This window comes from Malus sylvestris, chromosome 6 (genome assembly GCF_916048215.2).
Source record: "Malus sylvestris chromosome 6, drMalSylv7.2, whole genome shotgun sequence".
NCBI lineage: Eukaryota > Viridiplantae > Streptophyta > Magnoliopsida > Rosales > Rosaceae > Malus > Malus sylvestris.
The window spans coordinates 14,702,652-14,774,740 of NC_062265.1; the positions used below are offsets into that span (position 1 = coordinate 14,702,652).

General features: G+C 36.4%; 2 protein-coding genes, 1 long non-coding RNA gene and 1 pseudogene across 3 annotated transcripts; all 4 read left to right on the forward strand.

The window, feature by feature from the left end:
* Positions 1–4,564: 4,564 nt before the first annotated feature.
* On the forward strand, positions 4,565–38,714 carry LOC126626439 (uncharacterized). The gene is made up of 2 exons (XR_007624691.1): positions 4,565–4,898; positions 38,259–38,714. It is a non-coding gene; the product is annotated as an uncharacterized LOC126626439 (long non-coding RNA).
* A 3,993-nt stretch (positions 38,715–42,707) lies between these two features.
* Positions 42,708–45,943, forward strand: LOC126626440 (uncharacterized). The gene is made up of 5 exons (XM_050295763.1): positions 42,708–43,125; positions 43,201–43,283; positions 43,369–44,941; positions 45,028–45,659; positions 45,755–45,943. Exons 2-5 carry the CDS (start codon positions 43,255–43,257, stop codon positions 45,849–45,851), a joined length of 2,331 nt encoding a protein of 776 aa, XP_050151720.1. The 5' UTR covers positions 42,708–43,125; positions 43,201–43,254; the 3' UTR covers positions 45,852–45,943.
* LOC126626442 (uncharacterized) lies at positions 45,900–52,082 on the forward strand (annotated as a pseudogene).
* Positions 51,855–53,679, forward strand: LOC126626441 (uncharacterized). Its single transcript, XM_050295764.1, has 7 exons — positions 51,855–52,082; positions 52,388–52,447; positions 52,528–52,620; positions 52,798–52,869; positions 52,959–53,030; positions 53,129–53,194; positions 53,285–53,679. Exons 1-7 carry the CDS (start codon positions 51,855–51,857, stop codon positions 53,558–53,560), a joined length of 867 nt encoding a protein of 288 aa, XP_050151721.1. The 3' UTR covers positions 53,561–53,679.
* Positions 53,680–72,089: the final 18,410 nt, after the last annotated feature.

Consider the following 72,089-nt stretch of genomic DNA (forward strand, 5'->3'; position numbering starts at 1 on the left):
TACACCCTTATCTTTACTGCTTTCATTTTGTTTTGTTCAGTTAGTTGTGTTATTTGGTTTATTTCTGTGAGTTTGTGTTATTTAGTTTAACTGTGGGGGAAGGTTAAACAAAGTCTTTTTACATTGATTTAAAAAAAAAAAAAACAAACAAAACACACCTAAAAATAAAAAATAAAAAAAAATAAAAAAAAAACATAAAAGTAAAAATATTTTACAATGATGTGTAAACTAATAGCATTCATTGGTCAGGTGGTGCTTCAGTAGTCGGCGGAGCTTCAGCAGTCGGCGGGGCCACAGAAGGAGGAGGCAACAGAGGTTGATCAGTTGGAGCTTCACTACGCGGTGCCGCCCCAGAAGACGAAGGCAGATGCGGTTGGAACAAACCCACAAACCTCCGGTGATCAAGTAAAATCTGGCCATCATTTTCCTGCAGCTGGTCAATTTTCCTCTTCATGTTTGTGGCATAGTTGTGTGCAAGCTTGTGCAATTGTTTATTTTCATGCTTGAGTCCTCTAATCTTCTATTTGAGACTCTGTATTTCAGCCACCAACGATTCAACGTGACGGGTTCGAGCAAATAGGCGTTGGGCCATGTTGGACACAGAACCCGCACACTGCACGCTAAGAGCCAGAGACTCCTTAACCGCCAATTCATCAGACCGTCTAGCGAGCAGTCTGTTATCTCTGGGGGTGACAAGGTTCCGGGCCACCACCGCAGCAGTCATGTCATTTTTCATCATCGAATCCCCAACAGTAAGAGGACCAGTAGGGGATATGAAAGATAGGCGCCATATGTTGTCTGGTGAAGGTGGGGCTGCCTCTTCACCACGGTTCAAGTCAAAACGACGATCGGAAGGGCCAGACATTTTCTGAAGGTGTTGAGAAAGAAGAGATCGGACAGATTAAGATTTTGGAAGTTTACAAGAAGAAAAAAACAGGAGGGAGCTCAAGTGTGTTGCGGAACAAAATTAACGCCTCTATAAAAAGAAGAAATCAAAGAGGCGCTCCTCAGAGAAGCGTCCTCTCGCAATTCGAAGAGTCGGGGCTCCTTTCTCAAAAGCCGGATTCTTTTCTCAAAAGAGGCGTTTCATTTCTCAAAAAATGGGCTTGCTCAGAAACCACGAGCCGAACCCCGGATTTCAAAAGATCAATTTGTCCAGACGTGTCGTCACTCTTCACATGCAACTGGCAGCTTTGCGGAAATTACGGGCAGCTTTGTCAGAAAGCGCGTAATTTGTACTATTCATCCATCCACCGGCTGCCGACAATGAGTGAGAGAATAGTTCCGGTTGTGAAGAAAAGTCCTATAAGTATTTACCTTCGCCTTCCACAGCAAAGGCACACCCTCTCAGCACTTCTTCCTCTCTTAAATGGCTTTCCAACAAACCCTCTCAAGTCACTCTGTATTTTTCATCCCCTGGGATACCCCTGTAAATAACCCATCCAGAGCACAAGTATTTCATATCATAAAGGTTGAGAGCACGAGTATCTCATATCATGCATTCTCCATGTCCTTTTCCTTGTCTTTGTTCTAACCTGCAGGACATGGAGAAATTGCTCTCGAGTACTCGTCTTCCACTGCTGATGTACTTCCAAAGAAGCTGCCACATCTACCTGAAGAACAGATAAGGCAAGCGAAAATGATACCAGCAGCATGTGGAGACAATGTGCAGAAGAAACAAGCAGAGAAGAATGCAGCTTGCACATTCATCCCAGAAGAAGGAGTATGAGATGAAGAACTAGAGAAGCTGCCACATCTGCTTGGAGAACAAATAAGGAATTGAGCCTGCACAATCAACTCGAGAGCAGAAGGAATCTGAGTTGAAGAACTCAAAGAGCTTCAACAACATCACCAAAGAGCAAAGCCTCGCCGTACAATATCATCAAATCATCACTTGCAAGTAAAAAGCTAAGTGTCACCCAGTTCAAGAGGAAAGCTGTGGAAAGTCAACAAGCACGACCAATGATCACTTATTAGTTCTATTCATTGTCTTTTATCGTGATTTTCAATTTTTCGTTTGCAATTTTATTTTATTTTTTTTACATTTTCTTGTGTTACTTAACTGATTTATTTCTTTTCTTTGCAGGAACTTTTGGTTATTTCCACCCTTAAAGTTGATTGCAGAATTTTAGCTTGGGGGGTCATCGCTTGATTTTACTGCAAACTAGGGAAGTTTTCAGTCCAATCGCTTTATTTTGTTTCTTATTATTTATTTATTTTATTTTTATTTGCATTATAGTGTTTTCTGACATTGGGGACAATGTCCGGTTTAAGTTTGGGGGTAAAGAGTACAAAAAATAACCAAATTGAAATTTTTTGTACCTTCAACTACGAACGGGTTTCATTTTTCCGTGTTGTTGCTTTTTGTTTTCTTAATTAGTTTTAATTTGCTAAAAAAAAAAAAAAATTTAGAAAAAATCGGAAAATTTAAAATTCCAAAAATATTGTCTTGTTTCCCTTATTGTTTTGAATTAGATTTTTGTTAGTTTCCCGACCCAATGATATAATTGGATCAAATTTGAACCATGATCATCAAGAACTTAGTTAACATGTGTTTTGTGAAATTCCTAATTCTCTTGTTAGTTTTGTACATGTTTGACCATCTTTGAAAAACCAAATGCACATAGCCTTGTTAATGTGAAACTAAAGTATGACTTAAAGCTTCATATGTGAATTTAGTGACCATATACATCCTATGTGAGTTTTTGAGCCGATTGAAAGTGTGTGCATTTTTCATACACTCCTATTCTTTCATGTGTGATGAACTTATGTGAGATACATCTCTAGAACTTGCGTAACGATCTTTCGAAATGTTTGTCATTGATTGCATAAACTTGGAAATGATAGAGGCATTAGGTTTACCACTATGGCCCAAATAACCATGTTTCCCAAATAAAAATGATATCATTAGATTGCCAATTTGAGCCGTGTATGTTGAGCATTTTATTTCTTATCATCAGATATGTCTACCCTTATACCTGAAACATTTTTCCTTACCCTTTCCAAGCAAGCTAGTGAGCAAAGTGAGATTGTCTTATGAGAAATGTTTGTGAAGTACTTTGAAGGTGTTTGGCAAAAGAATAAGTGTGGGGGTATTTCATGTTTGTATTTAAAAAAAAAAAAAAAAAAAAAAAAAAAAAAAAGAAAAAGAAAAAGAAAGATTGTATATAAAGAAAATAAAAAGTTTTTCAAGTTTCAGTTAAGGGTGTGGTTGGAGGTGTTAGAAGAATCGCTGGAAAAATTGAGTTCTTATAAATCTAAACAAAAGAATTGCTTGCAATGTAGCTTGGAACTTGTGTTTACCTATTCTTTCATTTCAATAACCCTCTCCCTAAACCTCATTACATCCAATAAAAGTCCTATTGATTTAAGTTTTTCAATTATGATTGTGGAGATGAGATCTTTATGCAAGCTTATGGTAGAAATTTCACATTTGATTCTTTGAGCGAAACACATTTAAACTAAACACATGTGTGATTGAGTGTATATCCCGTGAGAAGGTTGCTAGTTTGCATATGATGATTTTAAAAATATAAAAATTTTGAAATTGCATTAGCATGGCTATCTCACACACTACACTTCAATGATGATTCAAAGATTACTGCTAATATTTGAATAAGGAAGATGAACTTGGATTTGTTTTCTTGATGCTAGCTATGGTTCTTGATGATTTGTTTTCTTGAATGAAATTCTATGAGGGTCACATAGAGGGAAGCTAATGTTTTTCTTGTTACTTCTTGTTCTTGTTTTCTTTGTTTTGCTCGAGGACTAGCAAAAGTTAAGTGTGGGGGTATTTGATCGGATCATATTTATATATATTTTTACTTCGAATTCACTCGTCTTTTCTTAGTTAGTTCCTTATATTTTTGAGCTATTTACTTTGTTTTTGCGTATTATAGGATTTGTCTAGCAAAGAAAATAAAAATAGAACAAGTGAAATTTTATTTAATAAATTCGTCAAAACTGTCTGTGTAGATCAGCTTTTAAATAAAATTAATAAAAATAATAATAATGATAAGTCATGATGATGTTTGAAACATCATCATGATTCATGTTTTGTAGAAGAAGAAAGGAACGGCAAAGAAGGAGAAAATAAAGAAGAAAAAGGAATAAAAAGCTGCCTTTACCAGCAGAGGGAGTGGAGAGACAATGGGTGAGCATTGAGTGAAAAACAAAAGAAAATAAATAGAAGTGGAATGCGCATGGACTGGTGGAAAGAATAAGAAAATAAAGCATGAAAATGGGACGGTAGTGGGGAGTAGGTCAGAAATAAAAGAATAAAAGAGGGGGGAAGGCTGCTTGGAGCAGCGGGAAAAACGGGAAGAGAGGGGGAGCTGAGCTTCCCTGGCAGCTTTGAAAAGCAGAAAAAGAAAATAAAAAGGGCAGGTCAGAAAGGAAACAGAGGTCAGAGGCGCGGACAGAATACAAAAAAAAAAGAGAAGAAAAGTTGCCTTTGGCAGCGTGAGAAGGGCAGAGAGAACAGAAAATATAAGGGACGGGATCAGAAGACCAGGAAGCAGAGTCCACATGGGCAGAAAAGCAGATGTTAGACTGGCGAGCAGCGTGAGCCTCGGGGAGGAGAAAAACAGAAGCAGCAAGCTGCCTTCTCTCTCGGTTAAATCTTTCCAAACTTATATTTTATTTTTGTTTTAATAATGTGTAACTAAATTTATTTTGGCTAGAGGTTAATTCAAAGTCATGAATATATTTGTAAATTGAATTGATTACCTTCAGTTGTGATTTCTGAGTTGTGATTTAATTTGCTTAACTGCTTGATTGATAACTTATTTTTGTATGTCGATTAAGAATGCATACTTAATTTACATGCATGAATTTGATGCTAGAATATAAGTGAATTTCACCTAATCGTTATGAACTTATATTCACAAGTAGTGAAGGTTGTTATCCACAATCGTGTTAAGTGAATTCTAGGCTGGATTAACATGCGTATTCCATAGTTTTGAATGCCTAGTCAATGTTTATGATTTCCGTTGAACTTAATGATCTTTGTTGAATGTCTCTATCATGCGTATTCCATAGTTAGGGACTTTGATGAGGAATAATTTGGTTATCATGCGTATTCCATTCAATCCAATGAATCTAGGGAAATCTAAGAGTTAATTTAAGCAGACCTAATTAACTTGGAACATTGTCATTCACAATTTATTGAAAGAACAACTGAAAATCAATTTAGGTTGCATATGTGTCATGTGTGGAGAAGAACCCTCTAGCTAGTCCGTCACCTATCCTTTCACCTTAATTTCATGCTTTTGTCAATTCTGTAATTTATTTAAGTTTAATTTACTTCTCGTCAAAACCAAACTACCCCCCATTATTAAATTATATTATTTAGTTAGTTTTCATTGTTGTTAGTCTTTTAATTCAATTTCCGTCCATTTCAGTTCCTAGTGTCTAATTTGATTGTTTTCATTATTTTGAGTCATTCTAAGTGTGTTTCGAGTTATTAGAGTTTTTAGCCTAGTTTTGTGTCCTTGAGTCTTGTTTAATATTTTTAAATTAATTTAGAATAGATTAGCAATCCCTCCTAATCCCCCGCCTAGAACGATACCCTACTTACATCTATACTACAATTGTCAAAAAGAGGGTTTAATTTGTGTGTCAAGTAATTTTCGCACCAGTTACTTGCTTGACATGTGAGTAGACCTCCATGCAAGTACTCTCGTTCGATTGTGTTCAGTGAACTCATTCCCTTAATGAGCACCTACATACTTGCCTTAGTGTCACAACACGAATGGGATGAGACTTTCCATCCTTCCAATTGAAGCGGACACAGTATGTACCGGTCTTCGCATTGTCAGTATCCCTCCGACAATCCAATGACTAGGAACCTTTTTGGACATTTGGTTATGTGAAGAAGGTCTCTGTAGTCTAACATCATTAGATTACTTCTTCAATCGATCCATTGTCCATGGATACACTATTTAGGACATATATCGTTTATAGAGATAGTCCTAATTAGTATCTTTGCCATTTGATGTATAAGAGTCATCCATACATCGATTCAATTGTCCTGAATGGTTTCTTCCAAAGATTGACTTTCAGGGTATATTTCCAACAAAGACAACGACGATGCCTCAGGTCAAAGGATTACTTACATTATTCCAACCATTAGAGTTACTTGCTTGAGATGTGAGTAGACCTCCATGCAAGTACTCTCGTTCGATTGTGTTCAGTGAACTTATTCCCTTAATGAGCACCTACATACTTGTCTTAGTGTCACCACACGAATAGGATGAGACTTTCCATCCTTCCAATTGAAGCAGACACAGTATGTACCGGTCTAAGCATTGTCAGTATCCCTCCGACAATCCAATGACCAGGAACCTTTTTGGACATTATGTTTATGTGAAGAAGGTCTCTGTAATCTAACATCATTAGATTACTTCTTCAATCGATCCATTGTCCATGGATACACTATTTAGGACATATATCGTTTGTTGAGATAGTCCTAATTAGTATCTTTGCCATTTGATGTATAAGAGTCATCTATACATCGATTCATTTGTCCTGAAAGGTTTCTTCCAAAGATTGACTTTCAGGGCATATTTCCAACAATCGGCAACCCAAATTATTCTTGAAAAGTTCCCTACATGAACAGCATAATAAGGATACAATCAAAGATCATTAAGCTTTGTAAAAATCATAAGCATTGACAAAGCATTCGTAAGTATGATGAGCACGATACTCCTGCCAAAAATTGACTTAACACGATTGTGACTAGCAACCTCCATTACTTGTGAATATAAGTTCATAATGATTAGGTGAAACTCCCTTATATTCTAGCATCAAATTCATGCATGCAAACTAAGTATGCATCCTTAATCCACAAACAAGAATAAGTTGTGAATCAAACAGTTAAGTAAATTGCATTCACGATTTATAGAATCATAACTGGAAGTAATCTATTCATATTGCAAACATGTTCATGGCTTTGAATTTCCCCCTTACTAAAATGAGTTTAGCTCCTCATGTTCGCAAAACAAAGATACATAAACTTAGACATTGAAAACAAAATATTGAAAACACCTAAAATGTTCCAGCAATCCAACTTGAATGGCAAGCACGTCCAAGGGTCCTCCTTCTTCTTCTTTGTTGCGACACAAGGTATGGGTGAAGGTTTGAGTGATGAATTGTATGGGAGAATGGTTGAAAGTATGACTGGTAGTGAATGGTTGAAGGAAGGTTGGGACAAGGAGCTCAAATAAAAATAGCCAAGTATGTCAAAACCTTAGGGAATTAAGGCTAGGGTGCGGCAAAATTAAAGGGAAAGAGAAAAGAAAGTTTTAATTATTTTAGAAGGATTTTAACTCTAAGTCCACAAGGAAAAAGGGTAAGTCAAAACAGAATCCAAGGGGACAAGGGAAAAAGGATATGCGGCAAGGGTAGGAAAAGAGGAAAGGAGAATCCCTTGCATGGCAAGGGAAAAAGGGAAGGGAAGAAAGGTGCAACACCCATTGTGGCAGGGATTAGGTCTTCTAGAAATATGTAATTAAGTGTCCTAAAGTATTTAGGACACCCCTTTGCAGCTGGAACATAGGTGAATTAGGATGAGGAAAGTTTAGGACAAAATATGGTAACTTGGCTAACATTCCTTCTTTTTTGCTTGCATCCTTTACTTCCTTTTCTTGAATTAATTTCTTCATAACTTCAGCATAATCCTAGCTTCTTTTGGTCTTCAATTTCATCCATCCACCTTGGTCCATGCATGTGCCATCCATTCCAAGCCCAAAAATGCTCCAAAAAGCTCCAAAATGCACTTTCTTGCTACTTTAGCTCTTTGGACCTACAAACACACAAAAATAGGTTAAAATACTAAAATAACTATGAGCTAACAACATAAATGCAAGAAAACAAGCTAACTAAGTCACATAAATATACTCCTATCAAATTCCCCCACAGTTAGCTTTTGCTAGTCCTCTAGCAAAACAAAACAAACGAAACAAACAAAAGATAACCTAGACCTTTCAATGTTTGCCTCAGGGATTTCCAATGAAACATGACAAATTAAAAATCACTACTCACATATATTTTAGCAATCCTTACCCTCGAGCACACACTTAATCATAGTCACCACTTAGTAGCTCGCATTTAATCAATTAAAACAACATTTTGAATGTAGTAACATGCCTTTGAGAATTCCCTCAATTCCTCATCGGATATACTCTCTATTTTCACACAGATGTTCTGACTACACTCCCTATACTAGGTATATGTGAGAAGATTGATGTAAACATGTAGACTAGCCACTCACATATGTTATAATCAAAGAAGGCACTTTCTGGAATTATTAATGCATGTGTGTATATATATATATATAATCTCATGAATGGAATGCCACTACTTAGAAGCGAGAACCAGGGATTCCATATGCTCATACAAATTTCAAACTCCACAGATTGAAACACATAACACCAAAGATTGAAGTCTAAGGGTTGTAACGGGGCTAGGGTATTGGCTAACAAAGAAAGGTAAGGTTAGACAAACGTTCTTAAAGCAATAGTCAGCAAGGTAATGAAATTGACACTTAGAATTCACTTTTGAATGCAAAAATCCACTCAAACACAAAGAGAAGATTAACAAAACACTTAGGGCCAGATTCACACTTTTGGACCCTTTCTTTAACAACCAACACTTGTGAGTTCATTCTCACTTATTTTCAACTCCTTTTCTTTATTTTCACACATTTTCTTTTCTTTTCTTTTTCTTTCATTGAAACCTTTGCCTTTTCACTTTGGTACAAAAAACACACTTTGAAAACCCTTCCCCCACACTTGTTTTTCTGCATAATGTTCATCAAAAGGAACTCCTTCTAAGTTGTGCTCCACTACACTTGAAGAACAAGGGTATGGATAGTCCTATTCTAGGCTACGTAGGGATAATGTGGCTAACAAAGAAAATAGGCTAAACAAGGCTCAAAGGGGTTAAACCTACAAAACAAATGCATGGGATGAAGGCTTTTTGGCTCTGGTGGTAACTACTAAACAACTTCATCTTGTTATATGTTATGCACTCAATTTTAAGCTTTGAATGAAACCGGCATGAGTTCTAGTATTTGGACTTAAAATGATGAAAAACGCATTCTAAGTAGCAACCAAGCAAAGAAATAATGAGATCATGCAGCGACTTTAGAAAACAAAAACATCACAGATTAATAACTCTCCAAACAAAGTTTAGGCTCAAGTCTCTCAGAGTTGTAGCTTTAGTTTGAGTTCCTTCCTTCAAGCATGTTACAAAAACTGATTTTTTTTCCTTTGTAATTACATGTGAATTTGTAAACGTCAACTATAACCAAGTATTAACCAAAGAGCATATCAAACTTCCACCCATGTTTGTAACTTTCTTTAACAGTCATGCAATTAAAAACCAAATCCTCATCATTGTGTTGGAAGGTACCCTAAGACACAAACACACAAAACAACTCTAAAACGCTCTTTTTAGGTTTTTCAAAACGTTTTCTAACTTTTTTTTTCAAATTTTCGTATTTTTCTTTCAAGACATATTAAAACAGCTCAAAATACACTAAAAACACTTAAAAACAGTGATAAACAACTCTAGTGATGCTAGGTGATACAAACCCACGAATTTGCAACAAAAACACTTGTTTATCCCCCTACACTTAAACCAAACATTGTCCTCAATGTTGCAAACAAAGACTCACACATAAGCACGCAAATAACACAATGAACAAGCACGCCAAGCATGGAAAAAGAAATGTAGTAAAGAGAAGGGTATAGGGACACAAATCTGGTTTTGGAGTGAGAATTCCATTGTTCCCTAGTTGAATACATGGGTTGCCTCCCAAGAAGCGCTTGCTTTAACGTCTTGCAACCGAACGAAAGCTCCTCTTAAGCTTAATTGGACCCCACGACATGGAGGGGTAGTTCATCCACCACATGCTCCTAAAAAAGGTCGTAGTAAGGCTTGAAACGATGCCCGTTCACTTTGAATTCTTGGCCGGTCTTGAAACTTTGGATTTGGACCGCACCATAGGGAAAGACATTAGTAATAACAAATGGGCCAATCCATTTAGAACGTAACTTACCCGGAAACAAACGAAGGCGGGAATTAAAAAGTAACACTTTCTGCCCAATGGAGAATGTCTTGCTACGAATAATCTTGTCATGGAATGCCTTGGTCTTTTCCTTGTAAATTCGAGCATTCTCATACGCCTTGTTCCTAATCTCTTCAAGTTCATTCAATTGAAGCTTCCTATGAATGTCAGCCACATTTATGTCCATGTTGAATATTTTGATAGCCCAATGCGCCTTGTGCTCTAATTCCACGGGAAGATGGCATGGTTTGCCATAGATGAGTCGAAATGGGTACATGCCAATGGGTGTTTTGTAGGTTGTATGATACGCCCATAATGCATCATCTAAATGCACGCTCCAATCTTTCCGAGTTGGTCCCACGGTTTTCTCCAAATTTTGCTTGATTTCCCTATTCGAAACCTTGGCCTGGCCACTTGTTTGGGGGTGATAAGGTGTTGCAACCTTATACGTGACATTATATTTCTTGAGCAGCGCCTTGATGGTTCGATTGCAAAAATAAGAACCTCCATCACTAAGGAGAACTCTTGGCATGCCAAACCTTGCAAAGATGTTAGTTTTAATGAAATCTGCAACCACTTTAGAATCATTAGTACAGGTGGCTTTATCCACCCATTTCGACACATAGTCCACATCAAGCAAAATATAAAGGAAACCATGTGAGGAAGGAAAAGGACCCATGAAATCAATGCCCCAAACATAAAAAATTTCGACAGCAAGAATGGATGTTTGCGGCATTTGGTTTCTTTGACCTATATTTCCTGTTCTTTGGCAACGATCACAAGTCATACAAAACATTCTAGCATCCTTGAAGACATTAGGCCAATAAAAACCACATTCTAAAACCTAATGTACTGAGCGTTGTGTGCCAAAATGACCACCACATGCATATGTGTGACAAAAAGTTAAAATTGAATGAAATTCAGACTCATGCACACACCTACGTACAATTTGATCAGAGTAATATTTCCACAAATATGGGTCATCCCAAATATAAAACCGTGCATCCTTTTTAAGTTTATCACGTTCGTGCTTGTTTAGGGTGTTTGGGACTTGTTTAGACATCAAATAATTCACCAAATCTGCATACCATGGTTCACTTACTTTAACGGACAACAATTGCTCATCAGGGAACGTTTCTGGGATAGGTAATGACTCATAATTATGCACCAAACGGCTTAAGTGACCAGCCACCACGTTTTCACTGCCTTTCTTGTCCCTAATTTCAATATCGAACTCTTGGAGAAGAAGCATCCAGCAAATAAGCCTTGGTTTGGCTTCTTTCTTTATGAGCAAATACTTTAAAGCTGCATGATCAGTGTAAACAATGACTTTAATGACAATTAAATAAGAACGAAATTTATCTAATGCAAACACAACAACAAGGAGTTCTTTTTCAGTGGTGGAGTAGTTTAATTAAGCATCATTCAAGGTCCGGGAAGCATAATAGATGACATGTGGCTGCTTGTTCTTCCTTTTGCCTAAAATAGCTCTAATTGCATAATCTGAGGCATCACACATGAGCTCATAAGGAAGACTCCAATCTGGTGGAATTATGATAGGGGCCGAAGTGAGCAATTCCTTAAGGTGTTTGAAGGCTTTCTCACATTCCTCGTTGAACTTGAATGACACTTTTTTTTAAAGGAGACGACAAAAGGGCTGTGCAATTTTTGAGAAGTCCTTTATGAATCGTCTATAGAATCCTGCATGTCCAAGAAAAGAACGAACCTCTCTCACCGAAGTGAGAAAGTGTAAGTAGCATAAAACATCTATTTTTGATTTATCAACTTCAATTCCTTTTTCAGAGATTATGTGACCCAAAACTATGCCTTGTTTTACCATGAAATGACATTTTTCCCAATTTAGAACAAGATTAGTTTCAACGCATCATTTTAAGATTAAGGTTAGATTATCCAAGCAAGCATCAAATGACTTACCAAAAACACTAAAATAATCCATGAATACTTCAATGATCTTTTCAACATAATCTAAAAAAATACTTACCATGTATCTTTGAAATGTGGCTAGTACATTGCATAAACCGAATGGCATTCGACGATAAGCAAAAGTATCAAATGGGCAAGTGAAAGTGGTCTTTTCTTGATCATCCGAGGCTATGACAATATGATTATAACCTGAATAACCATCAAGAAAACAATAAAATGCATAACCAGCTAACCTTTCAAGCATTTGATCAATGAAAGGCAAAGGGAAGTGGTCCTTCCTCGTGATGGTGTTGAGCTTCTTATAATCAATGCAAACTCTCCAACCGGTTTAGATACGTGTAGGCACAAGCTTATTCTCTTCGTTCTTCACCACAGTGAGTCCAAATTTCTTGGGAACAACTTGGACCGGCGAAACCCAACGACTATCATAGATGGGATAGATCACTCCACGATCAAGTAGTTTGATAATCTCCTTTTTCACGACTTCCATCATCGGAGGGTTAAGTCGACATTGACCTTTTCGAGATGGTTTAGCCCCCTCCTCCAAGAGTATACGATGCATGCAAGTTGTAGGACTTATACTCATGATGTCGGCCTATGTCCATCCAATGGCTGTTTTGTATTCCTTCAACACCTTCACCAACTTCTTTTCTTCTTGTGCCGTGAGTGAGGAAGAAACTATGACAGGCAAAGTCTCTTGTTCTCCCAAGAAAACATACTTCAAATGGCTTGGTAATGGTTGAAGTTCAAGGGAGGGTGCCTGAATTACTGAGGGTAGCATTTTATTAGTCGAAACTGACGGATCAAAAGCTTACCATTTTGTTGTGGCAATGACTCTAGGGCAGCCACCATCTCAACTATTTCTTCACTATTGTGCACCGCATGGATATCTTCATGCTTGCCGTGGGTGAGCACAAATTCTGCCCTATTGTTTTTTAGGCCCATTCCTTTCGTAATGGTTATTTCAAGGGCATTCTCATTCAAATCTTTAAAGTATTGTTGCGCCAATGAATCAATTATATCAATAGAAAAACAAGAATGATCATCACTAAGATACTTTATAGTTTCAGAAAGATTGAAATCAATAACTTCCCCATTAAATTCCATGGATAACGTCCCTTTGAACACATCTATCTTGGTGCGGGCTGTTTTCATGAATAGTCTTCCAAGTAGGATTGGCAATGAGGAGGAATGGGCCAAATCTTCCATCTCAAGCATATAGAAATCAGCCGAAAAGATTAAGTGATTAACCTGCATCAAAACATCCTCCAAAACTCATTTTCGATAAACATTAGATCAATCGGCTAATTGAATAATCACTCAATCATTTTTCAGCTCACCTAAGTTCATAGATGCATAAATTGAATAGGGCATGACATTAATGGATGCACCTAAGTCTAACATGACATGTTCAAATCGAGTATTGCCTATAACACAAGGAATTGTAAAACTACTTGGATCTTTGCATTTAAGGGGTAGTTTTCGTTGCAAGACGGCTGAAACATTCTCACCTACCCTTACCACCTCCTTGTTCGAAATCCTCTTCCTTATTGTGCAAAGTTTTTTCAAGAATTTGGCGTACTTTAGGACTTGTTTGATTGCATCCAAGAGTGGGATATTGACTTGAACCTTCCTAAATGTCTCAAGAATGTCTTTGTGTCTTTCTTCCTTCTTTGATTGCATAAATCTGTGAGGAAAAGGTACATTGGGTGGAATAGGGTTACAAGTAATAGAAATTGGACCTATCTTACCTGTGTTGGACGGATTAGGGAGTGTAGGAGGCTGCGGTAAGGTTGTTTCCTTCCTTGTCGTGGCCTTGTCTTGTTCCTCCTTCTCGAATTGCAACTTATCATCCTCTTTTTGGCTTGATTTCAGTGGTTTTGAATCAGTTCCTACCTCTTTTCCACTTCTCAATATGATTGTGAAGGATGATTTTGTGAAAACATGTTCATTTGAATAACATCTATAGCATGCATTTAACAATTAAAAGGCGGAATCATGCTTGCATGCATTCAAAAACAAAACATTACCCATGAAATTCAAAACCTAGTAGATTGGTGAACCAAGACTCAACTCAAATCAAAGTGAATTGAGAAATATATATACCTTTGTAGATTCCTCTTTGCATAAGCAAAGGCTAATCACCCAAAGAGAGGGCCTTCATTCCTTGCATCTAAAATCTATGGATTTGGATGGAAGAATAGGTTTCTCCAAGTTCCCAAAATTGAGAACCTCTAAGTATCTTCACCAAGGTTAGATTGGAGAAGAAATGAGTGACCTTGGAGTGGTAGGATTGCTAGATACACCCTCCAAGAGGGCCGGCCTCCTAGAGAGAAAAGGAGAGACATGTTCCCTCCAATTTTCTCCAAAAGAACCCTTAATGAATTTTAGGCTATAAAGTTCTTTATATAGTCACTTCTTTAAATGACCTAAAGAACCAAAAACCCTAATTCAACACACATGGCCGGCCACATAAGGGATTTGGGCTTTTTGGGCCTTTGTGAATCTTTATTCATTAAATTGTCATACAACTTAAGTCAATGGGCTTGACGTTCGAAGCCCATTAGGCCTTAAGGTCCAAAACTATCCCGAGGTCTTTAACGAACTTATTCGTTTGATTAATTAACATATTAATTAATCCTTGCCATAAATAATTAAACCATTTAATTATTCTTACTCATCTCCGTTGTTTCTTCAATCTCCACCTTACACGGTGTACGAGCCATTAGGTTCCTTTTAGTGAGGCAGTGGGCGATTAGAACTCTTTCAAATCGATTGTGAATTGAAACTTACTTTCAATTCTCCCTTTAGTGATTATACACGTTTAGGGCTTCCACAAACCAAGAGTGACACCTAGCAGCATATCATGGTTACCCAAGCTAATCAGAAGAGGTGGAGAACCTATTCAGTTTAGGATTACAAATGCATTACGGTCTTTCTCTAATACAATACTCTTGACCACATTGTTTGGTTTGATAGTTTATTCATGTCTACTATCCAATGTAATTCGTGTGCTTATATGATTACCTTGAATGTGATTTGGAACGACTTTCCTAAATCTCATTCATACTCTGGCCAGAGATTCTTAATCATATCATAGAGTATTCTCCCTCAAATAGTTTGAAGGTTAGAGATCCCTTGTTGCGCATTCACTTGCCTCCATAGATAAGTGGCTTAACCCCAACTATGTCGTGGACACCCTCTTGATGGAGTGACTTTGACATAATCAAAGATCAAGGACTTAACCACAAGACAACTATGATGCCTCAGGTCAAATGACTACTTTGTATTATCCCAACCATGAGTTCTTATGTGACATGAATATGAGAACTCTTCGTTGATCGTGTTCAGTGAACTCATTCTCTATTGAGCACCTACGTACTTGTCTTGATGTTACACACACCAATGACTCGAGACTAATCACTCTCCCTGAGAGAAGACACAACACGTACTGATCTTAACGGACTATCAATGCCCAATTGGCAATCCTATGATCAGGAACGTTTAGGATGTGTCTACGAAAGAATGGTCTCATGAATCTAACTTCTTTAGATCGCATTCTCCCAATCACATATTCCTTGGACTTATCGTTTAAGCATATAACATTTATATGAGAAGGCTCAAACAATAATCTTTGCCCTTGATATTAAACTAGATTAGTTTAACATGTGAAATGTCCGTAAAGTATCATCATATGATTGGTTTTAGGGCACATTTCCAACAGATTGCCTTGGCAAATTCAAAGCCTCATTTTGGATTGACAACGGTGGAGCTAGGTAGTTTCCTTTCTTCTCGAAACTGCCCCATGAACTCCGCCATCTGCCCAATTTGCTTCTTCACTTCATTCATCTCCTTGGCTTGATTTTGTTGGCCCTGCGTTAATGAAGTTAGTAATTGTGATGCGTAAAATAACTAAACACACAAATTAAACCCTTTTGTTGACAATTGTAGTATATGTATAAGTAGGGATCGTTCTTAAACCGGGGATTAAGAAAAGGCTAATGAAACCCTAATGAGAGAGACATTGTGTTCTCATCTTTTCTCTAAAAGAAACCCTAATGAAGAAAAGGCTATAAAGTCATATTTATACCTACCTTCATGTGAGTGGCAAACTTGTAATAAATCCAAAACCCACTCCTTTATTAATATGGCCGGCCATAGGGTGTTATTGGGCTGTTTGGGCCTTTTTGAATATTTAGTCATTAAGTTGTCATACAACTTAAGTCAATGGGCTTGACGTTCGAAGCCCATTGGGCCTTGAGGCCCAAAACTAACTCGAGGTCTTTAATGAACTTCATTCGTTTGATTAATTAACATATTAATTAATCCTTGCCATAAATAATTAAATCATTTAATTATCCTTACTCATCTCCGTTGTTTCTTCAATCTCTACCTTACATGGTGTACGATCCATTAGGTTCCTGTTAGCGAGGCAGTGGGCGATTAGAACTCTTTCAAATCGATTGTGAATTGAAACTTACTTTCAATTCTCCCTTTAGTGATTATACATGTTTAGGGCTTCCACAAACCATGAGTGACACCTAGCAGTATGTCATGGTTACCCAAGCTAATCAGAAGAGGTGGAGAACCTATTCAGTTTAGGATTACAATGCAATACAGTCTTTATCTAATACAATACTCTTGACCACATTGTTTGGTTTGATAGTTTAATCATGTCTACTATCCATTGTGATTCATTTACTTATATGATTACCTTGAATGTGATTTGGAACGACTTCCTAAATCTCATTCATACTCTGGCTAGAGATTCTTAATCATATCATAGAGTATTCTCTCTCAAACAGTTTGAAGGTTAGAGATCCCTTGTTGTGCATTCACTTGCCTCCATGGCTAAGTGACTTAACCCCAACTATGTCGTGGACACCCTCTGACAGAGTGACTTTGACATAGTCAAAGATCAAGGACCTAACCACAAGACAACTATGATGCCTCAGGTCAAATGACTACTTCGCATTATCCCAACCATAAGTTCTCATGTGACATGAGTATGAGAACTCCTCGTTGATCTTGTTCAGTGGACTCATTATTTATTGAGCACCTACATGCTTGTTTTGGTGTCAATCACACCAATGACTCGAGACCAGTCACTCTTCCTGAGAGAAGACACAACACGTACTGATCTTAACGGACTATCAATGCCCAATTGGCAATCTTATGATCAGGAACGTTTAGGATGTGTCTACGAAAGAATGGTCTCATGAATCTAACTTCTTTAGATCGCATTCTCCCAATCACATATTCCTTGGACTTATCGTTTAAGCATATAACATTTATATGAGAAGGCTCAAACAATAATCTTTGCCCTTGATATTAAAATAGATTAGTTTAACATGTGAAATGTCCGTAAAGTATCATCATATGATTGGTTTTAGGGCACATTTCCAACAGATTGCCTTGGCAAATTCAAAGCCTCATTTTGGATTGACAATGGTGGAGCTAGGTAGTTTCCTTTCTTCTCGAAACTGCCACATGAACTCCGCCATCTGCCCAATTTTGCTTCTTCACTTCATTCATCTCCTTGGCTTGATTTTGTTGGCCCTGCGTTAATGAAGTTAGTAATTGTGATGCGTAAAATAACTAAACACACAAATTAAACCCTTTTGTTGACAATTGTAGTATATGTATAAGTAGGGATCGTTCTTAAACCGGGGATTATGAGGGATTGCTAAACACTCTAAACTGACTCAAATAGATAAAACTAAGCTTTAAAACACTTAACTAGACTCAAAAGACTCAAAACAAACTCAAAAGGCTCAAAACAAGCGAAACACACTCAAAACTGCCTAAAAACACAAACTGGGCAGTTTTGAGCTCTAAACACAATTTTGGATGAAATTTGGTTTTCTAATGGCTCAAAACACTTAAAAACACAATCTAAGACAAGTTCTAACTACTATGACTTAAAAAGTAAAGGGGGGTTTGATTTGGGACGAAAATAAGTAAAACAAAGCAAGAACAATTTAAACAGATTCTTAAGCAAATTTAGGTGAATTAATGAGATATGGGGTAACTAGAGGGTTCTTCTCCACACATGACACACTTGCATTCAAATTTGATTTCCAATTGCTTCTTTCAATAAACCATGAACCTCAATGCCTTAGGTTAACTGTGATAACACTTTTTTTTAACCTTTAAGTCTCCTTAAGTTATTGAATTGGATGGGAACGCACATACAACAACTCAAAACATTCTCTAAAAGTCCCTTACATGAAAAGCACAATAAAGGTACAATCAAAGATCATTAAGTTTCATGAAAACTATAAGCATTGACGAGGCAATTGTTACTATGAAAAGCATGAAACTTTTGCCAAGAATTCACTTAACGCGATCGTTTATAAGCTACCTCCACTACTTGCAAATATAAGGTTGTAACTATTAGGTGAAACTTCCTTATATTTTAGCTTTAAATCGCTACATGAAAACTAAGTTGGCCACCTTAATCAACACACAAGAATAAGTCATCAATCACACGGTTAAGCAAATTGAATTCACAATTCATGAAATAACAATTAGAAGTAATCAATTCATCTTGCAAGCATAATCATGGTATTGAATAGCCCCCTAGCCAAAAAGGTTTAGTTCCTGATGTTCACAAAACAAAGGAAAACATATTTGTACATTGTAAACACAAGAAAGAGAACACCTAAATGCTCCAACGATCCAATGTTGAACAGCTAGAACCTTCAAGCACTTCCTCTTCCTCTCCTTTGCTGCGGCACAAGGGTTGGTGGTGAGTTTAGGGGGTTATGGATGGTGTAGAAGAATGGAATTAAGGTTATGATGAATGTAGGGGACGGCAAGGGTTGTTTTAGGGCAGAAAGTACGGTGAATAGTGAAGTATGGAAGTGGCAGAGTGTATGGATTGATTTCTGGCCTGAATGGGTGAGTGGATTGATGATTTGTGGCTGCAAAAAGGGAGTTTATTTAAAGGGTTCAGGAATTAAAACCCTAGGTTATTTAGGGTTACAGAAATTAAGCCTAAAACTTCTCGAAAATAGGAAACAAAATCAGAAAACTAAAGGAAAATGCAAAGGATATGCGGCAAGGCATTAAAACACAATAGGAATGTGTTTTAATGCATAGAAACACGAAAGAACCCTCTCCCTTGCACGGCAAGGAAGGGGAAAGGGCAAGGAGGTGCGGCAAGCCATGACATTGTGCAAGGAGTGTGTATTTGATGTCCTAGAATGCTTAGGAGGCCTTCAAAATTGCTGAAACTTAGGGACACTTCGGAAAGGTCAAACCAAAGTAGGAAACCTTGGCTTAACTTTCCTACTTCAAGTAGGAATCCTTCTTGGAATAGGAATCCTCATTCTTCTAGGAATCCTCATTTGATTAGGATTCCATCTACAATTAGGAATCCTTCGTTGATTAGGAATCCTTCGTTCTTCAAATCTTCAATTTCGTTCATTCCTTTTGCTCCAAGCATGTGATAACCATTCCAAGCCCAATTTTGCTCCAAAATGCATCTTCTTGCATACTTTGTCCTTAGAATCTGAAAACACACGAAAATGACTTTAAACACTAAAATAACTAAGGAAACACAACATAAATGCACAAGAACAAGCCAACTAAGTCGCATAAAAATGCTCCTATCAAATTCCCCCACACTTAGCTTTTGCTAGTCCTTGAGCAAAACAAAACTAACTCAAGAAAACAAAACGAAATATAACAAACAAAACACAACCTAAACCTTCCAACGTTTGCCTCAGGGATTTCCAATGCACATGACATGTTAAAAATCATCATCCCCACAGATTTTAGTCATCTTCCCACTTGAGCACATACTTAATCATAGTCACCACTTACTAGTTCACAATTAACCAATTAAACCAATGTTTTAAATGTAGTAACATGCCTTAGAGAACTTGCTCAATTCCTTACAAGATATGCACTCAATTTTCACTCAGATTTTCTAACTACACACCCAACTAGTTATATGTGAGAAGATTGATGTAAACATGAAAACGAACGCTCACATATATGTATAACAAAGGAAGCAATTTCTGGAGTTAATAAGCATGTTTAAATATGATCTCATGAATGGAATGCTACTACTTAGATGCGAGAACCAGTGACACCATATGCTCATACCATATTCAAACTCCACAAATTGAAATACACAATACTCAAGATTGAAGTCAAGGGTTGTAACGGGTCTAAGGGTGTTGGCTAACAAAGAACGGATAGGGATAAACAAAGGTTCTTTAAGCAATAGCAAGCAAAGCAATGAAATCAATGAAGGAAAATTTTTGTCCTAGCTAAGAACAAGTAAGAACATTTGAATACATATGCAAACTATTAACACTCTAAAGTAGGCATGCATTCAAAAACAATTCATAAAACCCATGACTTTCAAAGCCTAGTATATGGTGAACCAATAAACTCTTTAACATCATTTAAAGAGAAGGTAAGATTTAGAGTTTCTTTACCCTTGAAGCTCATCCTTGATACACAAGGGATTCAACCAAGTGGAGGGCCTTCAAGTCACCTCCTTGCTCCTTGGATCTTCCTTGTGATTTTCCTCCTTTTAGTGCTCCTTTGCTTCTTTGAGGATTTGAGGATTAGTTCTCCAAAACATCAAAAGCTTGATGTCTCTAAGTCTCCACACCAAGAATGAAGTGTGAAGATGAAATGGATGACTTAGAGAAGAAAACATTGCTAGCTAAATCCCCTCTAAGTGGCCGGCCTCTTTAGAGAAAATGAGAGAAAGTGTTTCACCTCATTTCACCAAGAAAAACCCTAATGAGAAATAAATCTATAAAGTTGATTTTATACTTCATTTCAAGTGAGTGGCAAACTTGTAATTAATCCAAGTTTGCTACCCTCACCCTTATGGCCGGCCTTACCTTTGTTATTGGGCTAATTGCCCATTTTGTTTTAGTTGTCATACAACTTAAACATAATGGGCCTTGTGGACTAAAACGTTTTTGAGCCCCGAAGCCCAAAACCAACTTAAAAGCCCAATACGAACCTTTCGTAAAATTAATTAACTAATTAATTAATCTTGACCATTCTCAATTAAACCATTTAATTGCTTATCCATCTCATTTATATTTCTTCACTTTCACCCTTACTCGGTGTATGATCCATTAGGTTCCAATTAGCAAGGCAGTGGGCGATTGTTACTCTTAACGATCGATTGTGAATTGAAACCACATTTCAATTCTCCCTTAAAATTAGTGTTTCCTAATCATTAGGGCTTCCACAAACCATGAGTGACACCTAGCAGTATGTCATGGTTACCCAAGCTAAGTAGAATTGGTTGGAGAACCTATCCAGTTACAACTACAATGCAATACGGTCCTTCTCTAATGCAATACTCTTAATCACATTGTTTAAGTGATAGTTTGTTTCATGTCTACTATCCAATGTGATACTTCTCTATATGATTCAATTGAACATGATTTGAAACAAACTTCCTAAGTCATATTCATACGCTTTGGCCAAAGACTCCCGAATCATAGCTTAGAGTATTCTCCTTCCACCATGGAAGGTTAGAGATCCCTTGTCGTACATTCATATGCCTACATGACTAGATAGCTTGATCCCAACAATGCCGTGGACACTCCAATGGAATGCCATTTAACATGATCAAAGATCAAGGACCTAACCATTAGACATCTATGATGCCTCAGGTCAAAGGACTACTTTGCATATTGCAACTATCGAGTTCTTACATGACATGTATGTTTGAACTCTCTTTTGATCATTGTTCAGTGTACTCGATTACTCTTTCGAGCACCTATGTGTTTGTCTTAGTGTCCAACACTAAATGACTTGAGACTTGTCATACTCGTGCTTAAGTCGACATAACACATACTAACCTTAGCGGATTGTCAATGCCCAATTGGCAATCCTATGGCTAGGAACGTTTTAGGAATGAATATAAGAGAAAGGTCTCGTTAATCTAACTTACTTAAATCACTTATCTCTTAGATCAAATACATTCCTTGGATTCCCTTATTGCTTAAACACAAGATACAATAAATAGTGATTAACAATAAGCTTTGCCCTTCATTAAACATATAAAAGTTTAATACATTAAGTATTCCAAAAGCTATTACATCAAATGAGTGGCTTTGTGGGCATACTTCCAACAATCAAAACTTAGAATTCACTTTAGAGCGCAAAAATCAACTTTTAAACACAAGGGAAGATTCATGCAATACTTAGGGTCGAATTCAATATTTTGGACCATTTCTTCAACAATCAACACTTAAGAGCTCATTTTCACATCTTTTTCAACTCTTTTTCATACTTTTCACAACTTTTTTTTTCTTTCTATTTTCCACGAAATTTCTTTTCTTTTTCTTTTGTAACCCGTGCCTCATTAAAGACTTTGGCACATACACACACAAGAATCCTTTCCCCCACACTTGTTTTCTGCCATACATTAATCAAATGAATTCATTTTGAGTCATGCTTTACTATCCTTTAAGAATAAGGGTTTGGATGGTCCTATTCTAGGCTAGGTGAGGATAATGTAGGTTAACAAAGAACATAGGCTACACAAGGCTCAACAGGGTTAAACTTAAACATATAATGGAATAGGATACACGGCAATTTGGCTTTGGTGGTGGTCACCACACGACTTCATCTTGAATATGTGTTATGCAAATCAATAGCATGCTTTGAATGAAATGGGCATGAGTTCTAGCATTTGGAACTAAACGATGAAACACCTTCTGAGTGGTAACGAAGCAAAGAATAATGAGATCATGCAACGACTTTAGAAAACAATAATGCACAGATTTTAACCCTCCAAATAAACATTTAGGCTCAAGTCTCACATGGTTGTAGCGTTTGTTTAAGTTCCTTCCTTCAAGCATGTTACAAAAACTAATTTTTCTTTTTGAGATTGCATGTGAATTCATAAATTATAACCACAACAAAGCATACACCAAGAGTAAATCAAACTTTTATCCATGTTTATAACTCTCTTTAACAACCATGCAATTAAAAACCAAATCCTCATCATTGTGTTGGAAGGTACCCTAAGACACAAACAAACACACAAAAACAACTCTTTTTGGCTTTTTCAACACAATTTTTCAAATTTTTATGAGATTTTCAGATTTTTAAAACAAAACACACTAAAACAGCTTAAAAACACTTAAAAATAGCAAGCAACAACTCTTGAAGTTATGGGTGATAAAATCCCACTAATTTGCATCAAAAACACCTAATTACCCCCCCCCACACTTAAATCAAACATTGTCCTCAATGTTCCAAGCATAAATTCACACAAAACACAACACACAAACAACAACTAAAGAAGTTAACATGGCAGAATAGAAACAACAACAAAGAGAAGGGTTTTAGGAACACAAATCTGGAATTGGAGTGATTCCTAGGGCTGCCTATCTTGTATGCATGGGTTGCCTTGTTGGAAATGTGCCCTAAAACCAATCATATGATGATACTTTACGGACATTTCACAAAGTTAAACTATTGTAGTTTAAATATAAAAGGGCAAAGATTATTGTTTGAGCCGTCTCATATAAATGTTATATGCTTAAACGATAAGTCCAAGGAATATGTGATTGGGAGAATGCAATCTAAAGAAGTTAGATTCATGAGACCATTCTTTCGTAGACACATCCTAAACGTTCCTGATCATAGGATTGCCAATTGGGCATTGACAGTCCGTTAAGATCAGTACGTGCTGTGTCTTCTCTCAGGGACAGTGACTAGTCTCGAGTCATTGGTGTGTGTGACATCAAGACAAGTACGTAGGTGCTCAATAGAGAATGAGTTCAATGAACACGATCAACGAAGAGTTCTCATATTCATGTCACATGAGAACTCATGGTTGGGATAATGCAAACTAGTCCTTTGACCTGAGGCATCACAGTTGTCTTGTGGTTAGGTCCTTGATCTTTGATTATGTCAAAGTCACCCCATCTGCGGGTGTCCACGACATCGTTGGGGTTAAGCCACTTAGCCATGGAGGCAATTCAATGCGCAACAAGGGATCTCTAACCTTCAAACCGTTTGGGGGAGAATACTCTATGATATGATTGAAAATCTCTCATCAGAGTATGAATGAGATTTAGGAAGGCGTTCCAAATCCCATTCAAGGTAATCATATAAGTAAACGAATCACATTGGATAGTAGACATGAATAAACTATCAAACCAAACAATGTGGTCAAGAGTATTGTATTAGAGAAAGACCATATTGCATTTGTAATCCTAAACTGAATAGGTTCTCCACCTCTTCTGATTAGCTTGGGTAACCATGATATACTGCTAGGTGTCACTCATGGTTTGTGGAAGCCCTAAACGTGTATAATCACTAAAGGGAGAATTGAAAGTAAGTTTCAATTCACAATCGGTTTGAAAGAGTTCTAATCGCCCGCTGCCTCGCTAAAAGGAACCTAATGGATCGTACACCGTGTAAGGTAAGGATTGAAGAAACAACGGAGATGAGTAAGAATAATTAAATGGTTTAATTATTTATGGCAAGGATTAATTAATATGTTAATTAATCAAACGAATAAGTTCGTTAAAAGACCACGGGTTAGTTTTGGGCCTCAAGGCCCAATGGGCTTCGAACGTCAAGCCCATTGACTTAAGTTGTATGACAACTTAATTCACAAAGGCCCAAAAGCCCAATAAAACCCTTGTGGCCGGCCATGTTAGAAGAATGGCTTTTTGGTTCTTTAGGTCACTTATTTGAAGGGACTATATAAAGGACTTTATAGCCTACATTCATTAAGGGTTTCTTTTTGAGAAAAGATGAGAACACAAAGCTCTCTTTTCTCTCTAAAGAGGCCAGCCACCCTAGAGGAAATTAACTAGCAATCTTGCTTCCTCTAGGTCACTCATTTCTTCATCAATCCATCCTTGGTGTGGAAACTTAGAGGTTCTCAATTTTGGGAACTTGGAGAATCTATTCTTCCATCCAAATCCATGGATCTAAGAAGCAAGGAATGAAGGCCCTCTCCTTGGGTGATTAGCCTTTGCTTATGCAAAGATGAATCTACAAAGGTATAAATTTCTCAACTCACTTTGATTTGAGTTGAGTCTTGGTTCACCAATCTACTAGGCTTTGAATTTCATGGTTGATGTTTTGTTTTTGAGTGCATGCAAGCATGATTCCGCCTTTAATTGTTAATTGCATGCTATATGATGTTGCTCAAATGAACATGTTTTCACAAAATCATCCTTCAAGTGGTATCAGAGCCTAGGTCTAGTAGTTGGTGAATCCTTTTGGGTTTTGTAGTTCATAGTTTGTGATTTAAAAGTTGTAATATGTTACAAGCTTTATTCTTGCTTCTTTGAATGTAAATTTTGTTGGAAAATTTGCCATCTCAAATGTTGTAGATGTAGTTCATATGAGCATGAATATTGGAGCTAAAATTTGGTACCATGTTTTTGGGAAAATTCGGCCAAATCCAAAGGGTGGATTTTTGGGTTCTTGTTTGACTTGTTAAAAGTGTTTTCAAGTGACTTTTGGAACCCCTATGTACCCTAGTTTGGTTATATGTTATTTCCCTAAAGTTTGAGTGGTTTTGGGATGTTTTTGGAGTAAAAATGTTCATGGAAATTTTTTGGGTTTTTCATGAATGTTCTTCATTGTTCTTGACATTTTTGCCAAGAACAAAAATTTTTGTGTTTTGATTCAAAGTTTTGATTTATTTCATAAAGTTTATGTTTTATGTTTTTCAAATGATTTAATTGTGGGTGTGAAAGGATTAATTCCCTTTCACACACACCACTTGCACCACTTGCACCACTTGTATGCTTTATGTCAAAACTCACAAATCAACACACACATCACTCCTTTTCCTTCTCCAAAACCGGCCCTCCCTCAAGTGGGAGTACTTTTGGAGCTTTTATGCAATTACATAAAGTTTTGATACTTTTGTGTATTTGCACTTTGGCCCAAAAGTTTACGTTTTTACGTTTAGGTCCAAAAACGCTAAAGGACAAATTGTTTTGCTCCTTTAATGAAGTTTTTGCATTGTTTAAATTTTGGGTTCTAGTTGTAATTACATGCAGTAGTGGACTTTTGTGTTTTTACAAAGTGACCCCAAAAGTTTATGTTTTTGCAATATGACCCAAAAGTTGTGGTAATTGCATTTTGGCCCAAATTAGCTTGAGAACAAAATTGTTTTGTCTCTTTAAATGAGAATTGGATTTTCATTTCATTTAGCTCCATTTAAATCAATTTTATGGATACAAAAACCAAATGAAAATGTTGCATTCAATTTAATTAGTTAAAGTGTTAATTAATTAAAGGGTGATTATGAACCTAAGCCTATGATAATTGAGCTATGTGAAAGGCCGTTTCAAATTTGTTTGAACCATGGGAATGTGTAGATTAGATTTTGGTTGTAATTTGATTTGATCAAATGTTGTAAAAGAGCTTAAGCTCTTCTTTACTTTAAAGTAATTTGAATTGTTCAAATGTTGTAATGAGCATAAGCTCACCTTTACTTTGAAGTACTTCTTTCTTGCTTTATTTGATATGCATGAAAATGAAGTAGTTGGGTCCAACGCCCCTAAGACAACACGCCTTGATGTGATTAAACGCGTAACTAAAATCAATCACCATCCCTAGACCGAGATTCAACACAAGGCTCGTGTTGAATCTAATCAAAGGTTCATAGTCATCCTAAGGCCCTAAGGCAACTATATAGTCCATCAAATGAATGCAAAAGGTTATGTTAGTAGTATCATATACTCTTGCTTTAAAACCCGTTTTATAAGCATAGTGGGAGTATTATATACAACTAAAACAATCAAATGGACCAATAGTTGTAATAGGACCAAAATTGTTTTAATAAAGATTAAAATGAATATTTATATGTGATGAGACCTAAAACCCTCAAACCAAACCATTATTAAGTTTGATAAGCGTGAGAGTGCTTTGAACACTCTTTCGTGGCCTTCCACCATGGTAGACTCTAATCGTTTATGACTTGTACACCGCCTTCACCCTATCATGGGGGAGTGCAAAGTGCATGCTTATACTCAGGAGGAGTTTATTTAAAACATTTGATGAGGTTAAGGTAGGCAACGAGTGTGGCCAACATCGTATCATCGTGAGGTCATACTTGAACCCCTATCTAAACCAGCATGGTGGGAAATAACTTAACTAAGAGAAATGGTGCCAACATCGTATCATCATGAGGCATTGTTTTCTAGAGGCCAAATAGATGGGTACATGCAAGAGATGCAAATGAGTAAGCGTACTCTCTCATTATTATTAATGCTAGCCAACATCGTATCATTGTGAGGTGGGCTTGGTAGTAGTGAGTCTCCCATACCCTACTAAGAGTTTCCTCCAAAACTCTCGAATTCCAATGAGGGATATGGAATTTGCCAAAAATAGTGGGTGGTGCTATTTGATTTAAAGACCCGGATCAAATGGCTTAAAATCAATCAATTTATATTCGTTATGTATTTATTTACCAATATATTTGCAAACGCTATCCAACACTTGACAAATAAAAGCCGAAAGCTTTAGTTTCCGGACTTGGTACTACAAAACCATAGATTGTCTTTAATGGCTTGTAAATGTACCTAAGTAGTCTCATCCTCACAATCTTCCTATTGATAATGTATCATTAGAAGAATATGTTAGAAAAAGTCTATCATAAAGAGGACAACACTTTTAATGTCATAATTCTTCAATTACAAATTGTTGTATGAAGAAATAAGAGTTGCTTTGAACAACCCTTAGTCAATGCAAACACTAGTGCTTGTTTCTTTGTTAAATGAACAAAGAACTTGAGAAGAAAGCACAATGGCATGGACACTTTATGTGCCATGATTCTTCACTTACAAATTGTTGTATGAAGAAATGAGAGTTGCCTTGAACAACTCTTGAAAGTTTGTAATTATATTTAGAACATAATGGTTGGTTGACAAAAATAGTCCATCAACATGGACTTATGATGATTTTGAATCATTGAGTGTTGAAGTGTTAGACCACTTCAAGAGACGGAAACTAGGCAAGGACTTCACCTTTGTGTCCCTATCCTAATGGCTCACTAAGTTTATTGTAAACTATATAGTGAACAATAAACACATGCTCTCCAAAATGTTTGATGTGTATAACACAATTGAAATAAGTTTCAAGAGACATAGTGGGAGTTTAGGGACCATGACTATTGTAGTCAAAGGAGAAGTCAAATGAAGAAGATAAAATTAACTCCAAGGGAACAAACTTTCATTACGAAAGGATGGACATTGGAAGGGGTATTTGCAAGAAATGTCTTGCAAGTGTCAAGAACACACCTTTCGAAGGTGTTGTAAATTGTTCTTGAATAGTTCAAAACAGTTGGTTCTTCTACTTGAATACTTGATTCTGTATTAGTAACTATGTTTTACAATTGTTGTAAAAGTGTGACTAATAAGAAGTAGAAGATATATGAGAGAAGAAAAGGTGCTTCACATTCGGAACGTGAATAAAATATAGATCTCTGCGAAAGCAGATAGTACTTACTTCCTCATATGAACTACCAAAGAAATTGGAAAAACCAAAGATAGTCTTTACATTCCAATTTTAAGGAACTTAATTCCGTCACTATAGTAGAGATGGATGAATGTTTTGTTTGACAAAACATTGTTCTTTATTAATCAATGATTGGATTATAGTAATCTAATTGATTGTCTCTATAGTAGAGATGATATGGTAGTGTTAACTGTTTAGAATATAATGATGCTTAAAAACCCAAAAGGTTGCAAGGTAGTGACTAATCCCAACTGAGTTGTGATACCTCTAAAACATAAATTACGAGTTGGTCATAGATGGATGCTTTGGATCGTAAGATCCGGATCCAATACCTTCTTGTTAAAATTGTATAGAGGCGAAATGTTCGAATCTTTATTCTTTTGGAAAGAAGAAAGAATCACAAAGTTGTTGAGGTTAATTCACTTAGATATTAGTGACACTTGTCCACAACATAATACTACTCATGTTGTATGACATTCACCGAAGATCACTCTCGGTTGGACTATAGTTTATTTTGAATAAACACAAGTCCGAATACTTTGCAAAAGGTTTCAAAGAATTCAAGAAATGTAAGTTGATGAGTAAGACATCTAAAGTATTGACCTCATTAGATTTGATCCAAGGAAAGGTAACACTTTAGATGAGTTTCCTTGAAAGATATCAAGGAAAGAAGCATCATAAGATAATAAATTTCTCCATTAGGAGAAGAACGAACTCGAATAAGATTTAGTTCGTGAGATGTTATCTATTACCCATATATAATATATATACTTCTAAGACAATATGATTGTCAATTAGAAGATCTTCCAAAATTTTCATAACTCCATAAGATGTAGTTGGAAAGAAAGACAAATCTTAAGCATGTTAAGATTTGGGGTTGTGTGCTAATAAGCAATATTTGTTTGATAACAATCTTGTGGGATATCCTTAAATTAACTTTTGGATATCGCTTCTATAAACTAACTAACAAATGTTGTTTTGTTGGGTAGTTCATTGTAATCCTACAATGTGATTTGCCTAAGCGCAAATGAACGAGAGATAGAACTCAAAGAATGGGTTCTTTGAAAGACAAGATAATAATCAACAAATATAACAACCTAGTTCCTATACCAAAAGCTCCAAGGTAGTCGAGAAGGATTTATAAACCGTCTCAGTTGAATGGTTTGAACTTTATGACTATGTCATAGAGTTGCACCTCTTAATTCGAAAGAAATAAGAATGAAAATCCTTATGACTACATTGAGTGTATATACGATATATACTCAAGGAAATGGTAAAGTACCATTTGACCTGAAATAATGAAACCTTCATAAGCTAATTGGTAGCTTAAAGTGACTACAATCAAAGAGAATGGTTGACTTTGAAGAAACCATCTTTGAGATAGTCTTGGTTTCAATTAATTCGAAGATTGCTAGCTACAACTAAATGGTGATTCAATGTTTGGACATAATATGGGTTTCCGAAACCATTATTAAGATAGTCTTGATAATATATGTCTAAAACTATAAATCACAAGACAAGTAAGTTGTAGAGATCCTTCCATCATGAATCTTAGCAAGCTAGTGGGAGCTATAAGCATCTTATGAGAAAAGGATCAAATCGTTTGATTTCTCATAAAGATGTAAATGAATATTTTGTTTACTAGGTTTACAAAAGATTAGTGGGAGTTAATCATGTTCCTAAAATTTAAATATATAAGATATATTAATTTTGGAAATGAAAAGAATACTTCTTCGTTAAAGTTATGACTTTAAACATTCTATAACGATAGAATGTATATGGGAGTTAATCATGTTCCTAAAATTTAATATATATGATATATTAATTTTGGAAATGAAAAGAATTCTTCTTCGTTAAAGTTAAGACTTTAAAACATTATATGAAGATAGAATGTATATGGGAGATATAGTCTATATACATGGGATGGAAATCTATAATGATATATTTCATGATATAATTGGATTATATCAATCCTTAATAATAGACAATAGATGCTAGGAAGTTTCTCATATGATGATAAACTTCAATTAGAAGGACAACTCTAGTGAGACTAAGAAGTTACTCTTCTCAAAGAGAACGTACTCTTTGACTCCCAAAGAATTAATGCGTAAATAGAATCCTTTATGCATACGCATAAAGGTGATTTATGTATTTCATATTGTATGAAAAACATTGATATGAGTTGTACCTAGAACGGTGCAAGACGGTATCAGTGCAAGCCCAGGATCAGAACCATGACAACTGTCAAGTGAGTCCTTAAGTATTTAAGAAATACTAAAGGATAGATTCCTCAATAATTGAGGAAGAATTAGAGTAACGTAAAGGAAGCGTAAATGTATTAGAATATGAGTCTAATCCATCATTGGATGTTTCTTCATTATGAATGAAGAGATAAACAGATATCTCTTTATTATGACTAAAGAGATATTTGGATGGAAACATTAAAAGTAATGACTTTAGTATGTTCCATTATGAATGCAAAATATATTGCCATATAGAATCTTACAACAATGTTGTTTGGATGGGAAAGTTCATTTATGAACTCTCTATTAGGTTCCAACCAGAAAGTGTATCTAGTGTACTGACACTATGACACTAATGGGGCGATAGCTCAAGCCAGGGAATCAAGGTCTCATCAAGATCCGAACTCATATGAGAGACTGAACCACATGATTGAGAATCATGTATAATGGTGACGTCGTTATTCTCAAGGTTGCTTCTATGGATAACATATAGATATCCATTCTCTAGGCCTACTACTCAGCCATTTAGGAAATGACTACATAAGAGGTATCATCACTGATGACCAAGCTGATTGGCTTTAGTGCAAGTGGGAGATTGTTGGAAATGTGCCCTAAAACCAATCATATGATGATACTTTACGGACATTTCACAAAGTTAAACTAATGTAGTTTAAATATAAAAGGGCAAAGATTATTGTTTGAGCTGTCTCATATAAATGTTATATGCTTAAACGATAAGTCCAAGGAATATGTGATTGGGTGAATGCAATATAAAGAAGTTAGATTCATGAGACCATTCTTTCGTAGACACATCCTAAACGTTCCTGATCATAGGATTGCCAATTGGGCATTGACAGTCCGTTAAGATCAGTACGTGCTGTGTCTTCTCTCAGGGAGAGTGACTAGTCTCGAGTCATTGGTGTGTGTGACATCAAGACAAGTACGTAGGTGCTCAATAGAGAATGAGTTCACTGAACACGATCAACGAAGAGTTCTCATATTCATGTCACATGAGAACTCATGGTTGGGATAATGCAAACTAGTCCTTTGACCTGAGGCATCACAGTTGTCTTGTGGTTACGTCCTTGATCTTTGATTATGTCAAAGTCACCCCATCCGCGGGTGTCCACGGCATCGTTAGGGTTAAGCCACTTAGCCATGGAGGCAATTCAATGCGCAACAAGGGATCTTTAACCTTCAAACCGTTTGGGGGAGAATACTCTATGATATGATTGAAAATCTCTAATCAGAGTATGAATGAGATTTAGGAAGGCGTTCCAAATCCCATTCAAGGTAATCATATAAGTAAACGAATCACATTGGATAGTAGACATGAATAAACTATCAAACCAAACAATGTGGTCAAGAGTATTGTATTAGAGAAAGACCGTATTGCATTTGTAATCCTAAACTGAATAGGTTCTCCACCTCTTCTGATTAGCTTGGGTAACCATGATATGTTGCTAGGTGTCACTCATGGTTTGTGGAAGCCCTAAAGATGTATAATCACTAAAGGGAGAATTGAAAGTAAGTTTCAATTCACAATCGGTTTGAAAGAGTTCTAATCGCCCATTGCCTCGCTAAAAGGAACCTAATGGATCGTACACCATGTAAGGTAAAGATTGAAGAAACAACGGAGATGAGTAAGAATAATTAAATGGTTTAATTATTTATGGCAAGGATTAATTAATATGTTAATTAATCAAACGAATAAGTTCGTTAAAAGACCACGGGTTAGTTTTGGGCCTCAAGGCCCAATGGGCTTCGAACGTCAAGCCCATTGAATTAAGTTGTATGACAACTTAATTCACAAAGGCCCAAAAGCCCAATAAAACCCTTGTGGCCGGCCATGTTAGAAGAATGGCTTTTTGGTTCTTTAGGTCACTTATTTGAAGGGACTATATAAAGGACTTTATAGCCTAAATTCATTAAGGGTTTCTTTTTGTGAAAAGATGAGAACACAAAGCTCTCTTTTCTCTCTAAAGAGGCCGGCCACCCTAGAAGAAATTAACTAGCAATCTTGCTTCCTCTAGGTCACTCATTTCTTCATCAATCCATCCTTGGTGTGGAAACTTAGAGGTTCTCAATGTTGGGAACTTGGAGAATCTATTCTTACATCCAAATCCATGGATCTAAGAGGCAAGGAATGAAGGCCCTCTCTTTGGGTGATTAGCCTTTGCTTATGAAAAGAGGAATCTACAAAGGTATAAATTTCTCAACTCACTTTGATTTGAGTTGAGTCTTGGTTCACCAATTTACTAGGCTTTGAATTTCATGGTTGATGTTTTTTTTTTGAGTGCATGCAAGCATGATTCCGCCTTTAATTGTTAATTGCATGCTATATGATGTTGCTCAAATGAACATGTTTTCACAAAATCATCCTTCATGCCTCCCACGTAGCGCTTGCTTTAACGTCGTACAACCGAACGAAGAACACCTTCACTCCTCCTTGGAACCCACGGCATGCAGGGGAATCTCTTCCACAACATGCTCCACAAAGTTCTCGTAGTATGGCTTCAATCTATGTCCATTCACCTTGAATTCTTGCCCAGTTCTCAAGCTCTTGATTTGGATTGCACCATGCACAAAAAGATTTGTAATAACAAACGGACCAACCCACTTGGAACGTAACTTACCAAGGAATAGACGAAGACGGGAGTTGAACAACAACACTTTTTGCCGTAGTGTGAAAGTCTTGCCTCAAATCATCTTATCATGGAATGTCGTGGTCTTCTCTTTGTAAATTCTAGCATTCTCATAAGCTTCATGCCTTATCTCATCAAGTTCACTCAATTGAAGCTTTCTATGAATTCCAGCTTAGTCCATATTCAAATTGAAAGTTTTGATAGCCCAATGAGCTTTATGTTCTAATTCCATGGGGAGATGGCATGGTCTGCCATACACAAGCCGAACAGGAGACATACCAATGGGGGTTTTGTAAGCCGTTCTATAAGCCGATAGTGCATCATCCAAACGTAAGCTCCAATCTTTTCTATTTGGCCCAACGGTCTTCTCCAAAATCTGTTTGATCTGTCTATTAGACACCTCAGCTTGGCCATTGGTTTGGGGGTGATAAGGTGTGGACACCTTATGCGTCACATGATACTTCTTGAGTAATGCCTCAATGGTACGATTGCAAAAATGAGACCCCCCATTACTTATTAGCACCCTGGGCATCCTAAATCTAAAAAAGATATTAGTTTTCACAAAATCTGCCACAACTTTAGGATCGTTAGTTCAAGTGTCTTTCGCTTCCACCCATTTTGAAACATAATCAACTGCAAATAATATGTAATTGAAACCAAAAGATGAAGGAAAAGGACCCATAAAATGAATACCCCAAACATCAAAAATTTTAACAACAAAGATGGGTACCTGTGGCATTTGATCTCTTTGACCTATATTACCTGTCCTTTGGCAGCGATCACACGTTAAACAAAAGGTTCTAGCATCTTTAAACAAAGTAGGCCAATAAAAACCGCATTCAAGAACCTTAAAAGTTGTCCTTTGGGTGCCAAAATGACCCCCACATGCATATGTGTGACAAAAACTTAAAATGGAATGAAAATATGATTCATGCACACATCTTCTTATAATCTGATCTGGGCAATATTTCCACAAGTATGGGTCATCCCAAACATAAAATCTAGCATGCTTCTTAAGTTTATCACGTTGGAATTTGTTTAGGGTGCTAGGAACTTGTTTAGTCACCAAATAATTCACCAAATCTGCGTACCAAGGCTCACTTACCTTAATGGACAAGAGTTGTTCATCTGGAAACGTTTCAAAGATGGGAAGAGCCTCCTCTTCATGCACCAACCGGCTTAGATGGTCGGCAACTACATTGTCAATCCCCTTTTTGTCCTTAATTTCGATATCAAACTCTTGAAGTAAAAGCATCCTACGAATGAGTCTAGGTTTAGCTTCTTTCTTTGTGAACAAGTACTTCAAGGCTGCATGGTCAGTGAAAACAATGACTTTAGTGCCAATTAAATATGATCTAAACTTATCTAATGCAAAGACAACAGCCAAAAGCTTTTTATCAGTTGTGGAATAATTTAATTGAGCATCATTTAAGGTACGAGAAGCATAATAAATAACATGTGGTAGCTTGTTTTTCCTTTGACCCAAAACAGCCCCAATTGCATAATCTGATGCATCACAATGAGCTCAAAGGGAATGCTCCAATCTGGTGGAGTGATGATTGGTGCCAAGGTGAGCAAGGTTTTGATATGGTTGAATGTTTCCTCACACGCCTTGTTGAAGTCAAATGGTGCATCCTTTTGAAGGAGACTGCAAAGGGGTTGTGCAAGCTTTGAAAAGTTCTTGATAAATCTTCTATAGAACCCTGCATGCCCAAGAAAAGAACAAACCTCTCTAACCGAAGTTGGAGAAGGTAAGTGACGTACAAGATCTACTTTAGACTTATCTACCTTAATCCCATGTTCAGAAATTATAAGACCCAAAACTATACCTTGTTTAACCATGAAATGACATTTTTCCCAATTGAGAACAAGGTTAGTTTCAACGCATCGTTTTAAGATCAAACTGAGATTATGCAAACAACCATCAAAAGAGTCACCAAAAACATTAAAATCATCCATAAAAACTTCAATAATTTTCTCAACATAATCAGAAAATATGCTCATCATGCATCTTTGAAATGTGGCAGGTGCATTTTCTCAACATAACCAAATGGCATGCGACGATATGCAAATATACCAAAAAGGCATGTGAAAGTGGTTTTTTCTTGGTCCTCAGGTGCTATGACAATTTGATTATAACCAGAATAACCATCAAGAAAACAATAGAATTTATGACCCGCTAACCTTTCAAGCATTTGATCAATGAATGGCAAGGGAAAGTGATCATTCCTTGTGGTGGAATTGAGCTTCCTATAATCGATGCAAACTCTCCAACCTATTATGACACGAGTAGGCACGAGCTCATTCTCTTCATTTTTCACCACTGTCACGCCAGACTTCTTTGGAACACATTGAATTGGTGAGACCCAATGGCTATCCTAGATTGGATAACTCACTCCACAATCAAGTAGCTTGATAATCTCCTTTTTCACAACTTCCATCATTTGAGGGTTAAGACAGCGTTGAGCCTCTCTAGTTGGTTTGGCCCCTTCCTCAAGAAATATGCGATGCATGCAAGTGGTAGGGCTTATTCCCTTGATGCTGGCCAAAGTCTAACCTATGGCAGATTTGAACTCCTTCAAAACACGAACAAGTTTTTCTTCTTCTTGGGCCGTGAGGAATTAAGACACAATGACAGGTAAGGTCTCTTGTTCCCCCAAGTAAACGTACTTCAAATGGTTTGGTAATGGTTTTAGTTCAAGGGTAGGTGCCTGAATTACTGAAGGAAGTGTTTTATTAGTTGAAACGGGAATTGACTTAGAGTTAGAAAGCTTACCAACATGCTTTGGCAACGATTCAAGGGCAGCAACCATTTCATTGAGTTCCCCACACCATGGCATGGCATGGAGTCCTTCACACAAGGCCACGACATGGAATTCATCACTTGAGCCATGGGTTAGCATAGGGCTTGCTGTTTTGATTTCCATTCCTCTGGTAATGACTCTTTCAAGTGCATCATCCTTCAAATTGTCAAAATATCCCTGCACCAACGAATCAACTATATCAATAGAAAAACATGAATGATCATCATTAGGAAACTTCATAGTTTCAGAAATAATTAACTTAATAACTTCCCCATCAAATTCCATCGTCAATATGCCATTGTACACATCAATCTTGGTTCGGGCAGTTTTCATGAATGGTCGTCCAAGGAGGATGGGCAATGTAGGAGAATGGTCCGAGTCTTCCATGTCAAGGACGTAGAAATCCGCCGGAAAGATTAATTGATTTACTTGTACCAAAACATCTTCCAAAACTCCTTTTGGATAGACATTAGATCTATCGGCCAATTGAATAATCACACCATCCTTTTTCAACTCAACAAGGTTCATAGATGCATAAATTGAGTAAGGCGTGACATTAATAGATGCACCTAAATCTAGCATGGCATGTTCAAAACGATTGTTGCCAATAACACAAGGAATTGTAAAACTACCCGGATCCTTGCATTTAGGGGGCAATTTACATTGTAAGATGGCTGAGACATTTTCACTTACCTTTAAAACCTCCTGATCGGATCATATTTATATATATTTTTACTTCAAATTCACTCGTCTTTTCTTAGTTAGTTCTTTATATTTTGAGCTATTTACGTTATTTTTGTGTTTATAGGATTTGTTATGCAAAGAAAATAAAAATGGCAAAAATGAGTTTTAAATAATAAACAGAATAGTTACTTCGAACATTATGATTTTTTTTAGATCAATTAATTTAGTTTATTCATTGCGATTATAATTGAACTAAATCTCTGTCCTTAAATCTATGCAGAATGTATATATGCATCACGGTATTGATTTTTCCAATATCTGTTTACCAAGCATGGCTTTTCAATTAGACAACAAAAGAATCCACAGCCAAAGGAGGAGAAGATGCGGGGAGTGTGAAGCATGGAAGAGATATAATAAAATAAGAGAGCAGCTGCTTTGGCAGCTGGCAAAGCATGAAGAGAAAGGGCAGGACGCGAGAGGTTAGCAACGAAAAAGGCTGAATCCAAGGACAGGAGGAAAAATAGGATATACGGGATTGGCAAAAGGAGAGAGGGCTGCCTTTGGGCAGCTTGAAAGCAGCATGGGAGAGAGACAGCTAGACAAACGAAGGGAGCTGCATGTGGGCAGCTTGTGAAAAGGGATAGAGAGAAGGCAGAAACGAGCAGAAGTGTGAAAGAAAAGAAAATAAAAGAAAACTGATTGGAAGAAGCACAAAAGCAGGAGAAACCGAGTGGGAGAGACACTAAGAATAAAGAAAGAAAGAAGGTGGTGCAGGCTGGCGCAGAAACAGAAAGAAATAATAGAATAGAAGGGGCTGACGCAGGGCGCATGAGGGCGCTAGGAATAAAGAGAAAGGGAGCCTCGGGAGGTTAAGGGGAGAGACGGAAAGATAAGGCGGTCTGGGGAGCGAGAGAAGGGAGCTGCCCTTTGGGCAGCTCGCAGAGACGCAGGAAGAGGACCGAGAGGAGAGTGCTGCCATTGGGCAGCTTGAGGAAGGGAAGTCAGTGGCGAGGAGGACAGGAGGTCAGCATGAAAATGCAGTTCAGAGTCCATGCAGTTCAGAGTCCAAGCAGCAGATCCTTTCTTTCGGTTTAATCTTTCCAAACTCCTATTTTATTTTTGTTTTAATAATGTGTAATTAATTTTATTTTGGCTAGAGGTTAATTCGAAACCATGAATATATTTGTAATATGAATTGATTACCTTCGGTTGTGATTTCATAAGTTGTGATTTCAATTTACTTATCCGTTCGTATAAAAACTGATTTGTGTATGTTGGTTGAGAGTGCACGCTTAATTTACATGCATGAATTTGATGCTAGAATATAAGTGAATTTCACCTAATCGTTATGAACTTATTTTCACAAGTAGTAAAGGTTGCTAGTCACAATCACGTTAAGTAAATTCTTGGCAAGAGTATCATGCTTTTCATAGTTACGAATGCCTCGTCAATGCTTATAGTTTTCACAAAGTTTAATGATCTTTGATTGTATCGCTATTGTGCTTTTCACGTAGGGGACTTTTGAAGAATGTTTTGAATTGTTGTATGCGTTTTTCCGTCCAATTCAATAACTTAAGGAAAACTTGAAGATTAAAAAAGTGCTGTTCACGGTTAATCTGGAGTATTGAGATTCACAATTTATTGAAAGAACAACTGAAAATCAATTTAGGTTGCATATGTGTCATGTGTGGAGAAGAACCCTCTAGCTAGTCCGTCATTTATCATTTTACCTTAATTTTATGTTTTTATCAATTCTGTAATTTAATTAAGTTTAATTTACTTTTCATCAAAACCAAACACCCATCCATTATTAAATTATATTATTTAGTTAGTTTGCTTTATTGTTAGTCTTTTAATTTAATTTCCGTCCATTTCAGTTCCTAGTGTTTAATTTAATTGTTTTCATTGTTTTGAGTCATTTTAAGTGTGTTTCGAGTTATTAGAGTTTTTAGCCTAATTTTGTGTCCTTGAGTCTTATTTAATATTTTTAAATTAATTTAGAATAGATTAGCAATCCCTCCTAATCCCCGGCCTAGAACGATACCCTACTTACATCTATACTACAATTGTCAAAAAGAGGGTTTAATTTGTGTGTCAAGTAATTCACGCATCACCTCCTTATTCGAAATTCTTTTCCTAGTTGTGCAAAGTTCTTTTAAAAACTTGGCATACCTTGGCACTTACTTGATTGCATCAAGGAGTGGAATGTTGACTTGAACTTTCCTAAATGTATCTAGAATATCCTTTTCAGCTTCCTCTTTCTTTGTTTGCATGAACCTACGAGGAAAAGGTATATTCGAAGGAATAACATTAGTAGAACCCGAATTGGACACATTCTTACCTTTGTTGGACAGATTGGGTGGTGTTGGTGCTATTGGAACTTGCGGCAAGGATGCTTCTATCTTTGCCGTGGGCGGGCTTGCTTCCTCCTCTTCCATTTGCAACATTTCATCCTCTTTGTGAACTGTTTTTTATGAAGAACCTGCCCCAATCTCCTTACCACTTCTTAGGGTGATTGCTTTGGCTAATTCAAACCCTCCCTTTGGATTTGCAATGGTGGAACTAGGGAGTCTTCCTTGGTCTCGAAACTATCCTACAAATTCAGCAATCTGCTCAATTTGTTTCTCTAGTTGATCCATCCTTTTGTCTTGCCTTTGCATTGCTTTGGTTTGATTTTCTTGCCCTTGAGAAAGTGGTTAGTAACTTAAGAAGTGTGTCATTATACAAAGTGTTACCTGAAGTGTTTGGAGTAGATTGTGAAGGAGCTTGTGTAGGTGCGTATGGCTTGGTGTAGAAGCCCGAGGGTTGTTGCCTAAAGCCTCATTGTGGTTGGGGTTGTTGTGGCTTCCTCCACTTGAAATTTGGGTGGTCTCACCAACCGGGATTGTAAGTATTAGAATATGGATCGTTCCTTGGTTGATTTTGGCTTTGAAATCCAATTGCATTAGCGCTCTCCCATCCACCATTCTCAATGAGTTGAGGACACTTTTCTGAGGCATGTCCTTGGATATAACATACGCCACACACCATTGGTCCTTGAAGCTTCATTCTTTCGGCCATCTGAGACACAATGGAAGTAAGATAAGTTAATTGAGATTGAATGTCAGATGTGGAACTTACCTCATGAACTTGTTGCAGTGGGGTATCCCTTTGCCCAATGCCTTCGTATTGTTGTGTATTCAATGCACGGTTTGCAAAGAGTATTTTGGCTGCCATGGGTGTCTTATCTACCAAAGCTCCTCCCGCCGAGGCATCTAGCATTTGACGTTCGATTGGTAGAAGGCCTTCATAGAAGTATTGAAGCAGCAACCCTTCCTTCATTTGATGTTGTGGACAAGAAGCAACAAGTGTTTTAAAACGTTCTCCAAGAACGCTCGTTTCATACTTTCCCACGATGTGACTGTCCCAGGTGCAAGTTCATACAACCAATCTTTAGCTTTATCCATTAGAGAGAATGGAAAAGCCTTCATCTTCAAGATGCTGCCATCAACATTGACAGGGGTCATGCTCGAACAAACCACTTCAAATTCCTTCAAGTGCTTATTAGGGTCCTCCATGGATAGCCCATGAAACTTTGGGATGTGGTGCAGTAAGCTAGACTTCAATTTGATCTCCTCGGTCTTGCCTTGAGCTGCCATGGGATATTGAATGCATAAGGGTGCGGCATTGTCCAATCCCAAAGTCGAAAGCTCCTTGATTGTTCGGTTGTCGGCTGCTATGATTGGTGCTTCCTAAAAAATCCCAGCCGTGCCCCTCTCTTCTTCTTCTAAAACTTGTTCTTCAAGGTCAGGTTCAGGGCTAGGTAGGTTAGACTCTTGTTGGTTCCTCCTCCTTCTCAAAGTTCTCTCAAAATCGTCGTCAAAGTCCAAAATATGCTCACGCACAGGTTGGGAACTTCGAGTCATACACTAGTACCTAAAAACAAAAAAACCAAACAAGTCAGTAACTAAGATAGAAAACAAACAAAAATAAAAAGAAATAACAAGGGATTAGCAAAGTTGCTAATCTCCAGCAACGGCACCAAAATTTGATGCGTAAAATAACTAAACACACAAATTAAACCCTCTTGTTGACAATTGTAGTATATGTATAAGTAGGGATCGTTCTTAAACCGGGGATTAGGAGGGATTGCTAAACACTCTAAACTGACTCAAATAGATAAAACTAAGCTGTAAAACACTTAACTAGACTCAAAAGACTCAAAACAAACTCAAAAGGCTCAAAACAAGCTAAAAACACTCAAAACTGCCTAAAAACACAAATTGGGCAGTTTTGAGTTCTAAACACAATTTTGGACGAAATTTGGTTTTCTAATAGCTCAAAACACTTAAAAACACAATCTAAGACAAGTTCTAACTAATATGACTTAACAAAGTAAAAGGGGGTTTGATTTTGGACAAAAATAAGTAAAACAAAGCAAGAACAATTTAAACAGATTCTTAAGCAAATTTAGGTGAATTAATGAGATATGGGGTAACTAGAGGGTTCTTCTCCACACATGACACACTTGCATTCAAATTTGATTTCCAATTGCTTCTTTCAATAACCCATGAACCTCAATGCCCTAGGTTAACTGTGATAGCACTTTTTTTTAACCTTCAAGTCTTCCTTAAGTTATTGAATTGGATGGGAATGCACATACAACAACTCAAAACATTCTCTAAAAGTACCTTACGTGGAAAGCACAATAAAGGTACAATCAAAGATCATTAAGTTTCATGAAAACTATAAGCATTGACGAGGCAATTGTTACTATGAAAAGCATGAAACTTCTGCCAAGAATTCACTTAACGCGATCGTTTATAAGCGACCTCCACTACTTGCAAATATAAGGTTGTAACTATTAGTTGAAACTTCCTTATATTTTAGCTTCAAATCCCTGCATGAAAACTAAGTTGGCCACCTTAATCAACACATAAGAATAAGTCATCAATCACACGGTTAAGCAAATTGAATTCACAATTCATGAAATAACAATTAGAAGTAATCAATTCATCTTGCAAGCATAATCATGGTATTGAATAGCCCTCTAGCCAAAAAGGCTTAGTTCCTGATGTTCACAAAACAAAGGAAAACAGATTTGTACATTGTAAACACAAGAAAGAGAACACCTAAATGCTCTAACGATCCAATGTTGAACAGCTAGAACCTTCAAGCACTTCCTCTTCCTCTCCTTTGCTGTGGCACAAGGGTTGGTGGTGAGTTTAGGGGGTTATGGATGGTGTAGAAGGATGGAATTAAGGTTACGATGAATCACTAGTACATAACAGCATATTTACCACATCAATTCCATCACGGGCATCAACAGCTCGTGGTAGAAACTATTCAATTACCACGGTTACATGTAGATCGTGGTAGATAACATTAATTCACCACGGTCAAATTCTGGCCCGTTGTTAAAAGTAAATAATTTACAACGGTTTTTAATCCCGTGATGAAATATAAAAACCACCACGCGATATACTCGTTGTGGTTACTTCAAACAACCACACAGCCTTTTGAAAATTCACCACGGCATCGGCCTGTGGTGGATCTTTTTTGTTTTTTTGTTTTTTAATATTTTGGAGGATATTATTCCTATACTAAAACCCAAACCAGCTTGCACTGTTTACGGACAATGCGCGGACGAAAATGCCCTCCGTTTGGTTTTCCATCAGGCGTTTTTTCTCTTTGCACAGTAAAACAACAGAATTCTCAGCTGCTCTGCAACGGGTTGGCGATTTCGATCATGCGTCCTACACTCCGCATCGATCTCTTCCATCGCTGCTTCGTGATCCTTCCGATCCCTGCTTCCTTATCTTTTCGATCTCTGCTTTATGATCTTCTCGCCCCCTCATCCTGTACCCAATTTCTTTAGCCTTCAAGAGGTAATTAAATCTCACTTCTTCTCAACTACCCAGAAGCCAAATATTTGATTTTTCGCTGTGGTTTGTTACTTTATCGAATTTGGTTGTTGATATTTCGTATTTTTTTATGGTCCATTTGTGTTCTATTGGGGTTGTATTTTGCTAGAATTTCATAAAATTTGATTTGGTGCATAACTGATTGGCTTAAAATTGTTGTGAGATTGAATATTTCTTGAATTTGATCATTAGATTTCCCTTTTTTATTTTCGAAATTGACGTGCTTTTCCCATTCATCGCCAAAACAAACCCGTGCTTCCTCCCTCTTCGTCTTCTCCTCTCGCAATCTGCGCCCTTAGTTCTCAATTGGATTCAAAGTAAACACCCAGAAATTTAGAGGTACGAAATTTCAATTTTTTTTTTGTGTTTTTTATTTATTTTCAGTGTTAATTTCTGATTAAATTATTATTTTAGGATTACTTTTGAGAAGCATTGTTGGAAACGATCATTGTCAACTATCTGATTGTAATGGACAAAGATTGGCTAACATTTTCGAGGTATATTATCTGCCTCAATGAATTTCATTTTTGACATTGATAACTAGGGTCTGTTTAAAGTGATTAAGATTTATTTATAATACAGACCATCAACAGAATACAGAGAGGGTGCACAAAAGTTTGTACAAGTAGCTAAAGAATATGGAGGAAATCGAGATAAGATCATTTGCCCGTGTATAATATGTCAAAACCAATGTTTTCAACTAACTGCGATTGTGTATGAACACTTGGTTATAAATGGAATAGATCCTTCATATACTACTTGGGTGTTCCATGGTGAACAAGAACCTATTCTTCAACAACATGACTATGCCAACGTGACAGAAACATATCAGATGTATAGGGATGTCTTGGCTGAAGATGATGGAACTGGAAAAGCAAACTTGCTAATTGGAGATGAGAATTTCAAACAAAAGGTTGAAGAAGCTGAAGCTCCTTTATATGAAGGTTGTACGAAATACACAAAGTTGTCAGCAACTGTAGTTTTATACAAGATTAAAGCTTCAAATGGTACAACAGATAAGCTTTTTGACGAGCTCCTCCAAGCCTTAAAGGACATGTTTCCGGAAGGTAATACACTTCCGAATTCAATGAATTCGACAAAGAAGTTACTTAAGGTGTTTGATTTAGGGTTCGAGAAAATAGATGCATGTGTAAATGATTGCTGCTTATTTTGGAAAGACTTTGAACAACTTGAGACGTGTCCAAAGTGTGGTTCTTCACGTTGGCAGGTTGGTAAACGTAATAATCACATTTACAAAGGAGTTTCTGCAAAGGTGTTGCGCTACTTTCCTATTATACCAAGATTTAAGCGAATGTTTAAGGATGATGACATGGCCGAAGACTTAACATGGCATCATACCAACAAAAGTCAGGATGGTAAGATGCGACATCCAGTTGATTCGCCAGCATGGGAGTCTATTGACACTAGATATCCTGATTTTGCCTCAGATCCACGAAACTTGAGACTTGGTTTAGCTACCGATGGATTTAACCCATTCCGCCAGCTAAGCTCTAGATATAGTTGTTGGCCAGTTATATTAGTTACATACAATCTTCCTCCATGGTTAGCCATGTCGAAAGAGAATTTGATGTTGACGTTAATAATTCCTGGGAAGAAACAACCCGGAAATGATATTGATGTTTACTTGCAACCACTCATAGAAGATTTATGTGTGTTATGGAATGAAGGAGTGGGTGTATTTGATGCAACTACAAATTCTACTTTCAATTTGAGGGCTATTTTGATGTGGACAATCAGTGATGATCCCGCTTATGGTAACTTGGCTGGATGTTTTACAAAGGGCAGGTTTGCTTGTGTGGCATGTGGTGCTAACACGCGATCTTTGAGGTTGCCGTTTAGTAAGAAGCATGTATATACCGGCAATAGAAGATTTCTTCCACCTTCTCATGAGTTTCGCAAGAAGGGTAAATGGTTTGATGGGAATGATGATATTGGGCAAAAACCAAGGGTATTGACAGGTGAAGAAGTTTTATATGCTTCCGAAGCAGCTGGAAGGGATTGGGGAAAAAAGTCAACTACACAAAAAGGCACAAAAAGGAAGATGAGTGTAAAGAAAGGTGTACAGACAACAGGAAGTGATCCTATTAACATATGGAAAAAGAAATCAATTTTCTTTGATTTGCCGTATTGGAAGGTTTGACAATTACACTTAACATTTAACTATAAAGAAAAGTATGATTTTTTTCACAACTAATTTGCTTATTTTTGGTTGTTTTGCAGAAATTATGTTTGAGGCATAATTTGGACATCATGCACATAGAGAAAAATGTTTGTGAAAGTATTGTTGGCACATTGCTACATATTAAAGGTAAATCAAAGGATAGACTTAATTGTCGTAAAGATTTAAAGGAATTGGGTATTCGGCATGATTTATGCATAACTAAAGAGAAAGGAAAAAAGACGAAACTACCTCAAGCACTTTACAACTTCTCTAAAGCAGAGAAACATATTTTCTGTAAGAGGTTGTTCGATATGAAGGTACCGGATGGTTATAGCTCAAATATTAGTAATTGTGTGGATCTAAGTGACTGCAATCTAATTGGACTCAAGTCCCATGATTGTCATGTCCTAATGCAACAATTGTTGCCAGTAGCAATAAGAGGTCTTTTGCCTAAAGGTCCAAGACATGCAATCTTCCGGTTGTGTGTATTTTTCCACGAACTCTGTCAAGGAGTTATTGACAAAAGTAAGCTGGAAGTATTGGAGAATGAGGTTGCAGAAACAATATGCATGCTTGAGAAGTATTTTCCACCTTCTTTCTTTGATATTATGATTCACCTTACAATCCATTTAGCGAGGGAAGCTAGGCTATGTGGACCTGTTCATTATCGTTGGATGTATCCTTTTGAAAGGTACTTTCGTATTTATATCTCTAGTATTAGCCTATTTTTTTGTTTTTCTATTTTAGATGACTTACTAGTTTATGACATGATTAAATTTCTTTCAGATTTATGAAGGTGTTAAAGGATTATGTTAGAAATCGAGCACGACCAGAGGGGTCTATGGTAGAGTGTGTCTTAGCTGACGAGTGTGAAATTTTGTAATAAGCACATAAAACAAGCTGAAAATATCGGTTTACGACATAACCGATATGAGGATGAATCAATTGTTATTGGGAATCCTATTTCAACTGGTGTGACAATGACCATGTCTTCAGAAATGTACCAAATTGCTCATCGTTACATATTGTTTAATAGCTCAGAAGCTGAGCCATATCGAGAGTGAGTTATGCACCCTTTTATAAGCTTATGTGCATTGTATTTTATTAAAACTTCATAACATATTATTTTGTTCCAGAATGCATGTTGAGGAGCTTAAGTATTCAGATCCGAGCCTTGTAGGCAAATTGAACAAGCTACATAGGATGCATGCAACTCAATTTTCATCTTGGCTCCGCAATAAGGTTGGATTTATATTCTTCTACTTTCTTTTTTTTTTACTTTTAGGTAGGTAATTTGTAGTTCCAACAATATTATGTTTTTAGCATTCCATTAATTACTGAACAGGTTATTGCACTGGGAGACACAAGTGTCTCGGACATGTTAAAGGGGCTTGCATTTGGACCGATAACACAAGTAATGTCATATTCAAGATATGTTGTAAATGGAAGGCGTTTTTGTACAAGAGCAAGTGAGAAGACTTCACAAGACAGTGGTGTTTATCTTGAAGCTGAAACATCGGTCAATGGCACCGAAAAGATTAAAAAGGTTTTATACTATGGGGTGATTCAAGAGATTCTAGTGATGGACTATTACACGTTTCGGGTCCCCATATTTAAATGTGATTGGGCGAATACTAGTAATGGCATTAGGTTGATGATGGATTTACTTTGGTCAACCTGCATCGTCTAAATCAATTTCAAAATGATCCATTTATTCTCGCTTCACAGGCCAAACAAGTATTTTATTCAAGAGAGAGTGAAACGTCTGATTGGTATGTTGTTCTAAAAGCACCTCCAAAAGGGTTCCATGACTTGGGAAAGTTTGACGAGGATGCTTACATGTCATATGCCCCATTAGATGTTTATAAACTTGATGATTGTGTAGGTGATGAAGATGAAGGTTATGTTCGGGCAGATTGTGAGGCCATTCCTGTGTAAAACTAGACTATTATTGAATGAAAATATTTTTCACAAATTTCTCTACCTTTTTCTGGATCTCTTCTTAGGAAAACTGATATTTATGTGTATGGTTGTTTTTTTTTCTTCTTCAAATCAGAATTAAATGAAAACGAAAAATTTCTCACCATAAAGTCCCCAGCATGTATTGTTCCCATCTTCACCAACTGACCATTCTCTAATCCCAGTTATTTTACTATGTATTCTTTTGCTCGGCCAATTTTCTTCTTTGTGGCTCCTTTGGCGGCAGAGCAAATTTCTGTTTGAACCTCACAGGTTCAGAGAAGCTCATACACAAAGGCAAATATGATTCGGAAAGCATCCACATGTTAAAAAAAAATATCATAAGCTCTACTCTTTACACTTGTCTTCTTGACGACAAGCAAATGTACAGGCAAGCAGCCAATATTGCATCCCGATTTCTTCCTCTAGTGTAAATATTTTAAATTGAAGATCGAATTCATTCATTGTATTCATATATGGTCAAAGAGTGTAGCTGTAAAAACTCATCAAAATCGGAGTTAAAATAACCGTTAAATCGTGATTTTTCGTTGATAACCGTCAAAAAGTTTTGTCCCGTTACTCGATCTCTGAATGTTTGTTTTTTGCAATTTTTGGTGTATGCGATCTCGAAGTATATACAAACAAGTTTGACGGTTGGATCGTTGAAATTAGTTTCGTAGAATGCGTATCCCATCAAAACGATAGATTCGCTAACACTTAAAAGTTTATTTATACTTTCATTAAGTATAACATAAGATTTTGTGGTATCCATTAATGTAAATATTTTAAATTGAAGATCGAGTTCATTCATTATATTCATATAGGGTCAATGAGTGTAGCTGTAAAAAATCATCAAAATTAGAGTTAAAATAACCGTTAAATCGTGATTTTTCGTTGATAACCGTCGAAAAGTTTTGTCCCGTTACTCGATCTCTGAATGTTTGTTTTTTGCAATTTTTGGTGTATGCGATCTCGAAGTATATAAAAACATGTTTGACGGTTGGATCGTTGAAACTAGTTTCGTAGAATGCGTATCCCATCAAAACAATAGATTCACTAATACTTAAGAGTTTATTCATACTTTCATCAAGTATAACATAAGATTTTGTGGTATCCATTAGTGTAAATGTTTTAAATTGAAGATTGAATTCATTCAGTGTATTCATATACGGTGAAGAAGTGTAGCTGTAAAAAATCTTCATAATCGGAGTTAAAATAACCGTTAAATCATGATTTTTCGTTGATAACCGTCGAAAAGTTTTATCCCGTTACTCGATCTCTGAATGTTTGTTTTTTGCAATTTTTGGCGTATGCGATCTCGAAGTATATACAAACAAGTTTGACGGTTGGATCGTTAAAATTAGTTTCATAGAATGCGTATCCCATCAAAACGATAGATTCGCTAACACTTAAAATTTTATTCATACTTTCATTAAGTATAACATAAGATTTTGTGGTATCCATTAATGTAAATATTTTAAATTGAAGATCGAGTTCATTCATTGTATTCATATAGGGTCAATGAGTGTAGCTGTAAAAAATCATCAAAATTTGAGTTAAAATAACCGTTAAATAGTGATTTTTCGTTGATAACCGTCGAAAAGTTTTGTCCCGTTACTCGATCTCTGAATGTTTGCTTTTTGCAATTTTTGGTGTATGCGATCTCGAAGTATATACAAACATGTTTGACAGTTGGATCGTTGAAACTAGTTTCGTAGAATGCGTATCCCATCAAAACAATAGATTCACTAATACTTAAGAGTTTATTCATACTTTCATCAAGTATAACATAAGATTTTGTGGTATCCATTAGTGTAAATGTTTTAAATTGAAGATCGAATTCATTCAGTGTATTTATATACGGTGAAGAAGTGTAGCTGTAAAAAAATCTTCAAAATCGGAGTTAAAATAACCGTTAAATCGTGATTTTTCGTTGATAACCGTCGAAAAGTTTTATCCCGTTACTCGATCTCTGAATGTTTTTTTTTTACAATTTTTGGCGTATGCGATCTCGAAGTATATACAAACAAGTTTGACGGTTGGATCGTTGAAATTAGTTTCGTAGAATGCGTATCCCATCAAAATGATAAATTCGCTAACACTTAAAATTTTATTCATACTTTCATTAAGTATAACATAAGATTTTGTGGTATCCATTAATGTAAATATTTTAAATTGAAGATCGAGTTCATTCATTGTATTCATATAGGGTCAATGAGTGTAGCCGTAAAAAATCATCAAAATCGGAGTTAAAATAACCGTTAAATAGTGATTTTTCGTTGATAACCGTCGAAAAAATTTGTCCCGTTATTTGATATTTGAATGTTTGTTTTGCGATTTGACCAAAACAAATAAAAAATGATAGAGTAGTATGCTTTCATTAAATCTCACAATCTGTCCTTAATTATGTTTTATGGAATTTTATTATCATTTTGACCTTTTAAAAATTAAAAAAAAGAAAAGAATAAACAGAGGAGATGGACGGTCTCCTTCCCCGTCCGACCCAACCCCTCCCTCCTACGTCTTCCCAGCCATTCCTTTCTCCCCCAAAACCCAGCCCACCTTCTTCCCCAAACCCCAAGCCATTCCTTCTTCCCAAAACCCAACCTTCCTTCTTCCCCGAACCCAGCTTTCCTTCATCCTTAAACCCTATCTTCAACGATTTCTTTATCTAAAAAGGATGATCCTCAAATGCAGTCTTCCTTCTTCCCCAAAACGCAGCCTTCCTTCTTCCCTTGGCTGGAGGTCCTTTTTTTATGGTTATCAATTTTTTTACCCCAGATTGCGAAATCCACAAAACCTTCAATACGGTTCTCATCGATTGAGAGTAACCATTACTCTCCTCCCTCTCGATTCATGATACCTGAGCTCCCTCCCTCAGCTTCTCTAAAGTCGACGACTCCGAGTCTCCGACCACCACCATCTGCTCCTCTCAACTTCGACCACCACCTCATGGTCATGAGTCTCCTGACTCCTGAGTTCTAACCAATCCATTTCGAAGCCACAAGGTAATTCAAATATCTATAAGTATCATACCCTAAACATTTTTATTGTATGTTAAGTACCAATTACTGTATAATTTGCACCTCGGTTAGGAACCATGGATAGATGACCGCAATGTTCTTTAAGTTTTCAAAGGGTCTATTCACTAATTTCTCTTTTGGGTTATTTTTGGATTTGGACCCTGCATTGGATGTCTTGGAGATGTTAATTTGGATTGGATTTGGATGTTATTTTGGATTTGGAATTTGGATGTTATTTTGGAATTGGAATTTGGATGTTATTTTGGATTTGGAATTTGGATTTGGATAATAATATTAATATGTGCTGCTGGGCACAATCTGTGCTTCAATACTCCCCTAATATGTGCTGCTGCAGTGCACTGCAGTGTATCCTCAATTCTTGAAGACAGCTCCTGTGAGTGTATGTGCTGCTGCAGTGCTGTTGTGCATTGCAGTGCAGCGGCTGGAGCCTTTTTTTTATAAAAATGATGTATATAAGAGAGTTGCAACCCGTGCCCACCCCTAGTATCAGAGTCCCAATAAACTTTTAATTTTATGGCTATAAGAGAGTCCCAATGATAATATAATTGTAAAACAATTAACATAATAATAGTTAATATATTTTTTATTGGAAAGAAAACTTAATTAAAAACCCACGATGCCAACAAACTGCCGTGCAAAGTTCCCACCACCAGTCGCTTGCAGTTAATATTTGGCTATCCCCTCAATCCTTCTCTTCACATCGTTCTTTTTTACTAGGACGCAAAGATTATTCACTGATCTCTCTCTGTAAATTTGGTTTAAATTTTTAGGTGTCTATGGATTTTGATGGTTTGCCAGACGGTGACGAGATGCACTCAAGTGATGATGTGAATGAAGCAAAAAAGAGAAAGGGAAGAGGTCCAACAATGTTGGATTATAATGCTCTGTCAAAGGCCAAACAAATTGGTGTTCAATTCAATGACAAAGGACAACATTTTGGTGATGGATCAGCGAGTTTGAGTTCGTCGGCAGGGATCCTTGCAAGACAACTAATACCAGTAACTTACGCAAGTTGGGATGAGGTTCCTACAATTTTGAAAGATAAATTATGCGCTGCTGTGAAGGTAAAAGTTATAACCGAAGCTGTGCTCTTATTTCCTAACTAGTTTGTTCTTCTATAATACATATAAAAAATCAATTATCTTTTTGATGTTAATAAAGATTCATGGTTAATGCAGCAAAAATACGATTTGGCACCCTGTCGTAAGAAGATATTATTAACACAAATGTCTGGGTGTTGGCGTACATACAAAGCCACGTTGACAAAACAAATAAGATCCCTTGATGATGGTCCTGATGCAATGGAACAAATGCAACTCTTGAAGCCTGCTAATGTTGAGAAACAAGCTGATTGGGACAAATTTGTTAAACATCGATGCTCTCCTGAGTTTGATGTAAGCTTGTTTGTATTAAATTTTAAATTAATGATTAGGTTTTCTATGCATGGATGTTGGTTAAATGAAGTTCCTTGTTATCTATTTTTCTTTGTTAGGCAATTAGTGAGAAGTTCAAAAAGTTGAAATCATTCCATACTCTCCCTCATGTGATGAGTCGTAAAGGATATGCACGCTTGGAGGACGAGCTGGTATGAACCTTTGTATATATTTTAATTTCATTTCAGTGACAACACACTTATACGAAGTTTAAATTATGGATTAATTAATAGAGAAACAAAGGTACACCTGAGGAGGATTTAAATAAAGTCAGTCTTTGGATAGTTGCTCGTACAAGAAAAAATGGTCAACCCGTAAATGAGATAGTGTCAAAGAAAATGGTACGAAGCTTCAGTTTGAAATTATCCTTGTGTTATTTTTTGTTCATTTTTCTTTTAATCTTGTAAATGATTTTTAAATGTATAGGATGACATTAAGTTGGCTAATGAAATGCCAAGAACTGACAATGGTTCTATAAAAGATGATGCCTTATCACAAGCACTTGGACCTGAACATCGAGGTCGACTTCGTGGAGGTGGTTATGGGGTTACACCTTCTAGATATGATGCCCAAACATATGCCAGCATGAGTAATCGAGAGCTTAGAGACCGACTACAAAATGTCGAAGGAAAATTGCGGGAAGTGTTTGATCTTGTGTTGGCTAAACAACAAAATGAGGTAATTATATATGCAACTTTGTATATATTTATAAAATGATAAAAGATTTACGGCATGATCAATTTGTATATATAGTTAGAGCTTACTTGAGGGAAGCTAATGGTTCCACCGTAAATACCCACCGACACTGGATGAATATTTGTCAGCAATACTTGATACATCCAACTTTACCCTAGCAACCACATCTTTTATCGAAAAGGGAGATATTTGTTACAAAAGACTCATTGGATTGGTTTTTTAGTGAGTACAAATAAAACAATAACGGTCTAAAAAATATATTCTAACTTCTAATCATATCGCTGTAGGGAAATGGTAAAGAAACTAATACCAATGATGCAATTCAAGTCTCCACAAATAGGCCTCAGGTAAAAATGTGTCATTAGTAAATATTGGTATTTTGTTGAATCTGAAATTGATCAACTTCTATTTCTTGCGTATTCACTAGTCACAGGGAGGCTGTATAGATCTCCAAAGAACTAAGAATGGTGTAAAACAGGTTCCCAATTCCAGTTACCAGGTTTCCAGATCATCTCCCCAGGTATGAAACTGATTTTGTTTAACTTGTCTCGATGTCTTCATCATTAGATAGAAAGAAAATAGTGAACATGTTCACTTTCAGGCTTAGTTAGTCTATGCAACTAATAGTTTCTTTGCATCTATCTTGTTATCAGTTGTTTCTTTTGATTTTGATTATTTGCATTTATCTTTTTATCAGTTACAATGTAATAAGAAAAGTGCACCAGAGGCTAATGATGGTTCTAGACACACTTCAAAAGCTAGTTCTCAGGTACATATATGATCCCAAGTATAGCACAGTGGAAATATAATAAGACATAGCAGATGTTGATAATTAGATTGTTTTTGTTTTGTTATTAGATACAATGTGATAGAAGAAGTGCACAAGAAGCTGACGATGCTTCTAGACAAGCTTCCAAAGCTAGTTCCCAGGTATACGAGAACAAGTACTAAATAGTTAGCTTATGAAACTTATGAGATTTTGATATAAACTGATCGAATTTTGTGTCTTCCATGTTTGGTTGTCACAGAGAAGTAGTCCAAACATAGAAAGAGACAACATTAAGAGAAAAGAAGGTTCTAAAGCCACTTCTCAGGTAGTAAACACATGCTTGATAATAATTGTTAAATAGTTTGATAACTTAATCATTTAAAATTGATGTTCTTATTTGATTTCTTTATGCTAGTTACAACCCGTTGGTATTTTACGAGGGTCTTCATGCAAGTTACTAAATTGGCTCGGAAATGGACAAGTTGTTGCAACTGGAGAAATAGAATCAACAAATCCTGAGGCGAAAGTTCATCACATGGTGCTTGGTCCTGATTGCTGGAAAGTTTGGGTAACTGTTGTCAAAGTGGAGAATATATCTTTGTACCGCCCTACAAGTGAATTTTGTGTCTTGGAGGATGCTGTGTCTAGTACAATTGCCTGGCCATCAAAGTACGTCCGAGTTGGAGAGTAATTTTAGTTCGTACTTAGACTAGAAAATGGTACTTTGACACTACATAGATAGTACTTTATGACTTCCGTTTATGTATTCATTAGGCACTACATGGATAATACTTTATGACTTCCGTTTATGTATTCATGTATTTTTAAATTATGTTATAATATTATCAAGTATTTTTTATGTGCTTATTATATTGTAGTAAATCTGCAATTTTGTTGGTTATTCTATACTAAAATATATAAATACATATATATATATATATATATATTTGTTAAATGATTTTTTTTTAATTTTGGAAAATAATTTATAACGGGCATTAGCTGTGGTTAATTAGTAATCGACAACGGTCATAGCACGTGGTGTTAGATCTCAATCTACCACGGGTACAATCCGTGGTTATATTGCAGTTGACAACGGGCATAGCCCGTGGTAGAAAATGAGACTTTTAATCACATCCAGAATACTAACGGGCATAGTGTCCGTGGTGGATTGCCATTTATCACGGGCATTAGCTGTGGTTAATGAGTAATCGACAACGGTCATAGCACGTGGTGTTAGATCTCAATCTACCACGGGTACAATCCGTGGTCATATTGCAGTTGACAACGGGCATAGTCCGTGGTCGAAAATTAGACTTTTTATCACATCCAGAATACTAACGGGCACAATGTCCGTGGTGGATTGCAATTTATCACGGGCATTCACCGTGATAGATGAACTTTTTTCTTCTAGTGAATGCAGGGGACGACAAGGGTTGTTTTAGGGCACAAAGTATGGTGAATGGTGAAGTATGGATGTGGCATAGTGTATGGATTGATTTCTGACGTGAATGGGTGAGTGGATGGATGATTTGTGGTTGCAAAAAGGGAGTTTATTTAAAGGGTTCAGGAATTAAAACCCTAGGTTATTTAGGGTTATAGAAATTAAGTCTAAAGCTTCTCGAAAATAAGAAACAAAATCAGAATACTAGAGGAAAGTGCAAGGGATATGCGGCAAGGCATTAAAACACAATAGGAATGTGTTTTAATGCATAGAAACAGGAAAGAACCCTCTCCCTTGCACGGCAAGGAAGGGGAAAGGGCAAGGAGGTGTGGCAAGGCATGGCATTGTGCAATGAGTGTGTATTTGATGTCCTAGAATGCTTAGGAGGCCTTCAAAATTGCTAAAACTTAGGGACACTTAGGAAAGGTCAAACCAAAGTAGGAAACCTTGGCTTAACTTTCCTACTTCAAGTAGGAATCCTTCTTGGAATAGGAATCCTCATTCTTCTAGGAATCCTCATTTGATTAGGAATCCATCTTCAATTAGGAATCCTTCATTGATTAGGAATCCTTCATTCTTCAAATCTTCAATTTCGTACATTCCTTTTGCTCCAAGCATGTGATAACCATTCCAAGCCCAATTTTGCTCCAAAAGGCTCCAAAATGCATCTTCTTGCATACTTTGTCCTTAGAATCTGAAAACACACGAAAATGACTTTAAACACTAAAATAACTAAGGAAACACAACATAAATGCACAAGAACAAGCCAACTAAGTCGCATAAAAATGCTCTTATCAAATTGAAGAAGTTTATCATTATCTAAGGACGAACCGAAGTTTGTTTGGGCAGATTGTGGTGGAGGTTGTAATGGTGTATATGGCCTTGGAAACATCCCAGGGGGTGGTTGTTGAAACCCTCCTTGTTGTTGACGTTGTTAAGGCTCTCTCCATTTAAAGTTTGGATGATCTCTCCAGCCTGGATTGTAAGTGTTGGAGTATGGATCATTTCGTGGCTAATTTTGGCCTTGATAGCCCACGACATGGGCAGTTTCCCATCCTCCATTCTCAATCAATTGAGGGCATTGGTCATTGAGATGTCTTTGCATCGAACACACTCCACATATGGCCGCACCTTGCATCTTGGATCCATCCACAACCTGTGACATAAGAAAAGTAAGGTTAGCTAATTGTGATTGAATTTCAGAAATTGTACTTACCTCATTCACTTAGGGTTGTTGCCGTGGGGGTTCCCTTTGTCCAACACCTTCATATTGTTATGCATTCAAGGCTCGATTGGCAATTAAAGTCTTGGTAGCCACCGGTGTTTTGTCAACCAACACTCGTCCCGCTGAGGCATCTAGTATTTGTCGTTCAATGGGAATAAGTACTTCGTAGAAATATTGAATGAGAAGCTCTTCTTTCATTTGATGTTGAGGACACGATGCAATAAGAGCCTTGACATGCTCATAATAGGTTGGAAACGATTCTCATTGATTTTGTGGAATGGCACTAATCCGCTTCTTCAAAAGAATGATTCTTAATGTAGGAAAGAACTTCTCTAAGAATGCTCTTTTCATGCTCTCCCAATATGTGATGGTTCCAGGTGCCAATTCATACAACCAATCGTTAGCCTTGTCCATTAGTGAGAATATAAAAGGTTCCATCTTCAATATGCTTCCATCGACGTTGAATGGGGTCATGCTTGAACAAACCACTTCAAATTCCTTCAAATGCTTGTTTGGATCCTCCATGGACAGCCCATGGTACTTTTGAATGTGATGCAACAAACTAGACTTCAACCCAAACTCTTCGGTTTGCCTTGAGCTGCCATGGGATATTGAATACATAGGGGCACGACATTGTTCAATCCCGAAGCTAACAGTACCTTGATTGTTTGATTGTCCGCTGCCATTACTTGTACTTCCTCTACTTCCTGAATCGTGGGCTCTTTTTCCTCTTCTACTTCTTCTTCTTCAAGCACAAGGACAAGGCTAGGTGGATTAGATTCTTGCTAATTCCTCGTCCTTCTCAAAGTCTGCTCAAAATCGTCGTCAAAGTCAAAGATATGATCACGAGCTGGTTGAGAACTTCGAGTCATAAACTAGTACCTAAAACCAAGAAAACGAAACAAGTTCAGAAACTAAAAACAATTGACACGAAAATAAACAAAAAGAAACAATGGGGGATTAGCAAAGTTGCTAATCTCCGGCAACGGCGCCAAAAATTTGATGTGAAATAAACAAACACTCAAATTAAACCCTCTTATTGACAAATGTAGTATAGATGTAAGTAGGGATCGTTCTAGACTGGGGATTAGGAGGGATTGCTAATCTACTTAAAACTGACTTAAAAACATAAAACTAGGCTTGAAAACACTTAACTATACTCAAAGAACTCAAAACAAACTAAAAAGACTTAAAACATCACAAAACAATCAAATAGACTCAAACTAGACACTAGGAGGTGATTTGGACGAGAATTGATTTTAACTTGACTCAAAACACTTAAACACACTTAAAACAAAAATTTGGACAGATTCTAACAAATTTGACACAATAAAGTAAAAGGGAATGGGTTTTTGACGAATTTAAAGTAAAACAAGTAAACTAAAAACTTAAACAGATTTTGCCACGAAATTGGGGTAAATGGATGGGTGATAAACTAGCTAGAGGGTTCTTCTCCACACATGACACACTTACATACAAAACAATTTCCAGTTGTTTTTCCAATAAACCATGAACAACAGTAATTAACCCTCAGATGTTCCTTAAGTTATTGAATTGGATGGATAACGCATCGGCAACCCAAATTATTCTTCAAAAGTTCCCTACATGAATAGGATAATAAAGATACAATCAAAGATCATCAAGCTTTGTAAACATCATAAGCATTGACAAAGCATTCATAACTATGATGAGCATGATACTCCTGCCACGAATTCACTTAACATGATTGTGATTAGCAACCTCCACTACTTATGAATATAAGTTAAAAACGATTAGGTGAAACTCCCTTATATTCTAGCATCAAATTCATACATGCAAACTAAGTATGCATCCTTAATCCACAAGCAAGAATAAGTTTTGAATCAAACAGTTAAGTAAATTGCATTCACGATTTATAGAATCACAACTGGAAGTAATCAATTCATATTGCAAGCATGTTCATGGCTTTGAATTTCCCCCTAGGTAAAATGAGTTTAGCTCCTCATGTTCGGAAAACAAAGATACATAAACTTAGACATTGAAAACAAAAGATTGAAAACACCTAAAAACATTCCAGCAATCCAACTTGCATGGCAAGCACGTCCAAGGGTCCTCTTTCTCTTTCCTTGCTGCGACACAAGGTATGGGTGAAGGTTTGAGTGATGAATTGTATGGGATAATGGCTGAAAGTATGAATGGTAATGAATGGTTGAAGGAAGGCTGCGGCAAGGAACTTAAATAAAAATAGCCAAGTATGTCAAAACCCTAGGGAATTAAGGCTAGGGTGCGGCATAATTAAAGGGAAAGAGAAAAGAAAGTTTTAATTATTTTAGAAGGATTTTAACTCTAAGTCCACAAGGAAAAAGGGTAAGTCAAAACAGAATCCAAAGGGACAAGGGAAAAAGGATATGCGGCAAGGGTAAGAAAAGAGGAAAAGAGGATCCTTTGCAAGGCAAGGGAAAAAGGGAAGGGAAGAAAGGCGCGGCACCCTTTGTGGTAGGGATTAGGTCTTCTAGAAACATGTAATGAAGTGTCCTAAAGTATTTAGGACACCCTTTGTAGCTAGAACATAGGTGAATTAGGATTAGGAAAGTTTAGGACAAAATAAGGTAACTTGGCTAACATCCCTTCTTTCTTGCTTGCATCCTTTACTTCATTTTCTTGAATTAATTTCTTCATAACTTCAGCATAATCCTAGCCTCTTTTGATCTTCAATTTCGTCCATCCACCTTGCTCCATGCATGTGCTATCCATTCCAAGCCCAAAAATGCTCCAAAAAGCTCCAAAATACACTTTCTTGCTACTTTAGCTCTTTGGACCTACAAACACACGAAAATAGCTTAAAATACTAAAATAACTATGAACTAACAACATAAATGCAAGAAAACAAGATAACTAAGTCGCATAAATATGCTCCTATCAATAAGGTTGGATAATGTTTTCGCATAAACAAGCTAACTAACCACAAGGACTTACTAGACCTCTACAAATTACTAGCTTTATGTGCACCCTAACTAAACAATGAAACTAACAAATTGAGTTTGGATTTTGATTTGAAAAGTAAAGTAACTTAATATCCAAGAGATTGTAAATAACAATAACGGAACGATTTAGAAACGATGGGATTGGAACTAGAGATACCGATTTCACCATTACAAGTCAATTCCGTGAAAATTAAGTCAATACACATTCAACTCTTCAATCTGCAACTAGGGTTCGTTTTTCTTATTTATGATCATCCATTTGATATGTGGTTGTGATCAAGCACTCCTACTCTGCAATCTAGTTGTGATGTTCAACTTAAATTAGCAAGTAAGAATCCATTAAGAACAAGCAAACTTCAAAGAACCAAAGAAATCATGTGGCAGGATGTATGCATAGCAGTTTCTTCAATCATTCACATGGCTACCAATATTAAGCATGATGTGTATTATAACCTCGATCAAATAATCTATAAGAAGCCCTAATGGTGATCAAACATTAAGATAAGCAAACAAATTAAACTATAAAATCAGTGAATGAAACAAGAAAACAAATTGATGAATCAAATACTTTAACTTAATAACATAGAATAGTTTTGCAAGGCTACATCGAAATCCCAATCTATGAACTTAATTACACAACATGATTATAGAATATATAAATATCAAGAACAACATGAGTGAAATTAAATTCATAGAAGAAAACCCTTGAAGCAATTCTGATGTGGAAATCCTTCAAGAACAGCACGGCTGTATGGTTTCTTCGGTGGTAGAGGATGGCAAAGGGAAATAGGGTTTTGTTTCTAGAAGAAAGGCCAAAGAAAGAGACGTGAGAGAGCTCTGGGCGACCCCAAGGGGGGCTTGTGAAAAATTTATCTGAAACCTTAGTATTTATAGGCTAAATGGGGCTGGAGCTGATTACAAGGTGATCCCAACCATTAAGCCAAAGTTTTGAACGTTTTTCCTTATTTGGGTCCTCCAAATCAAGCTAGATATTCCAATTCCTTTCTCATTCTACTCTTGGTCTCCTAACCAGCCAGATTCACTTTGGATTCTTTATTTGGGCTTCAAAACAAGTAACAACTTTCTTTGGGCTTCAAAACAGGCCATTAAACTTCTTTCCACGTTTGAATAAGGGTCAACCCAAAAAAATGGCATGTTTTTATTTCTTTTGCCTTCAAATTGATCATAAAGTACATGTAACTGCACATTAACACAAAATAAGGTAAAATGCAACCAGTTTAACTAAAAAACAAAGAGACTATAAATGGATGGTATAAATGCATGAAATATATGAGTTATCAAATACCCCCAAACCTAGTTAGAGAAACACATGCAGTGTGAGTGGTCTTGAACAAATGCAGGAAACTCATCTCTCCTTGGGCAGGATTGAAGGGGATGGCCAATTTTAGCACATAACGGGCATTCACCATACATCTTGCTTACAAACTGAAAATCAAAACAAACTAAATTGTAAATGAAAAATCTAAACTAAGAAAACAAAAACAGATAGGGTTTATAAAGAAAGCAATTAGAGGGGGTTGAAATCAGTCCCCGGCAACGGCGCCAAAATTTTGTTGTGTTCCTTTCAAGTGCAAATATAAGGACAGTATAATGGCACAAGTAAGGGTGTCAAACCACAGGGACTGATTAAACATCTACAAATTACTACCTTTATGTGAACCCTAACTAAACAATGAAACTAACAAATTGAGTTTGGATTTTGATTTGAAAAGTAAAGTAACTTAATATGCAAGAGACTGTAAATAAGAATAATACAATGATTCATAAACGATGGGAATGGAACTAGGGATATCAATTTCACCATTACAAGTCAATTCCATGAAAATTAAGTTAAAATGCATTTAACTCTCCAGTCTGCAACTAGGGTTCGTTTTACTCATTTATGATCATCCATTTGATGTGTGGTTGTGATCAAGCACTCCTAATCTGCAATGTAGTTGTGATGTTCAACTTAGATTAGCAAGTAAGTGATGTGAAATATTCTAACACTCAAATTAAAACCCTATGATTGTAGTATATGAAAGTAAGGATCGTTTTAGGCCAGGGATTAGAATGGCTGCTAATCTACACAATTTAAACTCTAAATCACTAAACGAAACTCAAAAACACAAAATTAGACTCTTATGACTCAAAACTAAACAAACTGACTTAAAACAACACAACTAAGTGAAATTGACTCAAAACAAGAACAAAAGACTGATTTGGACGAAAATTAAACTAAACTTGACTAAAAATAAAAATACTAAAGGGGGTTGTTTTGACGAATTTAGACTTAAACAAATAACTTGTAGAAACAAAATAAATAAAAATGGAATTAGGGTGAATTCAAGGGTGAAAAACTAGCTAGAGGGTCTTTCTCCACACATGAAACATATGCATACAAATTGATTTCCAGTATTGTTTCTTTAAACCATGAATGACAATGGCCAAAATTAATTGTGAATGCACTAATTAACTTTCAGATTTTCCTAAATTCATTGAATTGGATGGACAGCGCATCACAACCAAAATATTCTTCTCAAATTCCCTATATGAACAACATAATAGAGATATATATTAAAGATCATTAAGTTATATGAAAATCCTAAGCACTAACAAGCCACAGAAAAGTCTTCTCTCCTCCAAGGCTGCGGCAAAAAGTGTATCTCTGATTTTAGGCTATTTTCTCTGTGTCCTTCTTATCCAGCAAAAACGATGTATTTATATGCTAGGGTTTGCGGTACCAACTCCTTGGAGGACAAGGACAGAGCACAACCCAATCCAAGAGGGAAAAAGATTAGGTTCTGGCAGATTTTAGGACTTCTAGAAGAAGAGGGTGCGGCACTTATTTAGGGATTCTAGAAAAAATGTGCTGTGGCAGGTTCCTAAGCTTCTAGAAGATGGAAAAGGCGCGACCTTTCTAGGGGTTCTAGAAAGGGTGGTGTGGCATAAGTTTAGGGCAGGGATAAGCCTTCTAGAACGGATGTTTCTATAAAGGGCTTCTAGAAATCTGATAAGGTTTTGGATACTTATCTTTCTTGCCAACTTCGCCAATTGGACCTACAAACACACGAAAATAACTTAAAACACTCTAATAAGTAGAAAATAACTAAGTAAATGCGAAGAAACAAGCTAACTAAGTTACATAAATATGCTCCTATCAGTAAGAATCCATTAAGAACAAGAAAACTTCAAAGAACCAAAGAAATCACATGGCAGGATGTATGCAAGCAGTTTCTTCAATCATTCACATGTCTACCAAGATTAAGCATGATGTGTACTATAACCTTGATCAAATAATCTATAGGAAACCCTAATGGTGATCAAACATTAAGATAAGCAAACAAATTAAACTATAAAATCAGTGAATGAAACCAGAAAACAAATTGATGAATCAAATACTTTAACTTAATAACATAGAACAGTTTTGCAAGGCTACATTGAAATCCCCAGTTGTGAACTTAATTACACAACATGATTACAAAATATATAAATATCAAGAACAACATGAGTGAAATTAAATTCATAGAAGAAACCCCCTTGAAGCAATTATGATGTGGAAATCCTTCAAAAACAGCGACGTTACGTGGTTTCTTCGGTGGCAACGGATGGCAAAGGGAAATAGGGTTTTGTTTCTGGAAGAAAGGCCAAAGAAAGAGAAGAGAGAGAGCTCTGGGTGACCCCCAAGGGGGCCTTGTGAAAAAGTGATATGAAACCCTAATATTTATAGGCTAAAGGGGGCTGGAGCTGATTGCAAGGTGATCCTAACCATTAAGCCAAAGTTTTTTTGAACGTTTTTCCTTATTTGGGTCCTCCAAATCAAGCTAGATATTCCAATTCATTTCTCATTTTGCTCTTGGTCTCCTAACCAGTCAGATTCACTTAGGATTCTTTATTTGGGCTTCATAACAAGTAACTTCTTTCTTTGGTCTCCAAAACAGGCCACTAAACTTCTTTTCATGTTTGAATAAGGGTCAACCAAAAAATGGCATGTTTTTATTTCTTTTGCGTTCAAATTGATCCTAAGCTAAATGTAACTGCACAGTAACATAAAATAAGGTAACATGCAACCAGTTTAACTCAAAAACATCACAAAGAGACTAGAAATGGAAGGTATAAATGCATGAAATATATGAGTTATCACCAGTTGGCAATACTACGATCAGGAACGTTTATGATATATGTACGAAAGAGAATGATCTCATGACTCTAACTTTTTCATATTACATTTTTCTAATTACATATTCATTGGACTTATCGATTAAACTTATAACATTTAATGAGATAGATTTAAACACTATGCTTTGCCCTTATATTAAACTACTTTAGTTTAACATTGTGAAATTTTTGTAAAGTATCATCTTATGATTGGCTTTAAGGCATATGTCCAACATATAGGTGTTTACTCATCACTCTAGACTACGTAGATCACCTAAAATTTATGAGCAAATCAGATTACAATTTCTAGCTCACCATTGTGATGGATGGGAAGAAGAAGAAAGACCTTAGATGTTTCTGCGTTGAGTGGAAACTGTTTGTCTGCTTCCCATCATTTCTCCTCTTTTTTAAATTAATTTCATTAAGTAGGAAAAATCCAAAATACTTATCCAAATAAATAAAACCAAAATCATGGTAATTATCAGAAGTTACATGATTCAGTCCTATTATTACAACGTAAGTGTACACACACACACACACATATTTATATATATTTTCGAGTGTTACACTTGACTAGTTGAAGGAATCTGAAAGTTGGATTCAAAATGATCATCAAAGGTTCGTGGCTAGATTCTGAAGGCACCTAGTTCCTCGCTTTCCTTGAGTTCTGCTAAGTATTGGGGCTTCACATGATCAACCTTCGTGAAACCCCCTTTTATTTATTGTTGAAGTTGTATTTACGTGTATGCAGGTATATGTATAGAAAAGTTCCCTCCTTTCTGATTTTATACATGTTTGAAACTTTTAGTTCAACTTGTTAAGTATAGGAAACTATGAAAATTTCTGGTTCAATTAATCAGAATCAATGAGCTTTTAGGAAAAGATGTTTCCTAATAGGATATGCTTCCATATGGGTTCACGGGCATCATGAATGCATGAAAGGATTTCTTGTCTAACATGTCAATGGTAACAAAATTGAGTTTTGTTAAATTCACCATTTTCTTATCTAAAAAAGAAAGAAAATGAAGTATGACGAAACTTGTGTTAACTATTTCACTCCATGTAAACATATTTCCACACAAAGTGTTACAACTTCAAGTACTTAACATTAGTTTGGACTTCAGGTCGAAACATGGCACATGTGTACTCGAATTTTGATATCGACAATATTAGAATATTTAGGTTAATATTTTTTAATTCATGCACATACTTAATATATATACATGGATTAAGGAAATTAATGGTCCTCATTTACACTAATCAAGGAACTTATGATCCTCTTTTAATAGTCAATGGATTGAGGCACTTATAGGCATCATTTCAATTAAGTTGAGGAAAAGCTGCTCTGTGAATTGATTAAAAAAATAAAAACTTTAAGTTTTAATTTTAATCAAGGAACTTCATGTTTACTCTTTTCATATGATGAGGATGAAGGAACTTCAGGCTATATAGGGTTACAGCTGCCATCTCTTGGTTAATTTGTTTCCCTTCTGAGGTCCTTGCAGTGTATTATTCTGGCATTTCGATGGCGAAAACTTCGTCACCGGAACATTATTCGAAATCCACAATATCCTCAACTTCGTTTCTCCATCCTTAGCTTGGGGCCATGGCATGTCAAAGCTTTATGGCTTGAAATATTTACACCAATAAGCCTTTTCCATGTTCATGGAGGGCTCTCAAATGACCTTTGGTGGCTTGGGATCATTGCTTCATGGGCAGTAAAAATCATCATCCCCGGAGCATGTCATAATAGCTACCACTTTTTTCCCTTGACATTTTGGCTGAATGTCAATCTTGATAATCTACGTCTTGCATGGTAGCTTCACTATTTCTACACATATTTTTGCATGGATAATCTTTATCATAGTTTGACAAGCAATTGATTGGTGTCTCACATACTGGTGGCAATGACAGTACCTGGAATCCTTCCTATTTGTCCAAGAAGAGACTTTGTAGGGCCTGGGTAGCTTGATAACTCCATCTGCAAACATAGTGTTGAGGATGGCATGAAACTCTTTGACACTACGTGATAGTGAGGGATAGGTTTCCCTATCTTCATACATTTCCTTCCTTTTATGTGGGTGTAGTCAGACTTGTTATTCACGGCTAAGGCTTGATGAGTTTCCTTCTTATCGATATTCTTAGGACCGTCATGTGGAAGGTTTAACTGACATACTGGTTTTCCTTACTATTACTATGAGCTTCAAGAGCTAGCTAATACCAATGCTCTCCAAGTACACCTTATAATCAGCTACGATGTTGTTGATACAAATCTCCACCAGTGCCTTTTCATTTTTCTCGTCGTAGTAGTAGAGGGCAAGGTTCTGAAAACGTTTAATAAAAGTCATAGGGTATTCCCTGTGCTTTTAGTGTGTGTTGTTGAGCTAGTTGTGGTAACCTTATCTTCATGCTGGAAGTACTTTTTACAGAAAATGCATGCCACATCTTCCCAAGTTTGGATGGAACAGGCGCCAGGGTAGTATACCAAGTGTAGGCACGGTCAGTTAGGCTTTTCAAGAACTGCCTGAAGCGGAGGTTATAATAGTTATCATAAGGACCCAAATAGTCAATGAAATGGTTTATATGTTCCTCAGAGCAACCATTCATTTTGTCGATAAAGACAAGGTTGAGAGTCTTGTATACTTTAGGATATGGTATGTGGAGAAGGCTGATAGGGTATAGTGGCTCAGGAACATGCTTCTAGGCATTTGAGCTCCTGTGCAACTCATTCTCTAGTATGGTGATAACATCTTCTTAAGTGACAAAGGTCGTTACTTTCTAAGAACCTTTGCTGACAGTAGTAACGAACTCTTCCTAGAAAGTCTTTTCCATGTGCACACAATCCTGTTCACTAGCCTTTTCGCTTAGCTTTGTGATTGAGTTTTTCAACTCCTTCCAAGATGCAGCATTTCTTATTAGGCTTCATCGAAAGCAGGAATGGATGCAATGACGTGTTGGAAATGTGCCCTAAAACCAATCATATGATGATACTTTACGGACATTTCAAATGTTAAACTAATCTAGTTTAATATATAAAGGGCAAAGATTATTGTTTGAGCCGTCTCATATAAATGTTATATGCTTAAACGATAAAGTCCAAGGAATATGTGATTGGGAGAATGCAATCTAATGAAGTTAGATTAATGAGACCATTCTTTCGTAGACACATCCTAAATGTTCCTGATCATAGGATTACCAATTGGGCATTGACAGTCCGTTAAGATCAGTACGTACTGTGTCTTCTCTCAGGGAGAGTGACTAGTCTCGAGTCATTGGTGTGTGTGACATCAAGACAAGTACGTAGGTGCTCAATAAGAGAATGAGTTCACTGAACGTGATCAACGAAGAGTTCTTATATTCCATGTCACATGAGAACTCATGGTTGGGATAATGCAAAGTAGTCCTTTGACCTGAGGCATCACAGTTGTCTTGTGGTTAAGTCTTTAATCTTTGATTATGTCTAATTCACCCCCTCGGGGTGTCACGGCATCGTTGGGGTTAAGCCACTTAGCTATGGAGACAAGTGAATGCGCAACAAGGGATCTCTAACCTTCAAACAGTTGAGGGAGAATACTCTATGATATGATTTGGAATCTCTGGCCAGAGTATGAATGAGATTGGGGAATGCGTTCCAAATCACATTCAAGGAAATCATATAAGCAAACGATTCACATTGGATAGTAGACATGAGTAAATAAACTATCATGCCAAACAATGTGGTCAAGAGTATTAGATTAGAGAAGGACCGTATTGCATTTGTAATCCCGAACTGAATAGGTTCTCCACCTCTTCTGATTAGCTTGGGTAACCATGATATGCTGCTAGGTGTCACTCATGGTTTGTGGAAGCCCTAAACGTGTGTAATCACTAAAGGGAGAATTGAAAATAGTTTCAATTCACAATCGATGTAAAATGGTTTTAATCGCCCACTACCTCGCTAAAAGGAACCTAATGGATCGCACACCGTAAAAGGTAGAGATTGGAGATTAAACGGAAATGAGTAAGAATGATTAAATGGTTTAATCATTTAATTATGGCAAGGATTAATTAATATGTTAATTAATCAAACGAATAAGTTCGTTAAAGACTTCGGGATAGTTTTGGACCTTAAGGCCCAATGGGCTTCGAACGTCAAGCCCATTAACTTAAATTGTATGACAATTTAATGAATAAAGATTCATTAAAGCCCAAAAGCCCAAACATCCCTAAATGGCCGGCCATATTAGATGAATTAGGGTTTTGGTTGTTTAGGTTACTTAAAGAAGTGACTATATAAATGACTTTATAGCCAAAATTCATTTAGGAAAAATTAAGGGTTTATTTTGGGGGAAAATTGGTGAGAATTGTCTCTCCATTTTCTCTCTAAAGAGGCCAACACCTTGGAGGGTACATCTAGCAATCCTACTACTCCAAGGTCACTCATTTCTTCTACAATCAAACCTTGGTGAAGAGACTTAGAGGTTCCCTATTTTGGGAACTTGGAGAAACCTATTTTTCCATCCAAATCCATGGATCTAAGAAGCAAGGAATGAAGGCCCTATCTCTTTGGGTGATTAGCCTTTGCTTATGCAAAGAGGAATCTACAAAGGTAATAATTTCAACTCACTTTGGTTTGAGTTGATAATTGGTTCATCAATCTACTAGGCTTTGAATTTCATGGTAATGTTTTGTTTTTGAGTGCATGCAAGCATGATTCCGCCTTTAATTGTTAATTGCATGCTATATGATGTTGCTCAAATGAACATGTTTTTCAAAATAAATCCTTCAAGTGGTATCAGAGCCTAGGTCTAGTAGTTGGTGAATCCTTTTGGGTTTTGTAGTTCATAAGTTTATGATTTAAAAGTTGTAATTGTTACAAGCTTTATTCTTGCTTCTTTGAATGTAAATTTTGTTTGAAAATTTGCCATCTCAAATGTTGTAGATGTAGTTCATATGAGGATGAATATTGGAGCTAAAATTTGGTGCCATGATTTTGGGAATTTTCGGCCAAATCCAAAGGGTGATTTTTTGGGTTCATGTTTGTCTTGTTAAAATGGTTTTAAGGTGACTTTTGGAACCCCTAAGTACCCTAGGATGTTAGCCTCATTTTGAATGATGAAAATTTGAGTTTTTTGGCTTGAAAACATTCATGGAGCTCTTATGGGTTTTCATGGATGTTCTTCATATGTTCTTGATGTTCTTGCCAAGAACACAAAGGTTTGTGTTTTGATTCAAAGTTTTGATTTATTTCATAAAGTTTATGATATATGTTTTTCAAATGATTTATCATGTATTTAAAGTGTTAAATATTTGTATAAATGATGATGGAAACATCAATCATCAAAACATATATTATTTTTATGAAAGTATTTAAAGTGTTAAATATTTGTATAAATGATGAAAGAAATATCAATCATCAAAACATATATTATTTTTATGAAAGGTGAAAGCACTACTTGATTGTTTTTTGACAAAACTAATAAATCAAAACACCCACCACTCCTTTTTATCCCTAAAAACCGGCCACCCTAATAAAATAGGGTATTTTTGGGGCTTTTATGCAATTACATAAAGTTTTGATACTTTTGTGTATTTGTACTTTGACCCGAAAGTTTACGTTTTGACGTTAAGGCCTAAAAACGCTAAAGGACAAATTGTTTTGCTCCTTTAATGAAGTTTTGAATTTATTTAAATTTTGGGTTCTAGTTGTATTTACATGAAGTAGTGACTTTTGTGTTTTTACAAAGTGACCCCAAAAGTTTATGTTTTCGCAATATGGCCCAAAAAGTTGTGGTTATTGCATGATGGCCCAAATAGGATGAGAACAAAATTGTTTTGTCTCTTTAAATGAGAATTGGATTTTCATTTTGTTTAGCTCCACTTAAATCAATTTTATGGATACAAAAACCAAATGAAAATGTTGCATTCAATTAATTAGTTAAAGCGTTAATTAATTAAAGGATGATTATGAACCTAAGCCTAATATAATTGAGCTATGTGAAAGGCGTTTCAAATTTGTTTGAACCATGGGAATGTGTAGATTAGATTTTGGTTGTAATTTGATTTGATCAAATGTTGTAAAAGGGCATAAGTCCTTCTTTACTTTAAGGTAATTTGTTTTATGCAAATGTTGTAATGAGCATAAGCTCATCCTTTACTTTGAAGTATTTCTTTCTTGCTTTATATGATATGCATGAAAATGAAGTAATTGGGTCCAACGCCCCTAAGACAACACGCCTTAATGTGATTAAACGCGTAACTAAAATCAATCTCCATCCCTAGACCGAGATTCAACACAAGGCTCGTGTTGAATCTAAACAAAGGTTCATAGTCATCCTAAGGCCCTAAGGCAACTATATAGTCCATCAAATGAATGCAAACCTAATGTTAGTAGTAACATATACTCTTGCTTTAAAAACCGTTTTAAAAGTATAGTGGGAGTATTATGTACAACTAAAACAATCATATGGACCAATAGTTGTAATAGGACCAAAATTGTTTTAATAGAGATTAAAATGTATATTGAAATGTGATGAGACCTAAAAACCCTCAACCAAACCAATATTAAGTTGATAAGCGAGAGATGTTTAGAATATCTCTTCGTGGCCTTCCACCGTGGTGGGATCCAATCGTTTATGACTTGTACACCGGCTTCACCCTATCATGGGGGAGTACAAAGTGCATGCTTATACTCAGGAGGAATCCATATACATATGATGAGGTGAGTGTAGGCAACGAGGATAGCTATATATCGTATCATCGTGAGGCTATTCTTGAACCCCTTCACGCACTAAGCATGGTGGGAAGAACTTAACTAAGTGCAATGGAACCAATATCATATCATTGTGAGGTTACATTCTCTAGAGGCCAAATAAGATGGGTACTTGCATTAGTTGCAAATGAGTAAGCGTACTCTCTCATTATTATTGTTGCTAGCCATATATCGTATCATCGTGAGGTGGGCTTGATAATAGTGAGCCTCCCATAACCTACTAAGAGTTTCATCCAAAACTCTCGAATTCCAATGAGGGATATGGAATTTGCCAAAAATAGTGGGTGATGCTATTTGATTTAAAGACCCGAATCAAATGGCTTAAAATCAATCAATTTATATACGTTATGTATTTGTTTACCAATATATTTGCAAACGCTATCCAACACTTGACAAATAAAAGCCGAACGTTTAGTTTACGGACTTGGTACTACAAAACCATAGATTGTCTTTAATGGCTTGTAAATGTACCTAAGTAGTCTCATCCTCACAATCTTCCTATTGATAATGTATCATTAGAAGAATATGTTAGAAAAGGTCTATCATAGAGAGGACAACACTTTTAATGTCATAATTCTTCAATTACAAATTGTTGTATGAAGAAATAGGAGTTGCTTTGAACAACCCTTAGTCAATGCAAACACTTAGTGCTTGTTTCTTTGTTAAATGAACAAAGAACTTGAGAAGAAAGCACAAAGGCATGGACACTTAATGTGCCATGATTCTTCACTTGCAAATTGTTGTATGAAGAAATGAGAGTTGCCTTGTACAACTCTTGAAAGTTTGTAATTATGTTTAGAACATAATGGTTGGTTGACAAAAATAGTCCATTAACATGGACTTATGATGATTTTGAATCATTGAGTGTTGAAGTGTTAAACCACTTAACGAGACGGAAACTAGGCAAGGACTTCACCTTTGTTTCCCCTATCCTAATGGTTCACTAAGTTTATGGTAAACTATGTAGTGAACAATAACCACATACTCTCCAAATTGTTTGATGTGTATAACACAATTGAAAAAGGTTTCAAGAGAGATAGTGGGAGTTTAGGGACCATGACTAATGTAGTCAAAGGTGAAACTCAAATAAAGAAGATAAATAACTCCAAGGGAACAAACTTTCTTTATGAAAGGATGGACATTGGAAGGGGTATTTGCAAGAAATGTCTTGCAAGTGTCAAGAACACACCTTTCGAAGGTGTTGTAAAAGGTTCTTGAAAAGTTCAAAACAGTTGGTTCTTCTACTTGAATGTATGATTCCGTATTAGTAACTATATTTTACAAATGGTTGTAAAAGTGTGACTAATAAGAAGTAGAAGATATATGAGAGAAGAAAAGGTGCTTCACATACGGAACGTGAATAAGATATAGATCTCTGCGAAAGCAGATAGTACTTACTTCCTCATATGAACTACCAAAGAAATTGGATTATAGTAATCTAATTGATTGTCTCTATAGTAGAGATGATATGGTAGTGTTAACTGTTTAGAATATAATGATGCTTAAAACCCAAAAGGTTGCAAGGTAGTGACTAATCCCAGCTAAATTGTGATACCTCTAAAACATAAGTTACGAGTTGGTGAAACAAGGATGCTTTGGATCGTTAGATCCGGATCCAATACCTTCTTGTTAAAATTGTATAGAGGCGAAATGTTCGAATCTTTATTCTTTTTGAAAGAAGAAAGAATCACAAAGTTGTTGAGGTTAATTCACTTAGATGTTAGTGGCACTTGTCCACAACATAATACTACTCATGTTATATGACATTCACCGAAGATCACTCTCGGTTGGACTATAGTTTATTTTGAATAAACACAAGTCCGAATACTTTGCAAAAGGTTTCAAAGAATTCAAGTAATGTTAGTTGATGAGTAAGACGTCTAAAGTATTTACCTCCTTAGATTTGATCCAAGGAAAAGTAACACTTTATATGAGTTTCCTTGAAAGATATCAAGGAAAGGAGCATCATGAGATAATGAATTTCTCCATTAGGAGAAAAATGAACTCGAATAAGATTTAGTTCGTTAGATGTTATCTATTACCCATATATAGGATATATACTTCTAAAACAATATGATTGTCAATTAGAAGATCTTCCAAAATTTTCATAACTCCATAAGATGTAGTTGGAAAGAAAGACAAATCTTAAGCATGTTAAGATTTGAGGTTGTGTGCTAATAAGCAATATTTGTTTGATAACAATCTTGTGGGATATCCTTAAATTAACTTTTGGATATCGCTTCTATAATCCAACTAACAAATGTTGTTTTGTTGGGAAGTTCATTGTAATCCTACAATGTGATTTGCCTAAGAGCAAATGAACGAGAGATAGAACTCAAAGAATGGGTTCTTTGAGAGACAAGGAAGTAATCAACAAATATAACAACCTAGTTCCTATACCTCAAGCTCCAAGGTAGTCAATAAGGATTTATAAACCGTCTCAGTTGAATGGTTTTGAACTTTATGACTATGTCATAGAGTTGCACCTCTTAATTCGAAAGAAGTAAGAATGAAAATCCTTATACACTGAGTGCATATACAATATATACTCAAGGAAATGGTAAAGTACCATTTGACTCGAAATAATAAAACCTTCATAGCTAATTGGTAGCTTAAGGTGACTACAATCAAAGAAAATGGTTGACTTTGAAGAAACCATCTTTGAGATAGTCTTAGTTTCAA

Bases quoted from the DNA above. Each gene is read 5' to 3' on its own strand.
- LOC126626440 (XM_050295763.1), top strand. From the start codon at position 43,255: ATGGACAAAGATTGGCTAACATTTTCGAG. The intron at 44,942-45,027 runs GTTTGACAATTA...GTTGTTTTGCAG, and splicing joins TTGATTTGCCGTATTGGAAG to AAATTATGTTTGAGGCATAA. The intron at 45,660-45,754 runs GTACTTTCGTAT...AATTTCTTTCAG, and splicing joins TGGATGTATCCTTTTGAAAG to ATTTATGAAGGTGTTAAAGG.
- LOC126626441 (XM_050295764.1), top strand. From the start codon at position 51,855: ATGCCAAGAACTGACAATGGTTCTATAAAAGATGATGCCTTATCACAA. The intron at 52,083-52,387 runs GTAATTATATAT...ATATCGCTGTAG, and splicing joins TGGCTAAACAACAAAATGAG to GGAAATGGTAAAGAAACTAA. The intron at 53,195-53,284 runs GTAGTAAACACA...TCTTTATGCTAG, and splicing joins GTTCTAAAGCCACTTCTCAG to TTACAACCCGTTGGTATTTT.